Source organism: Enhydra lutris, unplaced genomic scaffold (assembly GCF_002288905.1).
Source record: "Enhydra lutris kenyoni isolate GAN:26980312 unplaced genomic scaffold, ASM228890v2 scaffoldscaffold3, whole genome shotgun sequence".
NCBI lineage: Eukaryota > Metazoa > Chordata > Mammalia > Carnivora > Mustelidae > Enhydra > Enhydra lutris.
Window position 1 is genome coordinate 56244258 of NW_019154087.1, and position 72089 is coordinate 56316346.

General features: G+C 43.1%; 2 protein-coding genes and 3 pseudogenes across 2 annotated transcripts; 2 read left to right on the forward strand and 3 right to left on the reverse strand.

Annotated features, from left to right (window-relative positions):
* Window positions 1-4567: 4567 nt before the first annotated feature.
* LOC111152904 (putative tripartite motif-containing protein 75) lies at window positions 4568-5980 on the reverse strand. The gene has a single exon (XM_022511640.1). The coding sequence runs from the start codon at window positions 5978-5980 to the stop codon at window positions 4568-4570; it is 1413 nt and encodes a 470-aa protein (XP_022367348.1).
* A 15577-nt stretch (window positions 5981-21557) lies between these two features.
* Window positions 21558-21914, reverse strand: LOC111152912 (annotated as a pseudogene).
* A 1771-nt stretch (window positions 21915-23685) lies between these two features.
* LOC111152920 (putative tripartite motif-containing protein 61) lies at window positions 23686-26618 on the reverse strand. Its single transcript, XM_022511663.1, has 2 exons — window positions 26137-26618; window positions 23686-23704 (listed from the first exon to the last, which is right to left on the reverse strand). The coding sequence occupies exons 1-2, from the start codon at window positions 26616-26618 to the stop codon at window positions 23686-23688; spliced, it is 501 nt and encodes a 166-aa protein (XP_022367371.1).
* Window positions 26619-28202: 1584 nt separating this feature from the next.
* Window positions 28203-31777, forward strand: LOC111157256 (annotated as a pseudogene).
* Window positions 31778-49197: 17420 nt separating this feature from the next.
* On the forward strand, window positions 49198-50372 carry LOC111155503 (annotated as a pseudogene).
* Window positions 50373-72089: the final 21717 nt, after the last annotated feature.

A 72089-nucleotide genomic window follows, 5' to 3' on the forward strand; every position in this document is an offset into this window, starting at 1 on the left:
TGCCTGCCTCTCTGCCTACTTGTGATCTCTGTCAAATAAATAAATAAAAATCTTTAAAAAAAAAAAAAAAGAAAGGGTTTTCTTTAAGCAGCAAAACAAAAGCTAGTAATTTCCCAATGAATACCATATAGGTTTATTTGTTGTGAACTTATTAAAATGAAAAATATAGATGAATTCAGTAAAAAATTTACTTGTTAAGTAGAGTACACTAAAGAAACAAATTGCTCTCTTATCCCAGGCCACCAGGGCTCCTGGCACCCCTCAAATATTACCATTCTTGTTTCTCCTGTATCTTTGCAGGAACATCCATTTATACCACATATGAAAGAGCAGAATTTTTTTTGTTTATTTTTACAACATGAACATGCTATGTGTAGTGTTCTGTAATTGGGTTTTTTTAATCCTTAAATATATCTAGACATATTTCATATCCACCTACATAGAGTAGGTTACTTTTTTTTTTAAAGCATTTACTACTTCTTCAATCTAAAGCCAAATGTGATAGTTTATATTTATGGTAGATTTTGCAGAACTAGTAGTGTACTTTTTTATTCTTATGAAAGGTTTTATTTATAATTTCACAGGATTTATCATAGATACCCTCATGTTCCCTGTGAAAAATGGGGAATGACAAAATGTTAGACTGTTGTGGACCGAATTATGTGAGAAAATAAAGAACTGTGAGAAAAATAAGCTTTTGTTGTTTCAGCCACCCAGTCTATAGTATTTTGTTACAATAACCCAAGCAAACTAATATATAGATAACTATAGAAAAAGAGGGACAGGGGCTCCTGGGTGGCTCAGTGGGTTAAGCCTCTGCTTTTGACTCAGGTCATGATCTCACAGTCCTGGGATCGAGCCCAAGTTGGGCTCTGCTCAGCAGGGAGCCTTCTTCCCACCCCCCACCCCAACCCCGCCTGCCTCTCTGCCTCCTTGTGATCTCTCTCTCTGGCAAATAAATAAATAAAATCTTAAAAAAAAAAAAAAAAGGGAGGGACAAAAACCCACTATCTTACACCATGCACTTACAAGTCCCTCCTCCCCACCATGGCATATGACAAGGGACTGAGAACGGAGAAGGCAGGCAGGATGCCAGAGGGCCCAAGTGTGGCTCTATCCTGTAGCAAGGCCTCAGTAACCATACTTAGTGAGCAGGGTGCTGTACCCATGATCCAAGGCATACTGGCCAGATGAGTATTACAGGTTTAGACTTAAGGCCTAGGAGAGCCTCTGTTTCCAGGAAGTCTCAGTACAGATCTTCCATGACTCATGATGGGGTCATTTTTCAATAAACCCATCAAAAATTGAAAATATTTTAATAATGTTGCAAAATAACCTACCAAACAGCATAGCTTAGCTTAGTCTACCTGAAATAGTCTCAGAACACTTACATTAGCCTCAGTTGGGCAAAATCATCTAACACAAAGCCTATTTCATACTAAAGTGTTGAATATTTCATTGCATCCTGTACTGAAAGTGAAAAACAATGGCTATAAATGTATTGGTTGTTTACCCTCATGGGCACGTGGCTGACTGGGAGCTACAGCTTGCTGCCACAGCCCAGCATCATGAGAGAGTAGCATACCACAGTTGCTAGCCCAGGAAAAGATCGAAATTCAAAATTCAAAGTACAGGGTTTTGGTTGTTTTTTGTTTTGTTTTGTTTTGTTTAAGATTTATTTATTTTAAAGACAGAAGAAGGGGAGCGGCACTGGGAGAGGGAGGGAGAATCCCAAGTGGACTCTACACAAAGCGCAGAGCCCCATGCAGGGCTCGATCTCACAACCCTGAGATCACAACCTGAGCTGAAACCAAGATTCGATTGCTTAACCAATGGAGCCACCCAGGTGCCCTTGAAGTGCAAGTTTCTATTGAATGTGTATCACTTTCACACTGTCATAAAGTTGAAAAATTGCAAGTTGGATTGTCTGTGTCTAACAATGGCTTACAGAATAGAGCTGAGGATCTCACACTGAGAGCCTGGGTGCAGCTTATGGCCATCATGCTGGTCCAGAGTCCCAGCAAGCATGAGAGGAAGGTGCTGCAACCTCTACAATGATGTCTCTGGGGACAGTAATAGGAATGCCTGATGTATTCCTATTTAGACAGATTCTAGAGCCCTTCCTTGGAAGCAGCCTCCTTAAAGGTGGGCTGATTTGCAAGTAACAATATAAATGGCCTTAAGCAAAATTTACAGATGAGGAATAAGTCGCATCCAGAACCCCAAAAAAGCCTAAAAGATGTTGGACTTGTTTTCATGTTGTGGGTTTTTGAGATAGGTTTCAATAACTCTTTCTTTCTTTCTTACTTTCTTTCTTTTTTAAAGATTTTATTTATTTGTTTGAGAGAGAAAGAGAGCATGAGTGGGAGGGGCACAGGGAAAGGGAGAGAGAATCTCAAGCAGACTTAGGCTGGGTACAGGATCCCATGAGCCTGAGACCAGGACCTCAGCCAAAACCAGGAGTTGGATGCCCACTGTCTGCACCACTGAGGTGCCCCTGTCCATAGCTATTCCTTGACAGTGTCAGGGATAGAAGTGCCCTCACATTACCAAGTAACTCTCAAGAAATTAACCAAGACTGTAGTCAGAGATCTCTGGAGGAGTATGTCATAAATATAAATCATTTATGATTTAGAGAAAGTTGAATGTAGTAAAAATATTGCCTCAAAGATTATATGCCAAGACAAAACTATTGAGGTAGCTAGAATTGCTAAGTAAAGGTGTATGATAGCCCTTTGGAGGTGAAGGAAAGTTATGGCTGGGAAGCTGTTGAAATAAACCCTAAATCTAATATACTGGCCGAATCTATAATAGCCAGATATTTACCAGTTGTTGATTGGATGGAATTATCAATTATGACAACACTGGGTGGGACCACAGCATTAAGGTTATAGGGATTCACTGTGAGGTGCTATCCATTCTTCTCAAGTTAAAGAGAAAGTTAAAGATAGCAAAAGATAGCAAAATCTGCATGTGAAACAGAGAAGCAGTAGGGATAACCTCTACTCTACATAGATCTTCAATAATATATTTCAATTCTTGAATGCCGTTTTAACTAATATTTAGTCATATGATCTGTCGGGGTAGGGCATTCATCCGGGTCCATTTTGTGAAGCCAATTTGTGTCAATGATTTAATTTTACTACTCACTGGGTTAGCTCATCCATGCCTTCTGGTAGGCATGTTAGGAGAACATGTGGCTGTGACCATGGGGAATTTAGGCAAGGCAACCATTCTGATAGCTAAGATGAGGCATACCTCTTTGATGTCTCTTTTATTTTCAGTAGCATCATTAACATTCTAGTAGGATCCCACGAAATCAGCATCTAGGTTATGGAGGCACAAAATAGACTCTCATCCTTTTATTTTGCCTGTTCTATAGATTTTTTAAAAAGATTTTATTTTTATTTCAGAGAGTGAGTAAGACGGGGAGCATGTTGGATGGGGAGGGGCAGAAGGAGAAGCAGTCTCCCTGCTCAGCAGGGAGTCTGATGTGGGCCAGATCCCAGGACCCAGGGATCACAACCCAAGCCGGAAGGCAGACACTTAACTTACTGAGCCACCCAGGCACCTGTTCTATAGATTCTTTTAGTAAATTTCAACTTGCCAATTAGGTCAAATTGTGGCCCTCTGTTCTACTGCTTCATTTCCTTTCCCTGATTCCAGTCTTTCCTTCCTTCTTTCTGACTTGGATTCTAGAGCCTTTTCTTGGAGGAGACCCCATTAAAGGTGGGCTGATTTGCAAGTAAAAGCATAAATGCTCTAAGTGCATGATTTCTTTGGGCAGCAGAGAGAAAGAGAGAGAGAGAGAGAAAGAAAGGAAGGAAGGAAGGAAGGGGGAGGAAGGGAGAGAGGGAGGAAGGAAGGAAAAAAGAAAGGGAGAAAGAAAGAGAAAAAGAAAGAAAGAGGAGAAAACCTCTGAAGAAGTTAGTTAACATTTCCGTAAGTCTGCTCAGAACACCAATGTCAAGATCAGGTTGCATAGCCAGGGTGGACCCTCACCCAAAATTTTGTTCGCTGTAAGGACTGATGACACCGCACACACCAGAAAGATCTGAAGAGATTTATTACTCACATAGTCTGGATGGAAACACCATCTCTATCTTCCAAGGCTGTCCCCCATAAAACATCATTGAACATATAATGTGGAGCGGTCAGTACCTTATTACCACCCAGAAACAGGACGGACCCACTGAGAATCGTCTCCCTACAATTATGTCTTTTCTCCTGCCTGGCGTATAAAAGGCACTTACATATGAGACTACGCTGTAACTGTACAAAATGTGTAATAAATCTAATACAATATATGTACAGGTAAATACATAAATGTACCAAAAAATCTATTGGAGCTATAAAATTATAATGTATATACTTCGAACTTAGAATTCCAGAAACAGTTAATCTCCAAATTTCTTTGGCTATTAAAACAAAATTTTTAAAAAAAGAAAACAAAATGAGAAAATGTATTTAAGTCACAAAAGTATTAAAAAATTGGCACCACATTCACTGATAGCTGTACAATATTCCACTCACTGTCCGTAAGTTACAGACAGAAAATGAAGCCAAGTCACAGTTCATAATCCCTCACTGCACAGATAGTGAGAGGTTTGGAGTCATGCCCCACACAGAAGTAAGGCTTCAGGACTTCAGAAAATATATCCATGAAAGAATGGATATGAGACCTGTCATTCAAACTGTAAAAGGAAATTTCCCCCAACTCATAGTCCAGATAAATGCCAACCCCTTTGGGCTTTTCCTTCAGTGCAAGAGAGACAGGAGCGGCCCCTTGTGCGACATAGCCACCGTCCTGCAGCTGAATTCTCCAGCATCTGTTCCCTCCTGACGAGGGCCGCTTGCCCTTCCTGGAAAGGGGGTCCTTACAAAGCCCCACAGCCCACTCCCGCTTGTCACCGACCTGCACCTCCCAGTAATGTCGGCCACCATCGAAGCCCTCAGAACCCAGCATGACAAGATCCATCAGAAATCTCTTTGGATTCTGAGGAACGCCTGGCTTTCTCCTCACAAATGTCACTGACTTTTTATCCTCAGAGACAAGCAGATTCGGGTGTGCGGTCTCAGGATCCAGAGAAACCTCTTGTCCAAACTTCTGTATAACTTTCTGCAGAGCCAAATACTGTGGAGGGAGACTGCATCCTTCAGTCCTTAACCGGAAAGAATAGAGAGCTGGGGGCTTCAGGCCTGCACACCTGTCCTGGATCCTCCTGACACCTGTCAGCAGCTTCACCTCCGACATCACACTCCTCTCTGCCACCTGGTTTAGGAGGCGTCGGACAGTGAAAACGTGGTCTGAAAGGGCAGTGATGTTCGCACAGAGTTTCTGCTGAATGTCTCTCTCTTCTTCCGCTAGCCTTGCCAGAACAGCCTCTTGCTCACGGTCTACACATTCGTTCAGGTGCTCAAACTCAGAGGTTAATTTCTCACTCTGGTACTGCACCTTCTCTCTCAGTTCTAAGAGTTTTCGATCTTGGGTGGCTACTAGTTTCTGAACATCTGCCACCTGCCTCTTCAGCTGCCTGATGTAATGGCTGAGCCTCTGCCTGTGATGAGAGGCAGCCTCCTCCATGGGCCTCACCAAGTGGCCCTGGTGGTCAGGGGGCTGTGTGCACTTGGGACACAACACCTGGAAGTCCTCCTCACAGAAGAGGGTCAGGACCTGGTTGTGCTTCTCACACAAATGTTCCTCTTCCAGCCTCCTCTTCTTGGTCCTGGTGACGTAGAGGAGCTTGGCAATATCAATCACCCTTCCCAGCTGGGTGTTGCTCCTCAAGTGCCTCTCCTGGCATGCGTGACGGCACACAGGGCACGGGAACCTGTCCTTGAGATCAGCCCAGGACCGCTGGATGCAGCAGCGACAGAAGTTGTGCCCACATTCAGTGGTGACGGGGTCTCTGAGGTAATCCAGACAGATGGGACAGTTGGCTTCTGCCTGGAGCCCTGCCAGTGCTGCTGGGACTGCCATTGGGCTGTGAAGGAAGACCTGGACTGAGGTGGGTTTTCTTCAAGAGCTGGGGCTTTGAAGGCTCTTTCCACTGAGAAGCCTCAGACACACCCTCAGATCTTGCTGTTCTTCCTATCTTGAACGTTTCATTCCTTTGAGGCAAATGGCCTCAAATACAAAGATAGGTGCCCAGGGAAGCTGCAGCGAATCACAGGTTAGTGGGCAACCAGCTGCCGTTGGCAGTTTGGAGGATGTGAAGCCAAGTTATGCAATTCTCTTGGTCAGAATGTAGACACAACTTCAAAGTGCCTCTTCATCCCTGGAGAGGAGAAAATATTGTTTCATGTAAAAAAAATATACCGTATTTGTGGCCCTGCTCACTGTCACATTTGAGGCAGCCACCAATTCTTCTCTCCACCCCCAGGATTCTACCTACACCCACACCAACCACAGGGAGCTGCATGACATTGCAGAAAGTTAAAGGCTTTGCAAATTGAGCGTCCATCCTGAGTAGGATTTCCCCTTACTCATTATCTGGGAGATCTGGGGAAAGTAAATGACATCCTCATCTCTAAGAGAATCAAGTAAATAAGGATACAAGTCCCAACTTCAATCATTTCAATCTTGTCAAAGATCCAATAAAAGAACCTGGTATTTTTTTGGTTTAAAATACAGATATTTCTGGGATGCCTGGGTGGCTCAGTTGTTAAGCGTCTGTCTTCAGCCTGGGTCATGATCCCAGAGTCCTGGGATTGAATCCCACATCAGGCTCCCTGCTCGGTGGGAAGCCTGCTTCTCCCTCTCCCATTCCCCCTGCTTGTGTTCCCTCTCTCGCTGTGTCTCTCTCTGTCAAAGAAATAAATAAGTTCTTTAAAATAAATAAATAAATAAATAAATAAAACACAGATATTTCTTAAACCACAGCACTGAATTCATAGTATGTCAAAATTTACTTTTCACTTAAGCATCTCAACTGCAGGATACATCCAACTGTGTACATAAGTGGTTTGGACTAGATTAGATTTACTCTGAGGACCCTGCCAAGTCAGAAAGCTGTGATTTTGACAAGATGCATAGAATGAAATTGGAGATCAGGAATTTGATGTGAGAAAATACTAAGAAACACACACATATATACACAACTACCCTCCATAACCACTGATGAGATACCAACTAGTGAAGATTGGTGGGGACAAGATCCCCAGAAGAGGGCATGGAGTTTTCCCTTAGTAGCAGTTACTGATTCTGAAATATAGGCTGAAAGGCTGAGGCCAACTCTCAGGGTTGAGGGAACAAATGTGGACTAAAGGGCACCCCACAGAGGATGTGTCCTGGTAAATACTCCACACTCTAAATTGGTATCATTGAAGTGTTACACACTAGAGAGTCATGAACGGGACACCCCTTAAAAAGTCCATTGATTTAATCATCAATTTAAAGCAACAAATTGATTTAATCAATTTAATCGCTGATTTAAACCCTGATGGGTTTAAGGCAATCTCTGCTTGATTGTCAAAGTTCCCAAAATGAATTTCAAGGTATTAAAATATAAAGTCTCGTGATCTGTGCTGTAACTGAAACATCCATACACAGGTGGTGAGCATGTGAGTTGGTATAACCACTTGAGAAAACTGTTTTGCATTATAGCCAACTTGGAACTCACGCATATCTTGGGACCCAGTTATTCTACTCAGGCTGTATAACCATCGGGAAGTATAAACCAGAACAGCTTCAAAATACATGCACCAACAGACCTACATGGAGGTTCATGACATTTTTCACAAGCCCAAACTTCAAATAATTCCAGTGTCTGACATTAGAATGCATGAGTGAATTGTGGTGTATTCATACAATGGAACATAAATCAGCAACTGGAAGGCACTAACTCCTCTTCACCCCAAAATTTGAATGAGTCACAGAGATATGTTGTGTGAAGAAAAACCAGTCACAAAATAATAGAGACTGTGTGTAGGAAAAATGACTTCATGGTGTTAGACCTCAGCACAATCGAAGTATTTGGGGAGGAGAAATAGGCTAGTAATTGGGAAAAACATTGGAAATATTTCTGGGGTGCTGGTAATAATCTTTTTTTTCCCCCAAACATATAAACAGCTCTTATACCAAGTAATTCAAACAAACATATGAATAATCTGGATATAAAAATGGCCAAAGAAGATAAACAAATGGCCAATTATGAAATTGAAGCAGATCGTTTTAGTAATGTAGAGACATGAGAATGAAAAACAAGAGAGATTATTCTTTGTATCTCATGAGATTGGCAGAGATTTGAAAGACTGCAAGCAGAGGGTAGTGGAGCCAGAAGGAGACCACGAGATCTTTTATAAGTCAGAGAGTACTTACAGAGAAGGAGGAAATGTTCCTAGCAACAGGCCTGGCACATAGAAGGTGACCAATGGTAACTAATGATACCCCAGACTTTCCATACTCGGGACCCTCAGAACCTATCTCTGACTGAGTCCAGCACCCATTTGGGCCTCCATGCATCTGCTGTCCATGCATTCGGATCTAATCATTACCCTCTCCCACAGGAGGACCCTCCCATCTGGAGGGCCACATCCTTCCCCTCAGCTCCAGCTTCTCCAACCACCAAGCTCTCCACAGCTGTCACCTGCCTTCCCTTTTCCAGCAGGATGAACTCCCTCTGGCCCCACCACCTTTGTACCTGCAGATCCCTTAGTTGTCTCCTATGCGGCCACCAGCTCTCCATTCATTTGTCACTTCCTCTTGATCCGACCTTCCTGACTCTGTGATGGGTCACCTCTCCTAACACGGTGTCACAGAACAGTAAGGATAGTATCATGAACTCATCTTTTAAGTCCATGACTGTTGTAAATTCACACAAGTCCTGGATATCTGCATTCCCTACAGAGCCATAACCTCCATGCTATGACCACCATGACTGTATCACCAAGTATCTCCTCAATCCTTGGCTAAAACTGTTGAAAGACTAAACTTGGCCAGGTTTCTGGGTCTCCCTTAAAAACCGAGTGTCTTTGGGCAACTCGTTTATACCCTCTGAGCATCAGTAAGCAGGCAGGTGGTTAGATTAAGGAAGATCAAGCTTGCACAGCTCCTGAGCACCAGAGATCTTGGCCTCAGAGCGCTATTCCCTCCACTCCCCACCTATGGGTAATCTGCCCCTCCCTGAGACCTCCCGGAAGAGGATTCTACATGCGGCTTCAGATCAGCCCCTCTGGGAGCTTTGTCATACACAGATAGTTGTCTACCTGTTTTCTGCTCCTAGGATAAGACAACGTAAGAACTATCATTATTTTTAGGTGACTTAGGACAAGGGTCACTGAGGGACTGGTAACCATAAGAAATGGCATGTCTTTTAGGAGAAACCAAACCAAGGGAGGCCTGGGTGGCTCAGTCAGTTAAAGGAAACCAAACCCAAGATGAGATTCCCTTGCAGGGTGCGATGTCTGGCCCTGCAGGAGCAGAAGCTCAGGGGACTACAGCTCGTACCACTCTCCAGCCCTCTCTCCCAGTCCCTACATTGTCCCAACTCCCTGCTTACCTGGGACAGGCGACTCTGGACGGGTCTGTGAGGCTTGCACCCAAGAAGCTCACATTCAGGGGTGGCCGAAACCACTGCGCATAAGAAACCACTGCCCATAAAGGTGTGTGACCACCCCATATATACACCGCTTGGTGGGTGCAGCTATTAGGGGCCCGCCCATCAGTCTGCTCGCTCCTCCTCCGCGGAGGAACGGTAGGGCCCAGGGTACGGGTGAGGCAGTTTCAAGGTGCTGTTTGGTGGGGAGGGCATCTTCCGTGATTGAATCAGACCAGGTGGAGAGGGCTGTGTTAACATGCATAATCTCACTTGTACCTTTGCAGTCCTCCCCAATCCCATTTTGGCTGATGATGAGACCGAATCTGAAAGGTTAATGAGGCCACTTCATTCCCCCGCCCGCCACCCCCCACCAGGAATGTAATTCAGATGCTGAGTGACACCCTGTCCTCGCAGTACGTCCGTCCAGCACTGTGCAGCACGAGGACTGTGGAGCATCCTGCAGGAGCAGGTTTCAGGTCTGCAGCTCCTGAGAACCCTCAGAGTCTGAGCCTGTGCCTTGGACACTCTAGTGGCCGAAACTGCCTTTTTCATAAGCGGAGCCAAGGTGAGAAAGCCAGCTCCATTAGTCCCTATGTTGGTAATTGCTTCTGTTGTTGCAGTCAACAACCAAGTCCTTGTCTTGCGGCATGTGCATGCCCTGGTCTGAGGCCAGCACCTCCACCCAGCAACTTCCCACAGGGTGCCCAGCCCCTCCACATATCTCACAGCTGTCTGGGGGAGTAAGTCCGAAGCTCGTGGGTCTTTGCTGGGTGGTGGGTGGCTGGCCCTCACCTAAAGTGAATGGAATCATAGAGGCTTCCTCCACACAGTGAGTACGGTTCCCCATAGTGGGCCGTGAGGCAGAGGCAGGGAGAGAAGCTGCTCTGGGAATGGCGGCCGCTGGAGGAGGCCCAGCCTGTGGCCTGAAATAAATGACATGTGTCCTTGCTCAAACCAAACACGTTTCTGAATCTCACATAACCTTTACAGCAGTTATGGTTCCCAATTTAAAGATGGGAACATTGAGGACCAGAGAGGTTAAGAGATGGAGAGGGGTGAGAACCCAAGCAAGGCTAACTCAGAATCCAAGAGCACAGCTACCATGTATCCTGCCCCAACCCCCACCCACAGGGGCAATGACCGGCACTTCCAGTGGAGCCCCCTGGGGGGGCATTTCCTTCCCAAGGAGCATAAGCCTGAGGTTACAGCCTGCACCCTACCCCCCGCCTCCTGTTTCGAGAGACCTGTGTCCTTTTTTTGTTTGTTTTTTAAGATTTTATTTATTTATTTGAGAGAGAGAGAGAGAGAGAGCACAAGCAGGGGAAAAGTCAGAGGGAGAAGGAGAAACAGGCTACCCACTGAGCAGAGAGCCTAATGCTGGGCTGGACCCCAGGACCCTGGAACCTTGACCTGAGCAGAAGACAGATGCTCAACCAACTGAGCCACCCAGGTGCCAGTGACCTGTGTCCTTTCTTCACAATCACTCCATCACCACCCATATAGGCATTCTACATTTGACTGTGTCTCTCATGTCAGTGCTCCAAGGGCTAGTATGGAAAATGAATAGAAAGTGCTTCTAAAATAATTTTATAGGGAAAATAGATCGTTTTCTGCATGTGAACACAGGATTCTGTATGTTAGAAATCAGCAGGAATTCATTGCTTGTGGTTTAACCGTATTATGCTGCTAAACCAGGAAAAGTGATTAAATCGGCCACTTAAAATGAAACATTGTCATTCGTGAATACTGATAGATCACAGACGGCAAAATATATTTTATGTTTTGTACTGTAAAAACAAGTAATAGGTCTAGGGGCACCTGGCTGACTCAGTCAGCGGAGTGCACAACTCTTGGTCTCAGAGTTGTGGGTTCAAGCCCCACTTTGGGTGTAGAGATCACTTAGAATCTCTAAAAAAAAAAAAATCATTACGCTTCTATTTCAGTAATTTTTAAAAAGCCTCTCCCCACAATATATGTGGATGATTCCTAAATGATATGTATAGATAAACCAAGCATAGCAGTAAAAATCAGTAGCCACCAAGCAGCCATAGTGACACAAAGTAATACTTTGTATTTCACCAGGATGCATGCATATTTAAAATAGTTTATCAAGTATACTGGTGTGAGTGCCTGGGTGGGAGAGACTGCGAGCCTAGGATGAAGATAAAGGGGAAAACTAAAAGTTAAGAGATTAGCCTTCCCTATATATAATATATATAATGAGCTGGCAAGGTCCCCCACACAACCTACCAAATGAAAATGAAGCAACCAAGAAAATTAAATGAGTTTCAGTAACATTCTCCTGAGCACCAAAAACTGTGGAAATGATATCCTATACATATGGAGTGGGAAGTCAGTTTGTTAATCTAATACCTTTTTAAAATTTTTTTTAATTTACCATAGACTGAAGTATGCATATGTAAAAAATCAAATGATACAGAAATGTATAAGATCAAAACAATATTGTGTCATCTTCCCCAATGTTAGCTCCTATTATCTTTCCTGTATGTTTCTGCATCGTTACTTTTTTTTACTTTTATTATTTTTTTTAGTAAACTCTAAACCCAAAGTGAACTTGAATTCATAATCTCAAGATCAAGAGTCATATATTCCTCTGACTGATCCAGCCAGGCCCCCTATCTTTTGTTTTTATACATTTAAATATGTAACTATATTTCTATATTATATGTATGTATCTATATTATATGTATTACATGTATATATCTATATTATATGTATGTATATGTATATGTATATATGTATATGCATATAAATGAGATGGGATGATCTTATATATATTATTTCATGGGTTTGCTTTTTTTTTTTACAACTTAGACTTGTGCTTTTTATATTTTTTTATGGAGATATAATTGGTATGTAATATTGTACTCATTTTCAGTATACAACATAATGATTTGATATATTTATATATTGCAGTGATTACCACAATAAGTTTTAGTCAACATCCATCAGTACACATAGTTACAAATGTGTGTGAGATGAGAACTTTTCAGATTTGCTGCTTTAGTAACTTTCAAATATACAATACAGTTAACTATATGGGGTGCCTGGGTGGCTCAGTGGGTTAAGCCTCTGCCTTCGGCTCAGGTCATGATCCCAGGGTCCTGGGATCGAGCCCCGCATCGGGCTCTCTGCTCAGCATGGAGCCTGCTTCCCCTCCTCTCTCTCTCTCTCTGCCTGCCTCTCTGCCTACTTGTGATCTCTCTCTCTGTCAAATAAATAAATAAAATCTTTAAAAAAAATACAGTTAACTATAGTCATCTTACTATATATTATCCCCAGGACTTGTTTATCCTATAACTGGAAGTTTGTACCTTTTGATCACATTTATCCATTTTGCCCACCCCTCCCACTTCTAGCAATTGCCAATCTATTGTCTGTAACTAGAGGGTTTTTTTTTTTTGTCTTCTATTGCTTTGTTTAGATTCCACAAATAAGTGAGATCATGCAATATTTGTCTTTGTCTGACATATTTCGTTTTATTTTTTTTTTTTAAAGAATTTACTTATTTGACAGAGAGAGCATAGGTGGGGACAGGAGGGGCAGAGAAAGAGGGAGAGGGAGATGACAGGCTCCCTGCTCAGCAGGCAGCCCAATGTAGGGCTCGATCTCAGGAGCCTAGGATCATGACCCAAGCCAAAGGCAGACACTTAACCTACTGAGCCACCCAGGTGCTCTCTGTCTGACATATTTCATTAAGCATAATGCCCTCAAAATCTAACCATGTTGTTGCAAATGACAGGATTTCCTTCCCCTTTGTTGGCTGAATATTTCAGTGTGTGTGTGTGTGTGTGTGTGTGTGTGTGTGTGTGTGTGTGTGTTTTACATATATATATATATATATATATATATATGCATACATATCACATTTTCTTTATCTGTTTACCTGTTGATGCACACTTAGGTTCTTTCCATGTGTCAGCTATTGTAAATCATGCTACAATGGAAGTGGGAGTACAGATGTCTCCTCAAGAATGTGATTTCATTTCCTTCAGATAAATACCCAGGAATTTAATGACTAGATCACATAGTAGATCTATTTTTAATTTGGGGAAGAACCTCCATACTGTTTTCCATGGTGGCTGCAGCCAATTTACCTTCCCACCAACAGTGCACATAGTTCTCTTTACTCCACATCCTTACCAATACTTGTTATCCCTTGTCTTCTTGATAACCATGCTAACAGGTGTGAGGTGATACCTCATTGTGGTTTGTTTGTTTAAAGATTTATTTATCTATTTGAGAGAAAGTGCAAAGGAGAGGAAGAGGGAGAGAAAGTCTTAAGCAGACTCTGGGCTGGGTGAGGAGCCTGTCTTGGGGATCAGTCTCACCACCCTGAGACCCCAACCTGAGAGGAAACCAAGAGTTGGACACTAACCAACTGAGCTGCCCAGGTGCCTCCATCTCACTGTGGTTTCGATTTGCATTTCCCTGATGATTACTGATGTTGAGCATTTTTTCATGTACCTGTTGTCTATTTGGATATCTTCTGTGAAACATGTCTATTCAGTTCCTCTGCCCACTTTTTAAATCAGATTGAGTTTGTGACTTCATTATATATTATATATATATAATACATAATATATTATATTAGATATTAACCCCTTAACAGATATATGATTTGCAAATGTTTTCTCCCATTCGATAGTTGCCTTTCATTTTGTTGTTTCCTTTGCCATACAGAAGCTTTCTTTTAGTTTGACATAGTCCCACTTGTTTATTTTGCTTCTGTTTTATCCTTTTTAAAGTATTAAATATTATGCGTGCTTATTTATGGCACTCATACAGCCAAAAACTATTTCACTGCAATTTTCTAAATTGCTACCAACTTTACACACCCATAGAATATTCAAAACTATAAGCAAGAATGGAAAACCAATAATTTTAGGTTTTATGGAAACCAAGTTGTTATTTGTTACTAAAACAGAAGTCTCAGGCACCTGGGTGGTTCAGTCCATTAAGCATCTACCTTCAGCTCAGGGCTGGGATCAAGCCCTGCATAAGGCTCCCTGATGAGCCAGGAGCCTGCTTCTCCCTCTCCTTCCTCCCCTCCCACCTACTCATGCTCTCTCTCTCTTTCAAATAAATAAATAAATTATTTAAAAAAATTTTTAAACGCAAGGCACCTGGGTGGCTCAGTCGTTAAGCATCTGCCTTCGGCTCAGGTCATGATCTCAGGGTCCTGGAATTAAGCCCAGCATCAGGCTCCCGGCTCAGCAGGAAGCCCGCTTCTCCCTCTCCCATTCCCCCTGCTTGTGTTTCCTCTCTCACTGTGTCTCTCTCTGTCAATTAAATAAATAAAATCTTTAAAAAAATTCTAAAAACCAAAAATCTCAACATGAACACAGAAGAAATAAGGTGTATGGCATGTTGTTTTCAAGAAATAGCAATACACAGATATTATATATGCCACTGTGCTAATTCCTAATATCCTACCTGTCCTTTACAGTTGTCTTTGAAAAGAAAGACATGTTAAAGGGAAGATTGGGATTTTTTTCACGCCTAAAATATTTTTAATTTTGTCTTTTTTTTTTCTTTAAGATTTTATTTCTTTATTTGTCAGAGGGAGAGAGAGAGAGAGAGCACAAGGAGGGGGAACAGCAGGCAGGGGGAGAAGCAGAAGCAAGCTCCCCGCTGAGCAAGGAGCCTGATACAGGGCTCTACCCCAGCACCCTGGGATCATGACCTGAGCTGAAAGCAGACGCTTAACTGACTGAGCCACCCCAGCATGCTGATAGTTTTCATTTTTGGATGATTTCCACCCACAGAAATGTTGAAAGAGGAGTCTAGTGACCATAGTATATTCTTCATATAGATGGGCCTGCTTTTATTTTGCCCCACTCCTTTATCACTCTGTTTATTCAGAGCTTTATTTTTCTTTTATGAACCATTGGAGAAGACAAACGCTTTAATAGATTATGTGCTAAGAATAAGGATGTGCTCCTGGCTAACCACAGTGCAGTTACCATATAAGAAATTTAGCACTGATACAATCTGTTACATCATAATTGAATATAGAGTCCCTATTCACATTTCCTGAGTCGTCCCAATAATGCTCTGTACAGATTTTTTCTTCCTGATCCAGGACCCAATATAAGATCACAAATTCCATTTAGTTGCTGTTTTTACTCTCCTTTGATTGGGAAGAGTTCTTCAGTTTTTCTTTATCTTTCGTAATATTGACACTTTTGAAGAATTCAAACTACTTATTTTGTGAACCATCCCATAGTTGGAACTGTCTGATGAATTCTTCAGATGTAGGTTAAGCATTTTAGGCAGGAATACTAAATGTGTGATGTCAGGTCCTCCTCAGTGCATCATGTGGATTTTACATATTACTCCCAGGAATTGTGTTTTTATATGGGTTCATGAATGCAGGTTTTTTTTTTTCCTCACATGGTAAATACATTCTCTTTTGGATAAATAAGATCTATCCTGGAGATGGGAGGTGGTAGTGGTTGGCAGAGAAGTGACGACTTTACTGTTTATTTTTTTTTAAGATTTTATTTATTTATTTGACAAAGAGAAATCACAAGTAGGCAGAGAGGTAGGCAGAGAGAGAGGAGAAAGCAGACTCCCTGCTGAGCAGAGAGCCCGATGCAGGGCTCGATCCCAGGACCCGGAGATCATGACCTGAGCCGAAGGCAGATGTTTAACCCACTAAGCCACCCAGGCTCCCCATGTTTATTTATTTATTTTTTTTAAGATTGTATTTATTTATTTGACAGAGAGAGTGAGAGAGAGAGAGAGAGAGTGAGAGAGGGAACACAAGCAGGGGGAGCAGGAGATGGAGAAGCAGACTCCCCACAGAGCAGGGAGCCTGATGTGGGACTTGATCCCAGGACACTGAGATCATGACCAGAGCCGAAGGCAGGTGCTTAACAACTGAGCCACCCAGGTGCCCCGATTTTACTGTTTCTTTGTTGTAATGACAGCTAAGAGCTGAATTAACCCTTATAGTAAAGAGGAGGGAATGTGGGACTAATAAGCCACACCAGGAAGACAAAATCAATTAGTAATGTGTGCAATGTACCATTTTGGTGTATGATATTTATATATTCCATAATTAACTAATTACTTGACAAATACCACAAGTAGGGGTTCCTGGATGGCTCAGTTGGTAGACCCCTTGATCTCGGGGTCGTGTTCGAGCCCCACATTGGCCATAAAGATTATGTAAAATAAATAAATAAAAACAAATACCTCAGATATTTATTGAGCAATTATTAGTAACCAGGCACCATCATAGGAGCTGGAAATACAGGACTGGAGAACAGCAATTCCCCACTGCCTTGTCTCCAGCCACTCACACTCTGCCCTGCCTCAGGGTCTTTAAAAATATTTGCCCTCTGGGACGCCTGGGTGGCTCAGTTGGTTGGGCAGCTGCCTTCGGCTCAGGTCATGATCCCGGCGTCCTGGGATCGAGTCCCACATCGGGCTCCTTGCTCATCAGGGAGCCTGCTTCTCCCTCTGCCTGCCATTCTGTCTGCCTGTGCTTGCTCTCTCTCCCTCTCTCTCTCTGACAAATAAAAAAAAAAAAAAAAAAAAAATTTGCCCTCAAATGTGAAAACAGGGGTGCCTGGGTGGCTCAGTGGGTTAAAGCCTCTGCCTTCGGCTCAGGTTCGTGATCCCAAGGTCTTGGGATCGAGCCCCGCATCGGGCTCTCTGCTCAGGGGGGAGCCTGCTTCCCCCTCTCTCTCTTCCAGGCACTCTGCCTACTTGTGATCTCTGCCTGTCAAATAAATAAATAAAATACTTTTTTAAAAATGTGAAAACAGGGGTGCCTGGGTGGCTCAGTGGGTTAAAGCTTCTGCCTTCGGCTCAGGTCATGATCTCAGGGTCCTGGGATCGAGCCCCACGTCGGGCTCTCTGCTCAGTGGGGAGCCTGCTTCCTCCTTTCTCTCTCTCTGCCTGCCTCTCTGCTTACTTGTGATCTGTCTGTCAAATAAATAAATAAAATCTTTAAAAAATAAATAAATAAATAAATAAATAAAAATAAAAATGTGAAAACAATGTCACTTGATTTACCGCCAAGCTCCTCTGCCACATCAGAAAACTATTCATCTCCACATCTCAGTAGCGGACCCTCCATTGGACTAATAGCAAATGTAGAAATCCTTGGAAGCATGTTTGAATCCTCCAACTCCTTAACCCCAACCAATCAAGCCAACAACAAGTCCCATGGGCATTAGCTTGAAACTGTGTCACTGCCTCTTCTCACCACCTTGCTTAGGGCCCCTGCATTTATGCCCTCCTCCTCACTGCCCCCCTTTAAAACCACAGAATCTTAATGGGGGAATGTCCCTGTTCATGAGCCCTGGCAAGCCAAAAACTGGTGTAGAGTCACAGCTGATTCTTGCAATCCCAATGTCAAGAACAGAATGAATAAGCAAAGGAAAGTAAATAAACACAGACTAGTATTCAAGTGGCTTTGCTGCCAGATGAGTTATGAAATCACTGAAAAAGGGTCAACCGAGTAATAAATCCTGATAGCCGTTTGCTTTGAGGTTGCAGTTTGAAGAGGATACAAAGATATCAGTTCTTCAAATCACCTATTCTAGGACAATGTGGAACAATTGTCTAAGTCAATTTCATCAAGACTGTTTTTCCCTGGGGTATAAATCTACACAGTAACTCATATTACAGACAATGGGATTAGCCAACCCAGCAAGGAGAATATATATATATATATTTTCTGTTATATATATATATATATATGTCATAAGAGGAATATTAGTGGGAACATTCAAGTTAAAGCTGCTTTGGAGAGAGTTCAGAAGGATTTGAGGAGGGGTACCTGGCTGGCTCCATCGGTAGAGGGTGTGATTCTTGATCTTGGGGTTTGAGTTTGAGCCCCATGTTGGGTGTGGAGAATACTTAAAGGTTAAAATTTAAATTAAAAGGGGCACCTGGGTTAAGAATCCAACTCTTTTTTTTTTTTTTAAGATTTTATTTACTTATTTGTCAGAGAGATAGAACACAAGCAGGGAGAGCAAGCAGGCTCCCCGCTGAGCAGGACTCTGGGATCATGACCTGAGCCGAAGGGAGATGCTTAACCCACTAAGCCACCCAGGCATCCCAAGGGTCCAACTCTTGATCTCAAATCAGGTCTTGATCACAGGGTCAGGAGTTCAAGCCCCGTGTTGGGCTCCATGCTGGGCATGGAGTCTATTTTAAAAAACAATGATAAGGGGCGCCTGGGTGGCTCAGTGGGTTAAAGCCTCTGCCTTTGGCTCAGGTCATGATCCCAGTGTCCTAGGATCGAGCCCTGCATTGAGCCCTGCATCGGGCTCTCTGCTCGGCAGGGAACCTGCTTCCTCATCTCTCTCTGCCTGCCTCTCTGCCCGTTTATGATCTTTGTCCGTCAAATAACTAACGAAAATCTTTTAAAAAAAATTTTTTTAAATAATAATAATAAAATAAAAATTAAGTTAAATTTTTTAAAAAAGGATCTGAGGAACATGTTATTCTAAACTGGAGGAAAGTTAATTCTTGTCATACAGCAGGGGAAAACATGGCTGAATGTGTCCTCCAGTTGTGCGGAAAGCAGAACTTGAAAGTGATGAACTTGAATACTTAGCTGAGATTGCCAAGCAATGTACTGAAGGGACAACCTGGTTCCCTTCTTACCGCTTACAGAAAAATGGAGAGGAAAAAAGTAAATTGAGGGAAGAAAAAAGGGAACGAGAATTTGATAATTTAGGAGGGCTCGACCTATCTAGATTGCAAAAATAGCTAAACGTAGGAGCTCCACTGTTGAGAGAGTGTGCTGGGCAGAAGACCAGGGTTGTGGCTGCACGCATTTGTGCTGAAGTTCTTAAGGGTCACTGGTTCCAGGCAATTCTGAAATCCAGTAAGCAAATGCCTTTCAGTTTCAAGACTTCAGAGTCATCCTCTGTGGCTGGAGACCCTGCCCTCAGGGTCCATATAGTTTGAACTTTATGCAATCACAGTTAATACACTGTGCTAACTGTAGAGACTCCTGGGTGGCTCAGTCTGTTAAACATCAGCCCTTGGCTCAGGTCATGATGATCTCCAGGTCCTGGGACCCAGCCCCACATGGGACTCCCTGCTCAGCAGGGAGTCTGCTTGTACTGCTCCCTCTGCCCCTCCCCGCCCCGGGCTCCTGTTTTCTCTCAAATAAATAAAATCTTTAAAAAATTATATATATATATATATATATAAAATTTGTGTGTACACACACACACACACACACACTGTGGTAACTGTATGTTGTGTTATTTAATTAACCATGGTGAATGAATTTTGTGCTTATCAAAACAAGGCAAAGGAGAACCGCCCCTGTGTTTTTGCTCTAACTTTATTTTTTTTTTGAGACATTGTTTTTTAATGTTATTTTACACATACTTTCACATTCTTATACAGCACACACACCAAATCACCAAACTTGTCCCTGTAGTATGGGTTAGCCTAAGTCAGTGAAATGACTATTTCATCATCTACCTCAGAATTCCACATTTTCCTTATAACCCCATTAGAAATCTTATTTTGTATCATGATTAAACATTACAGAAGGTAACTCTATTACCTGGTGGATCTCAATTAAGACTAGGCTGACAATAGGGGCCTCAGCTATCATTTGTCTTTGTGGGGAGTGACAGTCATTTGATTTCAACCACTAAGTATATCATTTGCAAAGATCCTAAAAACAAATGGTTCTGGATACTATTATATAACCTGTGTGCCTCCGTTTCCTTATTTGCAAACTGGGGATAACATAGGTGTCATGGGGTTGTTAAAGGGACTCAAAGAAGACATGAAGTATTTTGAAGTGTCACACATGGCAAAGCCAGGGTTAGAAATTCTTTACTGCTGGAGTTCCTGTGCCAGCTTAGCCACTTACTAGTTCCAGGACACCCTTCCTCTTTAAAAGGGCGGTCATTTATAAGCGGAAACACTCCTCTGCCTGAGACATCTAAGTTACATCATACCAGTAACAGAACACCTAGATTGAGGAAAAGGGTCAAAATATATAGAAATCTCTTCTGATGACTAGATTTCTTGGCTTGTGCAAGTAGCCTGCCTCTGCTCTCTATGCTCCCCTGAGATTAAAAATAAGCTTGACATGATCTGAAAAAATGGTCTTGGAAGGCAATTCAAATGAACTAATGTATGTAGAATATTAGAAAATGCTTGGTACCGTCTCAGCACTGTAAGAATGAGCTACTCTCACTCTTTACATACTTTTATATTATTAAGAGTTGTTAGAAATATCACACAGCTTTCAAGAATAAATATAACCAAGGTCTGTTACTTTAATTTCTGAACTGATTATAAATTCAACATCAACCAGAGTTTGAATTTCATTAGATCCATGACAAGTTTCGTATATAAGAGCTCATTGTTTGCTGAATATGAGGTTCTGAGCTCTCCAAAATAGACCATTTTGAACTGATCTAAAGAAATGGAAGGTTTAAGGGCGCCTGGGTGGCTCAGTGGGTTAAAGCCTCTGCCTTCAGCTCAGGTCATGATCCCAAGGTCCTGGGATCGAGCCCCACATCGGGCTCTCTGCTCAGCGGGGATCCTGCTTCCCTCTCTCTCTCTGCCTGCCTCTCTGCCTACTTGTGATCTCTGTCAAATAAATAAATAAAATCTTTAAAAAAAAAAAAAAAAAGAAATGGAAGGTTTAAATAAGATGGTGTAAAAGATTCCATTCCAAGTAACTTATTGAACACTGTAATTCTGTCCTGTCAACGTTGGTGCTGAAGGAGACCCTATGGAAATTATTCAGAGGAATTAAAAGAAACATCCAGCTATTTTAAGGGCCACTTTTCTCAAACTGTCCAAGTCTTCCATAGCTGCCATCAAAAAATTCTACCTATCACTGACCTCCATTTCCTGTGTTTCAGAAAAAGCAATCACCTAAAAATAATGAAATCCCCAAACATCATAAAAATGGGTATACTAACAAATTACAACAGCAATAATAGATCAAGCCTTTTGACTTTTTTATTACTCAAAACAGCTTCATTTTTTTTAAAATTTAGCTTTCTGACTCTGTGCTTTTGCCTTCAACACTTTCACAACAATTTTCTTCTCCTCGATAAGGAAAGCACGCTTGATCCTGTCACGAACACACCTGGCACACATGGAACCACCATAGGCCCTGCTGACATGTTTTTTCATTTTAGACAACCTCATAAGCACTTTAGGTCTCACAGCTCGAATTCCTCTAAGTCGGCCTGGGCAAACGCCACATGCAGATTTTGGTGCTTTCCCAACCTTCTTGGTATAAAGGTAAACGATTCTATTACCTGGGGTTCGGGACAGCCTAGTTTTATTAGAGGCTGTATTATAGGATAGCCTATGATGGTAGGTCAAACGCTGGACCATTCTTAATGCCTACGGACGCCATCCCCGGAAGAGGAAAACCTTCTCTCTAACTTTAACTCAACCTATCCCTGGCCTTTATCGTGTCATTTAAGTAGCTCCTGGGCTCCTTATCCACAGAAGCCTTGGCCAATTAAGAAATTTTTTTTCCCCTCTCATTCCAATCTGTTTAGACATTACTCTCAACAAATCTTCTAATGACTCACCAGGATTTCATTATAATAATGCTTTATAATTCTCCCACTGAGAAGTGTTTTAATGCTTATTTTGCTTAAAAAGAAACATCTCTGATGTGGGTGAAGTTATTGAGTAACTGCTGTCAAATGAAGCCAAAACTATTACCAGTTTCTGCGTCAATCTATTCACAAGTTATAATTGGAGAGTTTTAATTCTAGCAAATTCTAGCACTATTAATGTGAATTTCACTGATGTCTAATTGGAATCAAGAATTGTGGCAAATAATGGCTTTTCACCTCATATTAATGTATTCTTTCCAGCCACCTTCCAGATAAGTGGGGCTTTGCAATTAATTTTAGAAAATGGAATAACTGAAAATGCGTGTCACTTCCTGCTGTTGGTTTTCAGCCTCAGTGTGTCATTCTAATGCCCTTTCTAGTTGCAGTGACAGTGCTGAGAGATCACACCTGTGATGGAGGGAGTTAATTGCTGGGTGGAGTACTAGAGCAGTGTCCTTCAGATCCACACTTTACATGAAAAAGTAGGATGTTTTACCTTGCCAAGCAGCTGAGATAAGCGCTACACACTGTCCTGATCAACATAGGGGTTCCTCCTACCTCATCGAAAAGGATCCAGGGGCACCTGAGTGGCTCAGGCATTAAGCAACTTTGGCTTAGGTCATGGTCCCAGGGTTCTGGGATAGAGACCTGCATTGGGCTCCCTGCTCAGTGGGCAGCCTGCTTCTCCCTCTCCCCTCTCTTACTCCCCCTGCTTGTGTTCCCTCTTCCACTGTCTCTCTCTGTCAAATAAATAAAATTAAAAAAAAAAAAAAAAGAAGAGAAAGGGGTTCCAAAAACTCTCCTGAGCATCTTCCTCAAATTATAGACATAGACTACAAATATACAAAATGAAATTTTTTCACAGATTTTCTCTCTTTTGGAGAGAGAGTGTGGGGGGGGGAGGGGCCCCAAGGGACAAGTAGATGCTATGTTGACCACAGAGCCAGAAAGGGAGCTCCATCCCATAACCTGAGATCACTAACCAAGCCTAAATCAAGAGTCCCACACCCAACAGACTGAGCCACCCAGGCCCCCCACAAAATAAAACTCTTTATTACCAAGATTTATAAACAATATACATATAGGATTCCAAATATAAGTATTTTCTAAAATGACAGTTTAACATAATGTAATATAACACAAGTATGTGGTGTTTTGAGGTTATATATGAACCTGGTTTTCAAAAATGGCAAGACAAGGCAAAATAAACAGAATTCTGTAAATACCTTGTATAAACAAAGACAAAATGAAAAACTGACTGTGGTACTTTTGTACCTTAAGAGTATTTATAAATTTGCTTAGGTTGTAATCTTGGCCACTAATTAATAAAATAAGGTCTATACACACTGGGTTCTGCAAAAGTGCTCTAAAACCTTCTGGCATTAAATGGGCTTCTCAAAAAAATAACATAACATAACATAACATAACATAAAATAACATAAAGTAAAATAAAAAATAGGCTTTTCCAAATCTAAGAATACCAAAAGTAGAAGACCATTTTCTTCAATATATTGTAAAGCATAGAACTTAATACTGATTCAATCAACTGGTGAATTTCTAGAAATGGAGAATACATAGGAAAATTATAAATGTTGCAAATGCACTTATGAAAATTTGAAAAGATAATGTAAAAAATTTTTTTATTAAGTAAACTCTATCCTCAACTTGAGCTTCGAACTCACAACCTCGAGATCAAGTCACATGCACTGTGGACTGAGTCAGCCACGCATCCCAAAATGTGTAATTTTTATATATTTGACTTTGGGATTACAAAAGCACTTTGCATTGTTTCCTGCACCATTTATATGAAGTGTTCGTGCTAAGTAATACATCATAGTTACTGAAAGAGAGAGGCACTATCTCTCAGAGAGATGACTATCTTTTAGGTGTTAACACAACACACTGCACTATCTTTGCAATTTCCTGTGAATATAGAATCACTTTTATTTTATTTTTTTTTAAAGATTTTATTTATTTATTTGTCAGAGAGAGAGAGAGAGAGAGAGCGCGCAAGAGTGAGCACAAGCAGATAGAGTGGCAGGCAGAGGCAGAGGGAGAAGCAGGCTCCCTGCTGAGCAAGGAGCCCGATGTGGGACTCCATCCCAGGACGCTGGGATCATGACCTGAGCCGAAGGCAGCGGCTTAACCCACTGAGCCACCCAGGCATCCCTAGAATCACTTTTAAAAAGGTAAAACCCACATGCAACCGAAGCCCAAATTACCATAATTCTTGGGATCATATCATTCCAACAATTAGTAATCATATAATTAACATTCCAAGTGGCATGTGTGAAGAGCAGAAAGAAAAATATCAACCTGCGAAGCCCCCAGATATTTCTTTATTCATGAGTTACTATACTGTAAGGTCTGAAGTAGGTCCAATATAGAAATAAGCCCTAAATTAAAAAAAAAAAAAAAAGACATAAGCCCTAAATTCTTCCCTAAATGTATCAGTGTTAAGTATAGATATGAAAACTGTTACTCAAATTAAACCTTCCCCAACTCGTAGTCCAGAAAAATGTCAATCCGCCTGGACTTTATTGGACCAGACAGAACTGGATTTACTAGCATCCATCTTTGGGGGACAGGGAAGTCACTGCATTTCTGGGAAAAGATTCCTACAGACAGCTACAGCCCATTGACCATTTCCTCTTACTTCCACCTGCTAAAAATGCCTGCCAGAAACAACCCTCTGGAGACTCAGGACAGCTGGCAAAAAAGTAAAGTTGCTGAGATTGTAAGAAAAGTTTGTTTTCACCTCTCCTAATGTTGCACTTTTTCTGTCTTCTGAGATAATAAGACTGGGGTGAGCAGTTTCAATATTTAGGGTCAATTTGACCTTAAACAGATTGATAATTTTCTATAGGTTAAAATATTATTCAGGAGAACCAATATATTTTTTCTTGAATTCTATGAAAAGAAGGCTGGTTCGTTTAGGTTTTCGTGCCTGTTATTGGTACTTTCTTTTTTCTAAGAGATTATTTATTTGAGAGAGAGAGGGAGAGAGCACAAGAGAGGAGAGGGGGAGTAGAAGAGAGAAGCAGGCTCCCAGCAAGGAGTCTGACACAAGGCTCGATCCAATGACCCTGGAATCATGACTTAAGCTGAAGGCAGATGCTTAACCAACTGGGCCCCCCAGGTGCCCCGGTTATAGATAGTTTCAAAACCTGAGAGCAACTCCTGTTCTGACTACACACCTATCTGCTATTATTTCAAACAGGGACCTTTTAGAATGCTCACATGCTGTGAGAATTTTACTTTGTTCTCATACAGTTTCTCTTGAATGGCTTTCTCTTCAATCTGTAATTTTAATTCTTCTCTTTAAGAAAACTCTTTTTTTTTTTTAAGATTTTATTTATTTGACAGAGATCACAAGTAGAGAGGCAGAGACAGAGAGAGGGGGAAGCAGGCTCCCCACTGTGCAGAGAGCCCCATGCGGGGATCGATCCCAAGACCCTGAGATCATGACCTGAGCCAAAGGCAGAGGCTTAACCCACTGAGCCACCCAGGAGCCCCTCTTTAAGAAAATTCTTAAATTTGACTGCCTTCGGCTCAGGTCATGATCCCGGAATCCCGGGATCAGGTTCCCAGTTCAGCAGCGAGTCTGCTTCTCCCTCTGACCGTCTTCCCTCTCGTGCTCGCTCTCTCTCTCTCTCTCCCAAATAAATAAATAAATAGGGGCGCCTGGGTGGCTCAGTGGTTTGGGGCCTCTGCCTTCGGCTCGGGTCATGATCTCGGGGTCCTGGGATCGAGTCCTTCGTCGGGCTCTCTGCTCAGCGGGGAGCCTGCTTCCTCCTCTCTCCCTCTCTGCCTACCTCTCTGCCTGCTTGTGATCTCTGACTGTCAAATAAATAAATAAAATCTTTAAAAATAAATAAATAAAATCTTTAAAAAAAACTCTTAAAATGTTTAAAATCAGAATGTAATTTCTCCTTTGATTTCTTATCCTCATTCGAAATTCAAATGATTCTGAGATTTGCATTTCTAACCCCTTTTCAGTGTCTTCAACCTGCTTCTTCAAGGGCTGGTTGTAGCTTTTGAGCTTCTTCCTGTGGTCAGCCGCAGCTCCCTCGATGGGTGTCAGGGGGTGGCCCCGGTGGCCGGAGGAGACCTTGCACCGGGGACACAGCAGCTCCAGGTCCTTCTCACAGAACAGGGTCAGAGGCTGACAGTGCTGCTCACACAGGTCTTTCCCTTCCTGCAGTCTCCACTTGCTCCTCCTGGCGGGAAGCTGCTGGACCAAATCGGTCACATGACCTAACTGCACGTTCCTCTTGAAGTTCCTGTCAAGACAGTGGCGGAAGCAGACGGGACAGGGGAGGATGTCCTGTAGGTCTTCCCAGCGCTGGTGGATGCAGGAGCCACAGAAGTTGTCCCCGCAGTCAGTGGTCACTGGGTCTCTCAGGTAATCCAGGCAGATGGGGCAGCTGGCCTCGGCTTGGAGCTCAGCCAGGGAGGCTGCAAAGGGCATTTTATAGTCAGGGTTTCTGTGTGAGGAAACTCCCTTAGAAATGTTTGGTTGTCCTGGAAGTAGGAAAAGTGAGAGGCTGAGAGGGCTCCTCAGCCTTCACCCTCCTTCCTGGCAGGTAGAATCTAGGGAGCCACAGCCCCTGCGTTTAACTACTGCTTCATCCCCTTAAGTCCCAGGGGGAGCTTCGCTAAGAAGTCACAGTACATACCAAGTAGTGATGACCCTGGCACTTCCTCCTCTTGCCTCTGGTGCCCAGCCCAACTGAAGTAGAGCAATGGAATTCTGCTGGCCAGGAAAGAACCATAATCCACATTACCGATTCATTCCTATGGACAAGACACTCATCTGAAACTGAAGGTCACTGAGCATTATTGCCATCCTTCCAGTACAATCCCTCCTTAGCTGAAATCAAAAAGTTGATGACGTGGCACACCAGTCAGAATGGCTAAAATTAACAAGTCAGGAAATGACAGATGCTGGCGAGGATGCGGAGAAAGGGGAACCCTCCTACACTGTTGGTGGGAATGCAAGCTGGTACAACCACTCTGGAAAACAGCATGGAGGCTCCTCAAAATGTTGAAAATAGAACTACCCTATGACCCAGCAATTGCACTGCTGGGTATTTACCCTAAAGATACAAACGTAGTGATCCGAAGGGGCACGTGCACCCGAATGTTTATAGCAGCAATGTCTACAATAGCCAAACTATGGAAAGAACCTAGATGTCCATCAACAGACGAATGGATAAAGAAGATGTGGTATATATACACAATGGAATACTATGCAGCCATCAAAAGAAATGAAATCTTGCCATTTGCGACAACGTGGATGGAACTAGAGGGTATCATGCTTAGCGAAATAAGTCAATCGGAGAAAGACAACTATCATATGATCTCCCTGATATGAGGGAGAGGAGATGCAACATGGTGGGTTAAGGGGGTAGGAGAAGAGTAAATGAAACAAGATGGGATTGGGAGGGAGACAAACCATAAGTGACTCTTAATCTCACAAAACAAACTGAGGGTTGATGGGGGGAGGGGGGTTGGGGGGGGTGGGATTATGGACATTGGGGAGGGTATGTGCTATGATGAGTGCTGTGAAGTGTGTAAACCTGGCAATTCACAGACCTGTACCCCTGGGGATAAAAATATATTATATGTTTATAAAAAATAAAATTAAAAAAAAAAAAAAGTTGATGAGGTGGAATTTTCCCCATAGATACATTCTAGTTAAGAATGCAGTAGTGGGGTGCCTGGGTGGCTCAGTGGGTTAAAGCCTCTGCCTTCGGCTCAGGTCATGATCCCAGGGTCTTGGGATCGAGCCCCACATCGGGCTCTCTGCTCCGCAGGTAGCCTGCTTCCTCCTCTCTCTCTCTCTCTCTGCCTGCTGCTCCGCCTACTTGTGATCTCTCTCTCTGTCAAATAAATAAATAAATAAAAATCTTTTAAAAAGAAAAAAAAGAAAGAAAGAAATGCAGTAGGATGGCCATTGCAGTACCCTAAGCTCCATAAAGACGGCCCCAAGGTAAGTGAGAGCCCGCCGGGCATTGGTCATTCTGTGCCTCGCTGAGGAAAATACTTAATCATGGGCAGAACAGGTCCTAAGAAGCTGAGAAACAACATGGCACCATATGCATTCATCTGTGCAAACTTGCGGAGAGGAGCACAAGAACAAGCATCTGGATGCTTCTGTCAACCTCTCAAGAGTTTTCTTTTCTTTTTTTTTTTTTAAGATTTTATTTATTCATTTGAGAGAGAGAGAGCACAAGACGGGCAGAGGGAGAGGCAGAGGGAGAGGCAGAGGGAGAGGGAGAGGGAGAGGCAGAGGGAGAAGCAGACTCCCCACTGAGCTAGGAGCCTGTCGTGGGGCTCGATCCCAGGACCTGGAGATCATGACCTGAGCCAAAGGCAGACGCTTAACCATCTGAGCCACCCAGGCGCCCCTCTCAAGAGTTTTCTAAGAAGTGCTTGGAGAGGTGGAAGACCATGTCTGCCATAAAGAAAGGAAAATTTGAAGACATGGCAAAGGTGGACAAGGCCCGTTATGAAAGAGAAATGAAAACTTTTTGTTTCAAGATCCTATTTATTTATTTGACAGAAAGAAAGAGAGAGAGAGAACACAAGCAGGGAGAGAGGGAGAAGCAGGCTCCCCACTGGGCAGGGAGCCCAATGAGGGGCTCAATTCCAGGACCCCAGGATCATGACCTGAGCCAAAGGCAGATGCTTCACTATTGAAATTAGTTGAAGTTGCCTGGGTGCAACCTGAGAAAGTAAAACTTATATGCCCCCTACAGGGGAAGCCAAAAAGAAACTCAAGGATCCCAATGCAACCAACTGGCCTCCTTCTGCCTTTTCCTTGTTCTGTTCTGAGCATCAGCTAAAAATCAAAGGAGAACATCCTGCCCTATCCATTGGTGATGTTGCGGAGAAGACAGGGAAGGACGAGGAGCAGCACAGATGCAGATGACAAGCAGCCTCACAAAAAGGCCACTCAGCTGAGGGAAAAAATGAAAAGAATATTGCTGCACACTACACGCAAGGGAAGCCTGAGATGGCAAAAAAGGGAGTCATACAAGCTGAAAAAACACAAGACAAAGAAGGAAGACCAGGGAGATGAGGAAGATCAAGAAGATGAGGAAGATGACGATGATGATAAGTTGGTTCTCGAGCAGTTTTTTTTCCTTGTCTATCAAGCATTTAACTCCTTGTATACAACTCAGTCCTTTCAAAGAAAAAAATTGAAATGTAAGGCTGTGTAAGATTTGTTTGCCCTATAGTGTCTTTTGGCATAGTTAACACACGACCAAATGTGTCTTTAGACGACCCTGTCCTGGTGGTATTTCAATAACCACTAGGGGTGGCAAACTCTGATTGCTTTTAAGTAAATACAATTTTTTAATGAAAAAAAGGCAGTAGGAAATATAGAAGTATACATTTTGCTTGTTGTTGACAGTAACAACAATAAAAGTAATAGCCACAACTAAAAACAACTCAAATGGCCAACAAATGGGTGACTGGATCAAAAAAATTGTGGTATATCCTCAAAATGGAATAGTATTCAGCAATAAAAAGGAATGAACTATTAATTGTCATTGGGGATGGGGTGGGGTTGTTGTATAATGTAGAGAAAGATTATAAAAGAGGATCGAGAAAATGTCTGAGGTTGGTATGTGTATAAGTAGTCACTATCTTTTTTTTTTTTTAAGATTTTATTTATTTATTTGACAGACAGAGATCACAAGTAGGCAGAGAGGCAGGCAGAGAGAGCGAGAGAAGCAGGCTCCCTGCTGAGCAAAGAGCCTGATGTGGGGCTCGATGCCAGGACCCTGAGATCATGACCTGAGCCGAAGGCAGAGGCTTTAACCCATTGAGCCACCCAGGCGCCCCAAGTAGTCACTATCTTGAATGTGGTAATGGATTCATGGATGTGTACCTGTCAAAATTTACCAAACTGTACACTACAAAAACCTATAGTTACTTTATGTCAACTATCCCTCAAATGGCTGTTTTTGTTGAAAGATAAAACTCTCCTATTACGCACACATATTTGATCTTCAGTTAAACCCTAAGTTAAGTAACTTCCTAGCTGTTCCTTTAGCAAGCTCATAAGGTGGTCTATAATCTATGTTGCCAGGCAACACTGCTTATGACAAAAATGATCTCTAGTTGGTAAACTGCATCTGGACTGGAAGGAACTAAAAATATACTATAAATACCGGAAGGGAATACTATAGCTCTGGCCTTTATTGAGTATGGTGATCTTGTAATTAGTATGTCCTTTGAGGGACCATGGAAACTATACATATAGGAAACTGTACCAATCTGAGTGATTCTCTCACTTCCCCAGTTGTGGATCTGGTCCTGCTAATCCTGATTTGTTACCTGGCTGTGGGTGGGAGGGATGAGGACTCCCACTGAAGAAAGGTATTTAACATTGACTTGCTGGCCAGCTTTGGTTCATTACCATATACTTCTGCTCTGTTAATAAATATGGCCTACAACAGTCTCGTGAATGAGAATACTTTGTTACTCAAAATTGTCTGATGTGGGGCACTTCTGCATGGCTTAGTCGGTTATGCCTCTGCCTTTAGCTCAGGTCATGAACCCAGGGTCCAGGAATCAACCCCCGCGTTGGGCTCCCTACTTAGCAGGGAGCCTGCTTCTCCTCCTCCCTTTGTCTCCTGCCCCCTTCCCACCCTGCTCATGCTCTCTCCTGCTCTGTCTCAAATAAATAAATACAAAATCTTTAAAAAAAATTTTTTTAATGATCTGGTGCAACAAGAAAACCATGCAAATATGAATACTGACTAAATATGTGATTAAAGAATTAATTTTGTATGTGTGCGATAATAAGGCAACTTTTTTAAAAAGACAGTCCCTATCCTTTAAAGATAAAGCTCAAATATATACATGCGATGTTACATATGGGGAATATTGTCTAGTATTTGCTTCAATATAATTAAGAGGAAAAGGAGGAAAGAGGGTGGGCTACAGATGACAGAAGATACCAAAGTGTCGGCAATTACTGCAGCTAAATGATGGGTTCATGAGGGTTCATTTATTAATTCATCTATTTCTGAATATGTTTGAAACTTTTGTTCTAACTCTTCCATTGACAATGTAGAGAGAATACACAAAACTACTGATAGAAGGCACTGGAGAGCAAAGAAGTCCGTCAGGACCTGAGAGGCCAAAATCCTACAACGAAGGTAGCCCATACTGGCCTCTTTTTTTGATCTCTCAAGGAATGAGGACATTGTCTGCATGGGGAGTAGGTTTCTGTTTTTATATATAATGTGTGTACACAGTATGTGTACCCTCGCTCACTACCTCCCTATTCTAACTCACTACCTTCAGTTATTCCCTCTCCTCTTATATCAATTTATGTTACATCATCCTATCAGCATTTAAATGAGGGGTCATTGCTCCCATCCCCAAAGGAAATCCTCTCCAGATTTAACTCCTCCTAGTCCCATCTCATTCCTCTGGTCTTTTTACTGAAAACTCCTTGTGTGGGGTGTGTGGGTGCCTCAGTCAGTTAAGTGTCCAATTCTTGACCTCAGCTCAGGTCTTGATCTCACAGTCATGAAATGAGCCTTAAAAAAAGAAGAAGAAGAAGAAGGAGAAGGAGAAGGAGAAGGAGAAGAAGAAGAAGAAGAAGAAGAAGAAACAAAACAAAACCAAACCTTGTGAAAATTTTCTCTATTTTCCATTTCTCTCTTGAATCCACTAGAAAGCAAGTTTACCTTGTCCCAATTCCATGAATACCCTTTTCCAAAAATTAACCAATGACATCGACTTGGTTCAAATAAGTAGTCATTTTCTGTCCTGAACACACTTGATCTATCAGCAGCATTCGACACAGCTGGTGACTCTCTTCCTGAAACTCCTTCTTGTCCTGGTTTTCAGACCACCAACTGTTTTTCCTTTTTGGTCATTTCTTCCAGTGTCTTTTGCTAGAGACACCTAATCACTACCTCCCAAGTACACCACAACTAGAGTCGCCAGATTTAGCAAAGAAAAATGCAGGACAAACTGCTGTAATTGAAATATCACATGGGATATACATATCCTAAAAAAGTCATTTGTTATTTCGCCTCTAGCCTGGATCTCCCCTAACTTCAGATCCATGTATCCAACCATTCCTTGACATCTCCACTCACTCCTCAACAGGCATCACCACCTCGAATCTTCAACAGAACTCCTGCTATTCCTATGTAACCCACCTCCACTGCAGCCTTCCTTTCTGTTAATGCTTCCTCCATTTTAGCAGTTACTCAGGCTAAACACATCCATGCCATCCATGATCCTTCTTTTATGTCCCAGGATCACCAAGTCCTATAGACGTTCTTGCCAAAATGGACCCAGAAATCAATCACTTCTCATCACTCCCATAACCACCCACGTGCTCTGGGCCACCTTCCATCATTTCTTGCCCAAATTACTGAAGTAACTTCTAATGGTTCCTCTGCTTCTTCCTTTCTTTCTTTTTTTAAGATTTTTAAATTTATTTACTTGAGAGAAAGAGAGAGAGAGAGAGTGAGCACAGGCAGGGACAGTGTGAGAGGGAGAAGCAGACTAGCCACTGAGTGGGAGCCTGACCTGGTGTTTGGCCCTAGGACCCTGGGATCATGACCTGAGCTGAAGGCAAACACTTAACTGAGCCACCCAAGCATCCCTTCTGTTTTTCTATTTTCCATCTATTTTCAACACAGTAGCTGACATTCCTGGTAAACTATGAATGGATCATGTCATCCCTCCACTCCAAACCACTCCAAACCCTCCAGTGGTTTTCCACTTCACTCAGGAAAGTTGACCTAGGGGACCCAACATGTATCCCCCCCCCCCCATTTTTGTCTTCACTTCCAAATTCTCTATCACTGGTCCTCTCTGCTCCAGCATTCTGGCCTCCTTGCCATTCCCTGAACACTTTCCATGGATTCTTCTCAAATACTTATTTAATTCACTAAATACTTAATTCACTGATTAAGTATTTGATTAATTCACTACTACATGCTGGCTACTTAGGAAATAAAATGACTCAGGAAGTAGTACTATTAATGCCTCTGTTGTATGGAAGAGAAAAGATTCTAGGAGGTTATATAATCTGTCCAGCGTCTCACAACAGGATTGAAGTCCTGTAAAATAATAAAAAGGATGTTTACATAATAATATATTTGTACCTATAGCCATCTCCAGATACAATGTTTAGCAACAAGAGTCCAAAGTGGGGGAGTCACCACTCAGGAGCAGCTCACACTACCCCACCTTCCTCCCATCCCCTCCTTACTCCTTGTCCAGTCTAGTAGGGGACACAGAGATGTGGGGTCCTGGCGACAGCCACAGATGGAACAACCCTCCCGGCTGTTCCAGAATTGCATCCCCTCTGGATCAGACTGAGTATCCAACCTGCAAGCCAAGTTTTTTAAAGTTCTTTTAAAGGTCAGTCTCATCTTTCTCTCCCCAAACCTTCAATGTGCACATAAAGCCTCCCAGGTCCCCCTGATTAGGTTGGTTCAATCATCAGAACCTGTCAGAGCCCGGAGTTCCTTCCTTCCTAGAAGGAATGCAGGGGAATGAGGTGCTTCTGAGTTTTCCAATAAAGTCTGGATCCCTGCCCATGACCCCAACACTCACCCAGGGTGAGTCCGAGTCCCGTCTGGCCTACAAGATCCCAGCACAGCGTTTCTGGCCCATGGAGGAGAATTCCAGAACCCGTGGAGGCTGGGGGCCCCCCGGGACCTGCACTCCCTGTTACTCAGATGACTGAGGAACCCTTCCGTGAACCCTGAGACTGTGGCCAAGTGCCCTTGCCAGGACACCCCATTCCCAGCCCTGGCTCTCGGCTGGCGCAGTCGTCCCCACTGGCATCCGTGCAGGCCCGGAAACCTTCCCGAGGCCCCGCTTACCTGCAGCGGCCTGCTCACCTGCTCGGTTCTGCTCGGGTTTCCAGCTCTGCTTGTGAAGAGCGGCTCTCACACCTTCGTGACTCGCCCAGGATTGAGGAACCCCTCCCTTCCCTGCAGCGCTGACATGTTTCCTCTTCCTCGTGGGAAGAACCAACCTCCCCATCACTGTAAAGGTTGGAGTAGTCCAATTCCCCTTCAAAACCCTGCAGGGAGCGTCCTTTCCTGGGGTCCTGGTAGAGGGTCACGGGGAGGGGAGAGGAGGGGGGTAGAATCCGATTTGTCTGGTGGATTATGGCAGTTTTGTACTAGCGGAAACTGGGTGTGTGGTTTTTAAAAACGTTCGGATGTGTTGAGATGGGGTAATCTCAAGCAAAAACTGCTCTTTTTAGTTGACACCCGACTAGTAACCTCTGAGGAGTTGACCTTCAGCCGTGCGCTTTGCCTCCATCTTCTTCATAGACCCAGTCATCTCTTCATCAGCCCGCCCGTTCGTCCCTCCACTCAGCAGACTGTAAATGCTCGCTTTGCTTGATCCTTAGAATCCTGGAACACAGAGACAACAGCCAGCGTGGAAACCAGACATCCGACCATTCCGGGAGAAGAAAAGCAACGCAGATTTTTTGCCCTGTTTCTGTGCGGATGACCATCCACTCGGGAGACAGGGTAAGGCTTTGTTCTTCCGGAAGCCAAATCTCGGGCCTTCAGAACTGTGCGCTGGATGGCGTCTAGCGCCATCTGCTGGAAATCTTGAACAGTCACACTGACATATGGTTCTTTTTTTTTTTTTTTTTTTTTTTTTCTGACATATGGTTCTAAAACTTCACATTATCTCAAAAAGAATGTGGGGATATCGAGTCCTCTAGTGGACCATGCAGCAGATGCCCAAGACCTAGAGCTGTAAAGTTTCCAGCCCTTGGTTTTTCTTGAAGTGGTCTGTGCACATTTAGGTATATGTGCATTCCTTCTTTTAACTACTTCTTTTAACTACTGAAAGCAAAAGTAACTTCTCCATTGCCTCTTTTGTTCACTTCACATATGGTCTTAGAAATGCTCCCCCTGGGGCGCCTGGGTGGCTCAGTGGGTTAAGCCTCTGCATTTGGCTCAGGCCGTCATCTCGAGGTCCTGGTATCCAGCCCCGCGTAGGGCTGTCTGTTCAGCGTGGAGCCTGCTTCCCCTTCTCTCATTCTGCCTGCCTCTCTCTGCCTACTTGTAATCTCTGTCAAATAAATAAAATCTTTTAAAAGGAAGGAAGGAAGGAAGGAAGGAAGGAAGGAAGGAAGGAAGGAGAGAAGAGAACAGAAAAGAAAAAGAAAAGAAAAATGCTCCCCCTGACGCCTGGGTAGCTCGGGTGGTGATCCCAGAGTCCTGGGATGGAGCCCAGCATTTGGCTCTCTGCTTAGCAGGAAGCCTGCTTCTCCCTCTCCCTGCTTGTATTCCCTCTCTCGCTGTCTCTGATAGATAGATAGATAGAGAAATATAAATATAATATTATATATATATATGTTCCCATATTGGGGTGCCTGAGTGGCTTACTTGGTTAAACCTCCAACGACACTTGATTTCACCACAGATCATGATGCCGGGGTCCTGGGAGAGAGCCCCAAGTCTGGTTCCCTGCTCAGTGGGGAGTCTGCTAGTTCCCCCTTCCTCTGCCCCTCCCTGCTTCCCCACATATGCAATTGCACTCTCTAGCTTGCTCGCTCTCTCTCTCAAGTAAATGGATAAATCTGAAAACAAAAAAAAATTTTTTCCCATATTGGCACTGATATTTCACTCTTTAGAGTCAACTTTGAGCAAAAGCCTAAGTGGGAAATGTTTTCATGGTAGAAAAGAGAGTTTCTGGAGAAAGGATACCCTTCCTGCTAGATCAGTGTTTCCTCCAGTATTTTTCTACCTTTTCATTTTCAATAAAATGGGTACATTACTAGGTTAGGGACCCTGTGCTCTATGCTTTATTCAGACATACCATGGATGCTTCACAAGAATTCTGTATTGTAGGGGCGCCTGGGTGGCTCAGTGGGTTAAAGCCTCTGACTTCAGCTCAGGTCATGATCCCGGGGCTCTGGGATCAAGCCCAGCATCGGGCTCTCTGCTCAGCGGGGAGCCTGCTTCCCTTCCTCTTTCTCTGCCTGCTGCTCTGCCTACTTGTGATCTCTGTCTGTCAAATAAATAAATAAAATCTTAAAAAAAAAAAGAATTCTGTATTGTAGAAAGAACTGTCTCCCATAAACAAAAGGGGAAAGGGAGACTCAGGACCCCGACTTGGGGCCACAGGGATGCAACTCACTTCTCTTCATTGCCACCACAGTCTGTCTCTTTCAAAAATACTTGTAGGTCTGTAACTTTTTTTTAACCCCTTGACCTGGCAATTCCTGATTTGAGAATACTCTCCCCAAAGAAAGTCAAAGAAGAGGAAAATTGTGTATAATATTTCCGTGCAAGCAGTATTTATCAAATGGAAAAATTAGAAACACGCCACATACAGGAGAAACAGAATGAGCTTGAACCTTGGTGTTGAGACAAGGAAACTACAGGGACCCCATGAAAAATTGCTTTTTTGCTCCTTTTCTGGATTCTATTTTTGCTCGGACCCACACCCCAGGCCTTACACACATCTTAGAGAACCAATCATGTATGTTCTTTTTTTGTAAAGGTGAAGGAGTTAACGATTTCTTCTGCGTCTTCTAGCACACTAGATAATATCTAAGGGGCGGTGGGGCAGGGTCATCAGGAATGTTTTCCCAGACCACTGACTCATCAGGACCCCAGGCTTCAGGGCATAAGTAATTTATGGAGGGCACTGAAACAGTCGTTTTTTGTTCCTGGATTACCGAGAAGGCAGGTACACCAGACCACTGCCCTCAATAAAAACCCCCAGGCCCTAAGCAGAAAAAATGAGACTCTTTCTTTAACATTCTGTCGGTATCTATACTGTCTTTTTCTTTTTTTTTTAAGATTTTATTTATTTATTTGTTTGATGTGAAACCGTTGAGAGTTTACATTTTAAGATCTATGAAGATTAAAAACAGAACAAAACAGAATTATGAAGGATCTGAGATTTCACCTTATTTTTGAGCTAACAAGTTAGCCTGCCCCTCTTTCACGGATGCCCATAGAAGACACCACCCTCATACACAAAGTACACTCTTACTCATGATAAGTTTTACGTTACCATTGGTGTCCCTTAGCCCCTTACTCCCCCATCTCATGGGGTAGACCTAGACGAATGATGTGCACACAGTGAATTTGCATGTCAGTCAAGGAACCTCAAGTTCAACTTCAAGGAACCTCCCAGTCTTCTCTAACAGGCTGCAAGCAAACCTGCCCAAACTTCACCCCACAGGAAAGCATCATCTTTTATTATATTATACAGCCATCATACCTCACTCTTTGGAGGGCAATTCTATATCCGTCTTCCTAAGCACTTCCTCCTGCATACACCCTTGAAACGATAGTCCAGAACCAAAAGGCAGTCAATGCCTCTGCTCACGAGATGTGCAGAAACCCAAGAGACCTACAGAGAATTTTCTCCTAACATTACACAGAGCAAGAAGAAGCAGTAAACCTGAATGGGCTTGGAAACCTGGATCTTCAATGAAAGTATTAACAACAATCCTGTGCGCACCTGGGTGGCTCCATCAGTTAAGCATCTAACTCTTGATTTCAGTTCAGGTCATGATCTCAGGGTCATGAGATGGAGCCTGTAGTAGGGCTCACACTGGGTGTGGCATCTGTTTAAGATTTTCTCTCTCCCTAAGGGCACCTGGATGGCTCAGTAGGTTGAGTGTCCAACCCTCGATTTCATATCAGGTAGTGATCTCGGGATTGTGGGATAAGGCACTGTGGGCCCCGCACTCAGCAGGGAGTCTGCTTGGGATTCTCTTTCTCCCTCTCCCCCTTGTTACCTCCCCCTCTAAAAAATTCCTAGTAGAGTAGGGGATGAAGCTGTAAAGAAGACACACTGTGGATCTTCAAGCAGTGGTCTGCAGCCATGATTCACAAAGTGTGCTCTCTGGAAAAACAGCATCAGGACCACAAAGGAATTTATTAAAAAATACAAATTCTTGGGCACCTGGGTGGCTCAGTGGGTTAAGCCTCTGCCTTCGGCTCAGGTCATGGTCTCAGGGTCCTGGGAGCGAGCCCCACATCAGGCTCCCTGCTCAGCAGGGAGCCTGCTTCCCCCTCTCTCTCTGCCTGCCTCTCTGCCTGCTTGTGATCTTTCTCTGTCAAATAAGTTTAAAAAATAAATAAATAAAAATAAAAATAAAAATTCTTGAGCCCCGCCTCAAACTGAATGAATCAGAAAATCAGGGGTTATGGGTGGTGGAGCAGAGGAATTGTGATGTCTAAATGGGATGTCTCTCCCAGTCGGATGGGGGCCCCCAAATGTCAGGAGATGATTGGGTGGAAGCAGTGGCAGGAGGGGAAGAATTCACCTGAGGCGGAACAAAGAAATGTATTGAATACACCCTAAGGGAGCTGTGGGCAGGACAGCAGAGGAGAGGCTGTTTTTAAAGGGGGGAGGTGCAGAGGTAGGGGGACAATGGTTTTGGTTACTGCCTAGTTGTAAGTAGCCCATGGGTCACTTAGAGCCCGTGGAGATTTTGAGGTGGGTTGCCTGGTGGACCTGTCTGTATTCAGCCCTGGGCTCGCTGTGGACCCTTTCTGCATTCCATCGCCCAAGTCTGTTTGCCTAAAAGGGACCTCTACAGAAGTCAGTCCATGTTATTAAAAGCCTATCAAGTGATTCTGGTGTATCCTAAAGTTTGAGAACATTTCATCTGGAAATTCATCTGAAGGAAGCTAGAATGTGTCATCCCAAAATATGCCTCTTTGACATTACAGTGATTTTGAGCTGAAGGCAATTAAGCAGCTGCAAACCCAGATAGGCACCTTCTCTTCTGCCTCAAGATGGTGTATAAATGCTCATACTGCAGACAGTTGCTAATCAGCTCAAAGAGGACACTAGAGGAATCTGCAAACAAACTCTAGTCTGTTAATTCCGGGCCATATATTTAACTTCCCACATTTTGCAACCCTAGGAAACCTCAAACTACTCTTTTGTCCTCCCATTTCTCTACGAATATATTGTTCTTTGTTGAAGATACTCCATCAGCTGGAATATAAACCACCATGTTTACTTTTCCTTTAGGTTTCTCCAGCTAGCAGGACGTAGCATGCCTTAATAAACTGTTTTTTCTTGGGGCGCCTGGGTGGTTCCGTGGATTAAAGCCTCTGCCTTCGGCTCCGGTCGTGATCCCGGGGTCTTGGAATCGAGCCCCGCATCCGACTCTCTGCTCAGCAGGGAGCCTGCTTCCTCCTCTCTCTCTCTGCCTGCTTCTCTGCCTACTTGTGATCTGTCAAATAAATAAATAAAATCTTTTTAAAAAAAATAAATAAACTGTTTTTTCTCTTACTAATCTTTTTGTTTATTTTTTAAGAACATTTTATTTATTGAGGCACCTGGATGGCTCAGGCAGGTTAGCATCTGCCTTTAGCTTGGGTTCTGATCTCCAGGTCCTGGGATCTTCAGACCCAGGTCATCGGGCTCCCTGCTCAGTGGGGAGTCTCCTTCTCCCTCTGTCTCCCCTAACTGCAGCCCAGTTCGTGCTCTCGCTCTCTCTCAAATGAGAGATATTTTAAAGATTTTATTTATTTATTTGAGAGAGAGCATGAGCAGGGTGGGGGTGGGAGGAGACAGAGGGACAAGCAAGCAGATTCCCTTCTGACTAAACAGGGAGCCTGACTCTGGGCCCAATCCTAGGACCCAGAGATCAGGACCTGAGCAGAAGTCAGATGCTTAACCCATGGAGCCACCAAGGCCCCCCTCTCTTTTTGTTTAAAACTCCCAGCTGAGTGTTATACATAAACAATGAATCTTGGAACACTGCATCAAAAACTAATACTACTCCCAGGTATTTTGTGGTGACTAACATAACACAATAAAAAATAAAAATAAATAACTCCGAGAGGAAAACGGTGTTGGGTCCAGGGTAAGTCTTGCCTCCCCCTACACATTCAAAGTAAACAATCCTTCCCACCTTATTGAGTGATTCCATCTGAATGAAGCCCCACACAATGATAAAGGAAATGATTACATCACAAAAGAGAGAGGAGAATCCTGTGCTAAAAGAGAATTAAGTCCCTCAAGATTGTGGGATAAGGCATTGTAATACACGCCCCCCCCATAAGCCCCGTAGCTGCCCGCAGTCCCATCATTTCCCCATCTCTGCCCCACCTCGTCTGAACTCAACCCACCACCCTGCTTCAGGATAATGACGATTTCTAGCAGGAGCCTCCTAACCATCCAATCTGACAGCTGCGTTTTACCCCACTTCATCCACCCAACTCCATAATCTGATCTCTAAAATGCAGAGACACCTTTTCAAAATCATGTATGCCTAGGCTTAAAATCTGCTAGTTCCCATTGCTCTCAGATCCATACCCCAAATTCTTTTTTTTTTTTTTTAAGATTTGCTTATTTCTTAGAGAGAGAGAGTGCACACGTGGGGGGCAGAGGGAGAGAGAGAATCTCAAGCAGACTCCATGCGGAATGTGGAGCTTGACCTGCGGCTCACTCTTAGGATCCTGAGCTCATGACCAGAGCTAAAACCAAGAGTTGGATGCTTAACTGGCCATGTCAGGCAGGCACCCCAAGAACCCAAATTCTTAACATGGCTTTATGCTAACTGTCCCCTGCTTCCCTCACTTGCTTCCTGGAACGTAATTCTCTGTGCCACCATTCCAGGAAGAAACGTCACTGATAACTTCTCAGTTTACCAAAGCACACGGGCTTTTGAAGGTAGATCTCTGACCTCCGAATTCATTTCTACCCTTAACCTACGGGGTTAAGAGAGGAAGTTGCTAGTGTAACTGGACTAATGGGAGTCTACTCCTTAGTGAGTTACCGATAGAGATGACACTCTTAAGAGTTGTCACACAAATGAATCTTTATTTGCAGCAAATGAAGAGATCACAAGGAATAATTTCAAAGCCTGACTACTCAAACAGGGGTGAGCAGATTCTTTTTATTTAGGGTTTAGGATGAATATTTAGAAAGGGAAGTTTTGGAAGGGCGGACATAAGGTTGCACAGGTGTACTTAGAAAATATGTCTATTCGTGCCTCATATGCTGTGTTAACAAAGCTTGCGTTCTTCATAGGATGAAGAGTTTAATGTTATAATGAAGCAGAGGTAACTGTTGGACACTTCTGGGCTCATCTAGGCAGGCCACTGACTTGGTGGTTGAGTTCAGGTTGGTTTAGGCTGGCCTAGGCTGGCTAGTTCTTGGTCTAAACTAGCAGATAGTCTGGGACTATTCTGTGGTAAGACCACTTGGGTTAAGGAATTTGGGGCCTTGCTTGCTCATAGGCTGTAATCATGTCTGTTGACCTTGAGTCCAGGCTTCTGCAGAAACAGCTAGTATATTTGTTAGTGGGGCCTGAAAAGAAGCAATAGATAATTAGGGAGAAACAGTTTTCTGAAAAACAAGTTTTACATTTCCTGCTAGTTTTAACCTCATTAAACCTATCAGGTATGGTTTCAACAGGTGCCCGGAAGTAGGTGGACTTAGTTAAGCCATTTACCTGAGGCTCCTGTTTTATTTTTATTTTGGTCTTCCTGCATGATTTGCCCTCAGACTGTTTTTTTTCTTCCACCTTCTATATTTTCTGTTGGCTAGTTATAGTGGATGCCGTTCACTCATTCTCCCAGCAGCCCTGAGTGTTGGGAGCCACCATGCGCACAGTTAGAGCTCCCTTGGGTACAGCTACCCCTGCTAACGGGTTGCTGCAAAGATACAGAGTCCGGGCAGTGTATAGTGAAGCTGCTCTTGACAAAATTTCCTAGTACATTCAAATCTGAAGACAGGAGTGGGGTTCCCTGGCTGTATGCCTCAGGAAAGATGGTTATTTGCAGCTGGCATATGGGTGGCAGGCAAGTAGAAGGATAAAAATAGCTATTTAAGGGGCACCTGGGTGGCTCAGTTGGTTAAGCAACTGCTTTGGCTCAGGTCATGATCCCAGGGTCTAGGGATCAAGCCCCCTGTCAGGCTCCTTGCTCAACAGGGAGCCTGCTTCTCCCTCTCTCTCTGCCTGCTACTTTGCCTGCTTGTGCTCACTCTCTCTCTGTCAAATAAATAAAATTTTAAAAAATAGCTATCACGGGCACCCTAATGGCAATGTCAGTAAAGTTATTTAATCCTCAAAACCGGTGTTTTGGGGCACCTGGGTGGCTCAGTGGGTTAAAGCCTCTGCCTTCGGCTTGGGTCATGATCCCAGGGTTCTGGGATCAAGCCCCGCATGGGGCTCTCTGCTCAGCAGGGAGCCTGCTTCCCTTCCTCTCTCTCTGCCTGCCTCTCTGCCTGCTTGTGATCTCTGTCAAATAAATAAATAAAATCTTTTAAAAAAACGGTGTTTTTCGTGATTATATTGAAGATATTTAACAATACTAGAGAATAATTTGCAAATGACATCCAGAACCTTTTTCTTCTTTTAAGATTTTATTTATTTCCAGAGAGAAATACCTGCACGAGCAGGGAGAGGGGTAGAAGGAAAGAGAGAAGCAAGTTCCCGCTGAGCAGGGAGCTTCCATGGGACTCAATCCCAGCACCCTGGGATTATGACCTGAGCCAAAGGCAGATGCTTGACTGACTGAACCACCCAGGCATCCCCAGAACCTTTCTTTAAACACTGAATTTAACTGACAAATACTGAGTATAATTTCTTTTTTTTTTTTTTAAGATTTTTATTTATTTGACAGACAGATCACAAGTAGGCAGAGAGGCAGGCAGAGAGAGAGAGGAGGAGGAGGCAGGCTCCCTGCTGAGCAGAGAGCCCGATGTGAGGCTCGATCCCAGGACCCTGGGATCATGACCCGAGCCGAAGGCAGAGGCTACAACCACTGAGCCACCCAGGCGCCTGAGTATAATTTCTGATCCAGTTGTTTTACTAGGCTTTTAATTTTTTTAAATTTTTTAAAATTTTATTTATTTGTTTGACAGAGATCACAAGTAGTCAGAGAGGCAGGCAGGGAGAGAGGAAGGGAAGCAGGCTCCCTGCTGAGCAGAGAGCCCGATGAGGAGCTCGATCCCAGGACCCTGGGATCATGACCTGAGCCGAAGGCAGAGGCTTTAACCCACTGAGCCACCCAGGCACCCCTACTAGGCTTTTAATTTAAACCTTTTTGTACTATGTATACTATGTACTCACAACGTAACTATTAGTGTATGTACATGTAAGTCATATGAGAAGTGATTGGCAACTAAGTGTCAGGCACTAGTTCTGCTGTTTGAGAAAGGACAGGGATCCAGGAGTCCCTACTCCCCTGGAGAGGCAGACAGAAAACAAACACATAACACTCCTGCCTATAGGTATTTTATTTTATTTTCTTAAAGATTTATTTATTTATTTATTGTAGAAAGAGAGAGTGGGGGGAGGGCCAGAGGGAGAGGGAGAATCTCAAGACAACTCCCGCTGAGTGTGAAGCCCCATGTACGGCTCTCTCTCAGGACTGAGAGATCATAACCTGAGCCAAAACCAAGAGTCTGAAGTTTACCCAACTTCCCCACCCAGGTGTCCCTAGAGGTCTTTTAACGAAACACTTTATCACGGTTTCTTGGGGCACCTGGGTGGCGCAGACAGTTGAATGTCTGCCTTTGGCTCAGGTCATGATCCAGAATCCTGGGATCAAGCCCTCCATCAGTCTCCCTACTCAGCCAAGAGTCAGCTTCTCCCTCTTCCTCTGCCTGCTGCTCTGCCTACTTGTGCTCTCTGTCTCTCTGCCAAGTAAATAAACAAAATCTTTTTTAAAAAAATAAGTTTCTGGGGCACCTGGGTGGCTCAGTGGGTTAAAGCCTCTGCCAAAGGTCATGGTCATGATCATGGTCATGATCCCAGAGTTCCGGAGCCAAAGGTCATGGTCATGATCCCAGAATTCCGGGATCGAGCCCCGCATTGGGCTCTCCACTCAGCAGGGAGCCTGCTTCCTCCTCTGTCTCTGCCTGCTTCTCTGCCTACTTGTGATCTCTGTCAAATAAATAAATAAATAAAAATTTTTATAAAAAGTTTCTAACCTCTGATACATTGCAAACATCAAGTATCAGATAATGCAGCTGACAGAGAAAAATAAGAATGGAAATTGGTGCAACAGCCTTCAAAACCTTTGTGACTCTTTCTGCATGAGCTGAGTACGCACGTTCCCTATGGCTCAGCAATTCCACTCCTGTTAATTGACTTTATAGAACTGTGTACACACGTACAAGAATGCTCATAGCAGCACTATTCCTAACAGAGAGAATGTGGAAATGACCCAGTGTTTTTCCTTTTTTTTTCTTAAGATTTTATTTATTTATTTGACAGAGAGAGATATCACAATTAGAGGCAGGCACAGAGAGAGGGGGAAGCAGGCTCCCCGCTGAGCAGAGAGCCTGATGCGGGGCTCAATTCCAGGACCCTGAGATCATAAATAAAGCTTTAACCCACTGAGCCACCCAGGCGCCCCCCGACCCAGTGTTTTACAACAGAAGAGATTAATAAAATTGTACTATGTTCCTAAAAAGAAATACAATCCATCAGGAAATAGGTTTTGGGCCACTTGGGTGGCTCAGATGGTTAAGCGTCTGCCTTCGGCTCAGGTCATGATCCCAGGGTCCTTGGATTGAGTCCCACTGAGGCTCCCTGCTCAGTGGGGAGTCCGCTTCTCCCTCTCCCTCAACTGTTCCCCTGCTTGTGCTCTTTCACTCTTTCTCTCTCTCTCAAATAAATAAAATCTTGAAAAAGAAAAAAAAGGTTTTGAAAAAATAGGAAAAAAATGGATTTATTCCCCACCATAATCTTGAGCTAAAGAGCCTAGAAATAAAAGACAATGTATGATTCCCTTGTATGAAGATAAAACATGAGGGGCGCCTGGGTGGCTCAGTGGGTTAAAGCCTCTGCCTTCAGCTCGGGTCATGATTCCAGGGTCCTGGGATCGAGCCCTGCATCGGGCTCTCTGCTCAGCAGGGAGCCTGCTTCCTCCTCTCTCTCTCTCTCTCTCTCTGCCTGCCTCTCTGCCTACTTGTGATCTCCATCAAATAAATAAATTAAATCTTAAAAAAAAAAGATAAAACATGAAAAAACAGTCTGTGGTTTTAGTGGGGGGGGTACGGGTTATATTTGGAGAGTGGCAGTAATGATGGAGAATGGCCAGGAGGGGGCAAAAGTGGGGGCAGGTTATGTTTCTACTTTTGGACCTGGGTGGTGGTTACAAGGCTTTGTTCTTTTTGTAATCATTCATCAAGACAGGCAAAATGATGTCTGTTTGTGTTTTTATGTCTGTGTGTCTACATTAATAGAAGTTTATTATTTTTTTTAAAGCTGCTATTTTGTCTCCACGGGTTTGCCAGGGAATCTGTATTTACCTCAAGATTTTGGTGATGGTAATAAAGCCCCCTGTTGCGTCAGCAACTGGAAATCATGGTGAAAAGGACTGGCTTCAGTGCATAGGAAGACAAAACTGAGTTCCCATTCCTGGTCACTCACCAGCGAGCGGCATGACCACTGACATGTCACAGGGTAGGGCCTCACCAAGCTTTGGTATGGCCAAAACTCTCTACCCTACAAAACCTCTTTTGCCCTTTGCTCAGAGGACCACAGAGTGGGGCCATCGTGAGAGTGGACTCTGGGCCAAGACTCTGGGTTCGAATCCTGTCTCTACTAGCTATTGGCTGTATGCTTGGCAGCCTGGGTTCACTAACTGCTGTGTGCCTCAGTTTCCTCCCCCGTGAAACGAGAGTTGAGAGAAGTGGGAAGCAGGCACTGGAACACAGAAGCTGTGTACGTGTTTTCTGTGATGGTCGTAGGTATGAATGGCTCCGGAAGCCACTAGAAGTCAGCCTATGCTGCGAATCTCAGGTCTGGACTGTATGGTCCCCATGAAGGTGGTTTCTGAAACTGGCTCCGCCGCTTCTCAGCTGTGCCCCTACTGGGTGCCAGGTGCACGTTCACGCAGCTGTGATGAGGCCCGTAATCTCAAATCTAGTTCGCTTTATTGGTGACTATAATGGTGTTCAGGTGCTAGTTAGAGAAAGGGCTTCCTCTTGATCTAGCAGCTTCTAAAAATAGACATTTCTGGTCTTTATGTAAGACGACAATATGGGGGGCACCTGGGTGGCTCAGGGGTTTAAGCCTCTGCCCTGGGCTCAGGTCATGATCCCAGGGTTCTGGGATCAAGGCCCACATGAGGCTCTCTGCTCAGCAGGGAGCCTGCTTCCCCTCCTCTCTCTCTGCCTGCCTCTCTACCTACTTGTGATCTCTCTGTCAAATAAATAAAATCTTAAAAAAAAAAAAAAGACGACAATATGGAGGGGTGACAGGGCCTGACACTGGTTTGGGTCTTTAAAAAACAAACAAACAAACACTTGTTTCTTGGATGCTAACTTGTTTCCTGGATGCAAAATTTGTGAACAGCTTCATGTATTATCACAAAGAGAACACTGCTCTGAAATAACCATTAGATTTTTAAAAAGACATTACCAGCAAACTCCCCTAACCAGCCCCCAGTCTTGGGGTCGGATACTTTTCCTAAGAGCCATGAAAAGAGATGAGTTTTTTTTTTTTTTTTTTTAAAGATTTTATTTATTTATTTGACAGAGATCACAAGTAGACGGAGAGGCAGGCAGAGAGAGAGAGGGAAGCAGGCTTCTCGCCGAGCAGAGAGCCCAATGTGGGACTCGATCCCAGGACCCTGAGATCATGACCTGAGCCGAAGGCAGCGGCTTAACCCACTGAGCCACCCAGGCGCCCCAAGAGATGAGTTTTTTAAGCAGAGGGAAAATGAGATGATTTTTTTTCTTTCCTTGAAAAGTGTATTCCCCTGGGGCCTGGGTGGCTCCGAAGGTTAAGCGTCAGACTCTTGGTTTGGCTCGGGTCATGATCTCGTAGTAGCGAGATGGAGCCCAAGCCTGGTGTTTGGCTCCATGCTGGGCCTGGACTCTGCTTCCCGCTCCCTCTGCCGCGCCTTCAGGTGCTTGTGCACAGGCTCACTCTCTCTCTCTCAAAAAGAAATCTTAAAAAATATATATTTGGGGGGACACCTGGGTGGCTCAGTTGGTTAAGCGGCTGCCTTCGGCTCAGGTCATGATCCCAGCGTCCTGGGATGGAGTCCCACATCGGGCTCCTTGCTCAGCAGGGAGCCTGCTTCTCCCTCTGCCTCTGCCTGCCACTCTATCTGCCTGTGCTCACTCTCGCTCTCTCTCTCTCTGACAAATAAATAAAATCTTTAAAAATATATATATATTTTTTTTTAAATTAAAAGAAAAGAAAAATGCATTCCAGAGAACAGAATGATGGTGGGAGAGGGGCAGGGAGCAAAGAATATGCCAGAAAACAGAGCCGTGATCCAGGAGAGAGCTGCTACCCCCCTGACTTGGAGATGGAAATAGAATAAAAGTAGTTTGGACAGGTGTGGATGAAGGAACCACTCACTAAAATAGGGAACCGTATAAATTTAACACACTTGGGAGAAACTGAATTCGATGAGAGGCAGAGCTAAGTATTGGTGATTTGGGAAGAAGCATCTAGAAATACCAAAAGGCAATTGGACTTTCTGGCTCAGGGCTTGAGAAAACTATCTGAACTAGAGGTGCAGAGTTAAAAATCTCCAGAACATAGGTGCTAACTGTAGCCTCATAGGTGAGGGAGATCCAGTACAAAGTAGAGCACTTGTAAATGCTAGCAGGCATCAGAATGGATGGGAGTGCTTATTAATACACAGTGCTTGGCCCCACCCCCAAGGTTTCTGATTTACTAATCTTAAGGGAGAAGGCGCAAGAAGCTGCATTTCTTTCTCTTCCTCCCTCCCTCCCTCCCTCCCTTTCTTTCTTTCTAATTTTTAATAAGCACCCAGTGGTGCTAATGATGTTGCTCAGGAGACTGTACATTCAGAACCGTTGGTGTCCAGTAATAGGGGGTCACATATAACCTTTTGGATTCTCTAAGTGCCCCATTTGTCATTTCTTCCAGTTTCTTGTCTTTTACCAAAGCAACAAATCAGTGTTACATATTTAACACAGCAGGCGAGTCGTTCCCTCCCAGTGTTCACACAATTAGAAATACATTTCTAGTTCATTTTTCAGGGTAAGATCCCTCACTTAATTGTTCTCTAAATCCCTGCCGGCAGTTCATTCCCTGAGACCCAGGCAGGGCACAATCCCGAATTCCAGGCTAGGAGCGGGTGGCTGCCCATCCTCAGAGAACTCACAGAATCAGTTGTTCAACTTTGATGCCGTTTCTGGAATAAAGACTCTGAGAGTTCTAATTATCAGTCTAGCTCCCCGAGATCAACCCCTTCACCTCCATCCTCAGGCTTGCAGGAGCACCTGGTGGGCTCAGTCGGTAGAGCACACAATTCTTGATCTCAGAGTCATGAATTAAAGCCCCATGTTGGGTGTTGAGCCTCATTAAAAAATAATAATAATAGAGGCACCTGGGTCGCTCAGTGGGTTAAGCATCTGCCTTTGGTTCAGGTCATGATCCCGGGGTCCTGGGATCGAGCCCCACATTGGGCTCCCTGCTTGGCAGGGAGCCTTCTTCTCCCTCTCCCTCTGGTGCTCTGCCTGCTTGTGCTCTCTCACTCTCTCTGTCAAATAAATAAATAAAATCTTAAAATAATAATAATAATAGGGGCGCCTGGGTGGCTCAGTGGTTTAAGGCCTCTGCCTTCGGTTAAGGTCATGATCCCAGAGTCCTGGGATCGAGCCCCGCATCGGGCTCTCTGTTCCATGGGGAGCCTGCTTCCTCCTCTCTCTCTCTCTGCCTGCCTCTCTGCCTATTTGTGATCTCTGTCTGTCGAGTAAATAAATAAAATCTTAAAAAAATATATATATTTCCATGGTGCCTGAGTGGCTCAGTGGTTTTTAAGCATCTGACTCTTGATTTTGGCTCAGGCCATGCATGATCTCATGGTTGTGAGAGGCTCTGCCCTGGGAGTGAACTGCTTGGGATTCTCCCTCTCCCTCTCCTCTGTACCCCTGCCCCACACTGCTCACATGCTCTCACTAAATAAATAAATAAATAAATAAATAAATAAATAAATAAAAATAAATAAATAAAACGAATTCACTACACAATTGAGAAAATGCTAAAAAAAAAAATTTTAGCCCTTCCACACGATCACGCTGAGTTAGTACCCGCGCCTGGAATCGGGTCGCAACCTCAGCCGCGCCTGCCGCCTGCCACTCCCTCCGCACCATGGACCCTCGCAAAGTGAGCGAGCTTCGGGCTTTCGTGAAAATGTGTAAGCAGGATCCGAGCGTTTTGCACACCGAGGAAATGCGTTTCCTGCGGGAGTGGGTGGAGAGCATGGGGGGTAAAATACCACCTGCCACTCATAAAACTAAATCAGAAGACAGTATGAAGGAAGAAAAACCAGATAGTAAGAAGGCGGAGGAAAACATAAAGACAGATGAACCATCAAGTGAGGAGAGTGATCTAGAAATTGACAATGAAGGTATGTTTGAACCAGATACCGATGCCCCTCAAGAAATGGGAGATGAAAATGTAGAGATAACCGAGGAAATGATGGATCAGGCAAATGATAAAAAAGTGGCTGCCATTGATGCCCTAAATGATGGTGAACTACAGAAAGCCATTGACTTGTTCACAGATGCCATCAAACTAAATCCTCGCTTGGCCATTCTGTATGCCAAGAGAGCCAGTGTCTTCATCAAATTACAGAAGCCAAATGCTGCCATTCGAGACTGTGACAGAGCTATTGAAATAAATCCTGATTCAGCTCAGCCTTATAAGTGGCGTGGGAAAGCACATAGACTTCTGGGCCATTGGGAAGAAGCAGCACATGATCTTGCCCTTGCCTGTAAACTGGATTATGATGAAGATGCTAGTGCAATGCTGAAAGAAGTTCAACCAAGGGCCCAGAAAATTGCTGAACATCGGAGAAAATATGAGCGAAAACGTGAAGAGCGAGAGATCAAAGAAAGAATAGAAAGGGTTAAGAAGGCTCGGGAAGAACATGAGAGAGCCCAGAGGGAGGAAGACGCCAGACGACAATCAGGAGCTCAGTATGGCTCTTTCCCAGGTGACTTTCCTGGGGGAATGCCTGGTAATTTTCCTGGAGGAATGCCTGGAATGGCAGGGGGGATGCCTGGAATGGCGGGAATGCCTGGGCTCAATGAAATTCTTAGTGATCCGGAAGTTCTTGCAGCCATGCAGGATCCAGAAGTTATGGTGGCCTTCCAGGATGTGGCCCAGAACCCAGCGAATATGTCAAAATATCAGAGCAACCCAAAGGTTATGAATCTAATCAGTAAATTGTCAGCCAAATTTGGAGGTCAAGCATAATGCCCTTATGACAAACAAAGCCCTTGCTGAAGGAAAAGCAACTTCGATCACCTAATGGATGTCGCAATAATACAAACCAGTGTACCTCCGACCTTCTCATGAAGAAAGCTGGGGTGCTGTGAAGAGAATCCCTACCCCTCTGCTCCCCATGCAACCGAAACATTCTACAATTGTTGCCATTAGGGTATTCATTCAGATAATGTTTTCCTACTAGGAACTACAAACTTTAAACACTTTTTAAACCTTAAAAATATTTAAAAACATATCAAAAGGGTGTGTTAGTCCCTACATTTTTCTTTACTAATCATTTCAGTTTTTTTCCTTTGGATTAATTGGGCAAGGAAGATATTTCAGTGTGGAAGATTCATTGCTCAATTATAACGAGTGAAATAAAGGTTTATTAGTGGGAGGCAAATAATACATTAAAATAGATGAAGTTTGAGTTGGAGATACGGTTTCTGAGACATTTTGACTTGTCTTTTTAAATGCTTTATTTTTTAAACACAATTTATTTTGATAGAACCATTGGGACCACCAGTATTGCAGTCGGACCTGCGTAGAAACCGGAAGTGCTTGGCAGGGCAGCAGCAACCTTACTCCTTTTATATAGTGTGCACCCTTGTGCAGATGCATTTAAATCTTACACTGTGGTGAAGGGATGATTTTTATAATGCTGCAGTAGACTTGGATTACTTAGCTGTGTTCTTGTCTCATATAGAAAATAAATGTTTTGCATTATTTCCACATAGGGGAAATAAGGGAATACTTTTTTCTTTTTTTTTTTTTTAATATTTCTGTGTTTAGAGTGACCTTTCCTGGTCAGAAAATACCCATCTCTTTGTGTGCTTTCTGCTTATTTTCACGTCCCCCCTTCTCCCTTCCCAGTACTCTTTGGGCTAAAGATAGTCCTTTTTCACTGGCGTCATCACTATTACCATCATTCACAGCATAATTGTGCAAGTATATGTAATGCTGGGTTTAATATGTAATACATATAGTGATTATGTAAGGTAATACCCATAACAGTTGTAGTTTCTTACTTGGCCAAGCGATTGCATATTTAAATGTTAGGTTTCCGCTTCGGTGAGATCTTAACCATCTCAGAAGATGTTGGAAGGAGGGATTCTCTTTGATGTTCAGTCTTCTGAGGAAATACCTGTTGCAGTTGGAGTTTATCTGACATTATTCATCTTCGTAGTTTGGAGAGTATGAGGTTTGAATTCATTGATATACATAGAGGGGAACCAAATTTCTTGATCCAATACGAATTATAAAATTGATGAGATCCATGGTTCTTCATTGTGGGGTTAATGGCATTATGAGTCATTGTGTTCTTATTCAGCTCTGGAATACTGCACCATATCCCCCACCTCTCCTTTTTTCCTTCCCTCTCCTCCAAGGATAAAGAAATGATGGATTTTCTGTTGTACATTCAAATCTTAACATTAATTAAGACTAAGTCTAGGCACTGTACTAGGAATTGCTAGGTTTCTACCTTTCCAATTTAAAGTGCTGGTGTTCAAAAACAGTTTTCAAGGGATGAGACCCTCTGTACTTTGCTTATTTGAAGAATCAGTGGTAGGAGCAGTGAAGAAAATTCCATGGAATAATTTCTGAAATAGCACATTTCTGAAGTCATAAGTAAGTTAATTCAGGTTCTAACCCTTTGCTGTACACAAGCAAATAGAAATGCATCTGTTATATAAGTGAGAAAAGGCTGTATGCTAACAGCATGCTTTTTAAATCCTTTAAAAATACTCAGCATATAAACTTGAAAAAAAAAAAATTTTTAACCAGTTTGTATTCCACATCTCCCAAGGTTTTGTTCATTCATCTTTTTTCCTCTTTTCCTTTTTGGTCACAGTCTTTTCACTCCTATGGACTTCATACCCAGTACCAAAAATGTGAACATTTTCTTACAACCTTTATAATTCTTCCTCTGTGTCATTTAATACCTAATACATACTCAAAATTCCCAAGTTGTCTCGTAAATGCCTTTTTATTTTTCATTATTTTTTATTATTTTTTATCTTTTTTTTTAAAGATTTTATTTATTTATTTGACAGACAGAGATCACAAGCAGGCAGAGGATGAGGAGGAAGCAGGCTCCCTGCTGAGCAGAGAGCCCCATGTGGGGCTCGATTCCAGGACCCTGGGATCATGACCTGAGCCGAAGGCAGAGGCTTTAACCCACTGAGCCACCCAGGCGCCCATCATAAATGCCTTTTTAAAGTTGTTTTTTTCAAATATGGATTCAAAGAAGTTACATGTTTCACATTTAGAAATTTTTTCATATTCTAGGTTTTGTGGGGTTTTTTTCACCCTGAAATCCCATTGACTTTTTGAAGAGATTAGGTCATTGTCCTGTAAAATTTCACATTTATATGTTGTTTTATCCTGTAGTCATTAACTTCTTCCTCCCCTACTCCCTGTATTTGCCATAAACTGAAAGGTAGCTACAAAGGCTTGTTGAATTCAGAATCAACTTTTTTGTGTGTGCGTGGCAGGAATGTTTTGTAGGTGACACAGTGTAGTTCATACAGTATCAGAATCATAAAAGGTACACATCATGGCTGGCTGCTCCCCTTTAGCAATACTGTGATTGGTCAGTGGGTTAGGACGGTGATGGGCTAGGTGATCCTTTAGCACTAAAATGCTAAAAGTCTTAAGCACTGAAAGGAAGAAATATAATTGTCATTATTTGCAGGCAGTATGATTGTCTTTTATGAAACTTGAAGAACCTAAAGAGAAATTATGAAGACTTAGGGGGATTTAAACAAAATTACTGTATTAAAAATCAATATATATATGTTTTAAGTATTTCAGTATGTGAGCAACAAACAGAAAAATACAATGTTTAAAGCAAATCTTTTACAATTGCATCAAATGTAAAATAACTGGAATGAATCTAACTACTAAATGCAAAGGTTTTCTGAACAAAATCATGAAACCATGAAATGCAAAAGTTTTGCAAACAAAATCATAAAACATTTGGTAAAACAGATTAAAGAAGACCTTTATAATGTAAAAGTGTACACATTCATGGTTTGGAAGACTCAGTATAGTAAAGGTGTCATTTCTTTCCAATTTGGATCACAGATTCAATGAATCCCCAATATAATCTACAAGGACATTACTATAATAATATAATATGACTTCCATTTATTTTTTTGTTTAACGATGTTCAAGGGAGCAAACTAGAGGGACAAGTCACTGTGGGAAGTATTAATGTAGAGGAGTTGATAGCCTATAGATTCTTCAGAAAACATCTATTAAATTTGAACTATTTCCCATATGGTCTTTTCCTTCATGCTGGCAACACATTTTAAAACAATGACATATATGTGCTGATGTAAAACAAAAATAAGTGAAAAATAAGCAGTTGCAGAATACATAGATTGCTCTGATTTGAAGATGTACAAGCAGAATGTTCTATGCACGTAATATATAAATTATATAAATGTTTGCTCTTATATGTGTAGGCTATTTGGGAAGGTTCATCAAAAAGCCATTAAATGTGATTCCTCTAGAAAGGCAAATGGTGGGGTGCCTGGGTGGCTCAGTGGATTGAGCCTCTGCCTTCAACTCGGGTCCTGGGATCAAGGCCCATGTCAGGCACTCTGCTCAGCAGGGAGCCTGCTTCCCCTCTCTGTCTCTGTCTCTGCCTCCTTGTGACCTCTCTCTCTGTCAAATAAATAAATAAAATCTTAAAAAAAAAAAATAGGGGTGCCTGGGTGGCTCAGTGGGTTAAAGCCCCTGCCTTCGGCTCAGATCCTGATCTCAGGGTCCTGGGATCGAGTCCCGCATCGGGCTCTCTGCTCAAGCAGGGAGCCTGCTTCCTCCTCTCTCTCTGCCTGCCTCTCTGCCTACTTGCGATCTTTGTCTGTCAAATAAATAAATAAATAAATCTTTTTTAAAAAAAATTAAAATTAAAATTAAAAATTAAATAAATAAAAATAAAAAGAAAGGCAAATAGGGGAGAGGAAGTCACTGTGTAATACTTCTACCAGGGGAAGTTTTTCTATAAAATAGCGTTGTTATTTTACCCTGGAAAACTTTTATGGAAGATAGTTCTGGAGTGCAGGCATTTGTGTTCCTGATTCAAGAAAACCTTTATGGATGGATGTCTTCATGTAAAGGTTCAAACCTTCATTCTGTGGCTTATGCCTCTCCCGTCTGCCCTGGGGCTGCCTGCTGGTGGGGAGAGTGCTATTAGCCCCGTGTTCCCGCCTGCCAGTCAGAGTCTGTGGACACTGAGTACACTAAAGGTTTGATGGTTTGATGGGTGCTTCTCCCTCTCCCTCCACCCCCGCCATGCTCTCTCTCTCAAATAAACAAATAAAGGGGCGCCTGGGTGGCTCAGAGGGTTAAACCTTTGCCTTCAGCTCAGGTCATGATCTCAGGGTCCTGGGATCGAGCCCCATGTTGGGTTCTCTGCTTAGCAGGGAGTCTGCTTCCCCATTTCTATCTGCCTACCTCTCTGCCTACTTGTGATCTCTCTGTCAAATAAATAAAAAATCTTTAAAAAAAAATAAATAAATAAAAAAAATTTTTTTTTTAAAGATTTTATTTATAGGCAGGCAGAGAGAGAGGAGGAAGCGGGCTCCCCGCTGAGCAGAGAGCCCCACACGGGGCTGGATCCCAGGACCCTGGGATCCTGACCTGAGCCGAAGGCAGCGGCTTTAACCCACTGAGCCACCCAGGCGCCCCTAAAAATTTTTTTTAATTAAATCTCCTTATAGCTTGCAGCCCACTGACAAATGCTTGAAACAGGCAGAGTATGACATTCCGCTAAGAACTCCCAAACGACTTAATGTCAATGCCCTGCTAGAGTAAAAATCAACCTTAGCTTGACAATAGCTAGGTCTCCAGGATCCTATAAGTCTTCTTTAACATATGAAAATCATTTTGGGGGGCGTCTAGATGGCTCAGTGGGTTAAAGCCTCTGCCTTCAGCTCAGGTCATGATCCCAGGGTCCTGGGATTGAGCCCGCATTGGGCTCTCTGCTCAGCAGGGAGCTTGCTTCCCCTTCTCTCTCTGCCTGCCTCTCTGCCTGCTTGTGATCTCTGTCTGTCAAATAAATAAATAAAATCTTTGAAAAAAAAAAAAAGAAGAAAAGAAAAGAAAATCATTTTGGAAACTCCCTTTGTTTCTTCCCCTCCCAACTTAAAAGTATATAATCAATCACTCCTCACAATCCCAGTGCAGCTCTTCCTGCCTGTGGGTCCCATTTTAATAAATCCATCCCTTTTGTACCAAGACATCTCAAGAATTCTTTCTTGATCATTTCTTGACCATTGGCTTCTTCTTCTTCTTTTCTTAAAAGAACGGCAGGGGGAACGGCAGGCAGAGGGAAAAGCAGGCTCCCCACTGAGCAGGGAGCCCAATGCGGTACTCGATCCCAGGACCCCAGGGTCGTGACCTGAACCGAAGGCAGATGCTTAACCAACTGAGCCACCCAGGCACCCCAACCATTGGCTTCTGAACCTCGCATCAAATCACATCATTTGGTGCCTAACGTAGGACCCAAATCTTCTCATCTGAACTTTGAGACTTGGTGCAAACTTCCTGAGTAATTCCTCTTCTCTTCCTTTACTTTCATTACTTTCCAAGGAGTATGGCCTTATTGGAACACTTTCATGTCAGTTGCTCAGGCTGCCTTCCTCCAGCCCATGGCTGCCCCAAGGGAGGGAATTAAAAGCCTGCCTTTGGCTAGAAGCTATTACCTTGGCTGGGATGGTAATAAGACCCAAAAACTTAATGTCCTCTCTTTATTCCTATTCTTTTTTTTTTTTTTAAGATTTTATTTATTTATTTGACAGACAGAGATCACAAGTAGGCAGAGAGGCAGGCAGAGAGAGAGGAGGAAGCAGGCTCCCCGCCGAGCAGAGAGTCCAATGTGGGACTCGATCCCAGGATTCTGGGATCATGACCTGAGCCGAAGGCAGAGGCTTTAACCCACTGAGCCACCCAGGCGCCCTTCTTTATTCCTATTCTTATGCAAAGTTGTCCTTCTTGGGCACAGGGCAGTCACCTAAGTCACTAGGAGGCTGCCAATCTCGAAACTCCCATGTGAAGTCTCCTCCTCATTGGTCTAATGTGATCTCCTCCACATCCCTTTTCTAACCACTACTGGCTGTGAGACCTCTATCTGGAACCAGCCTAAACCAGCACCCAGCTGAACCAAACCCAACCAGAGACCATTTCCTAGAGAAGTTGGCTGTAAGGACTATGTGTTGGAATGTTGGTTAGATCATGATGGATTTGTTTTCACTGTCTTCTGTCAATATCCACCACTAAATAGTTATAAAATTGGGTAATTCCCCCTTGTAAAACTTTTCTAGTGTTTTCCATGGGTTAAAAATGGCAGATTCTTCATCTTGGTCCATATGCTGGCACCCATTTGTGGTCTAGAATGCAATGGGGCAGCGGAGGGACACCAGCATCCCTTCTATAGGGCAGGGCAGTGATCATAGCAATTATGTTCGAGCTACACCTTGTTTCACTTTGACACCAGGAAGCTCTGACATATCCTAAGTGGGATGCCATCCAGGAGTTGGGGGGATTTTTTTGGTAATGGGCCTTCTCTACTTTTCTAGAAGCGTGGGCTCTTCTTCAGTTCCCAAGGACTCTCCCATGGGATGCCTTTTAACTCACTGAAAACAATTCAGATTGCAAGATTTGAGGAGGGAAAAAAAGCTGATCTTCCTTTGTAATACTGCATGGCCTCAGTACTCCTTAGGAGACTAGGAAAAACAGCCCCTTAATGGGACATTAAGCTTCAGTATGATCTATCAGTTAGATGTCTTCTGCAGGAAACAGGGCAAATGGACAGCGGTACCCTATGTCCAGAGCTGCATGGTCCTGTATTAGGACCCCAACCTAAGGGCCTCCTATAGAATGTGTTTGGCTGCTAACCAGTCTAGTAACCCCCCTCCTGGTATATTGGATGATTGTCTAAACAGGCTTCCTCCGGATAAACCCAGGTCACTGAGGAAACAGGCCATCCCTGAGTCTCTCACTGGTCCTCCTAATAGACCCAAGTTACTCTAGCCATATGTGGGGACTTCTCCCTCATTCATTTCCCAGTTAACAGCTATGAAAACTGAAGCCACTTTCTCTGGTTAGTCTATCTCTAGTTACTCTGTTTAAGGAATATTCCCAAGCAGCTACTGAAACTCCTTTGGCTTCGGGAAAGCTCCCTGTCTTCTCTGGCCCAGCACGACTGCCTACTTTCATTTGTTGGTGGAGAGAAAACCTATCTTATCCTCTATCTGAGCTGATGAGCTTTAGGACCAGGAGTCCCCTTTCTCTGCCCACCCAATTTTTTTTTTTTTTAAAGATTTTATTTATTTATTTGTCAGAGAGATAGAGGGAGAGAGAGCAAGCACAGGCAGACAGAATGGCAGGCAGCGGCAGAGGGAGAAGCAGGCTCCCTGATGAGCAAGGAGCCCGATGTGGGACTCGATCCCAGGACGCTGGGATCATGACCTGAGCCGAAGGCAGCTGCTTAACCAACTGAGCCACCCAGGCGTCCCTGCCCACCCAATTTTTAACTGCCCCCTCACTTGATGCTGCCTCACCTCTTCTGCCTTCCCCTCCCCCAACTCCTGTTTCCGCACCACCTTGGGCATGGCTTGCATGACTGGCTCCTCTACCATCCTTGGTGTTTCCAGCACCATTGGCCCTTTCTTCTACACTTGCTGTCAAGGAGCAAAGAGTACCTCCTTATAATGGAAGATAGTTAGAAGAAAGGCAGGCAGGGGCAAGGGGCCCCCAACTTAAGAGGATTTCACACCACCCTAGAAGAAGCCCTTCACCTTTTCCCACGTGAACAACTGCCTGATAGGTAGATGAGCACGTGGACAGAAACCTGATTGGGTGACAGGCGCATGGAGGGTTGATCAGATTAAAAGAGCTGCCAACAACCTCACAGAAACCCTTAGACTTAGAAACTCCCAGGGCAACCCTGGGTCCCCTCCCTCTTTGGGAGCTTTGTACTATCATCCAATAAACTTTGCTTTGCTGCCCCCCACTCTTCATCTGGTCTACTTCTTCATTATTCATTATTCAAAGCCACATGACCAAGAACATCAGGCACTAAAGGAAAAGAAATGCTGAAACACCTGGACTTATACCACCCACTTCAGATTTCCCCACCAGTTCCCCAGGCAAAAGCTGACAATGAGGAACAAATTGACTGACTTTTAAGTGGACCCAGGTGGAACGCATTTAGTATTTAAACCAATTTAAGTTTGTTGGTTTAATTAAGATAGACATGTCTTTAGAGTTATCAGCATTAAATATAAAACTTTTATCCTACCAAGGTTTACTACAGAGGGGATTTTTATATAAATATTTATACAAATATATAAATAAGCTCACGTTACCTCTGTTGCAAATTGTCAGCAAAAAGGTGACTTAAAATGATGGGTTAATTTTGTCTGTCTCAGGGCGCCTGGGTGGCTCAGTGGGTTAAAGCCTCTGCCTTCGGCTCAGGTCATGATCCCAGGGTCCTGGGATGGAGCCCCCGCATCAGGCTCTCTGCTCAGCAGGGAGCCTGCTTTCTCTCTCTCTCTCTGCCTGCCTCTCTGCCTACTCTCTTTCCAATACTTGGTGAACCACATCAAAAGACACGTGCTGTTGGTGACCATCACTACTGGAAACAGAAACTGGGGTCATTTAGTGAAGGCGATGCCTGCCAGAGGACTCTCCACTGTAAAAATTGCTGTTATTCTTCTAAATTAATCTCCACAAATTTTTCATTAAACATAGGGATAGACTGAAGACTTGCATTCACACAAGTACTCCAAACTTTCTGTCCCACACTTCATTCCCCTGGAAGCTGCTGAAAAATATAATCTACCAGGGCAAGGGACTGGCCTCTGAAGGAAAAGCACCTGGGAAGCTGGGAAAGGGAAAGCACCTCAAGGGAGACACCAAAGGACTCCTCGAGATGATGTCTGGGCAGCAGCCCAGGGAGCAGCATCTCTGGATCAGAGCGGGTCAGAGGCTCCCCACGGGGCTCCTGCAAGACCCAAGTACTGGAAGGCCAGGTGTGTGTGAATGAATTAAGGGGGTGTCCAGACAATTCTGGATTAGTTTAGGAATAAAATAAACACAAGAAAGGAAGGAAGGGGAGAAAGAAAAGGAAGACCAGGAGAGTGGTTGCTTCTTAGAAACTAGCAATGATGAGAATGCAAGCTGGTGCAGCCACTCTGGAAAACAGCATGGAGGTTCCTCAAAAGGTTGAAAATAGAGCTACCCTACAACCCAGCAATCGCACTACTGGGTATTTACCCTAAAGATACAAATGCAGTGATCTGAAGGGGCATGTGCACCTGAATGTTTATATCAGCAATGTCCACAATAGCCAAACTGTGGAAAGAACCTAGATGTCCATCAACAGATGAATGGATAAAGAAAATGTGGTATATATACACACAGTGGAATATTAAGCAGCCATCCAAAAAAAAAAAAAAAAAAGAAGAAGAAGAAGAAGAAATCTTGCATGGATGGAAAATAAGTCAGTCAGAGAAGGACAATTATCATATGATCTCACTCATATACGGAATTTAAGAAACAAGGCAGTGGGTCATAGGGGAAGAGAGGAAAAAAATGAAACAAGATGAAACCAGAGAGGGAGACAAACCATAAGAGAGTCTTAATCTTAGGAAACAAACTGAGAGTTTCTGGAGGGGAGGGGAGGAGGGGGATGGGGAAACTGGGTGATGGACACTGGGGAGGGCATGTGTTGCAATGAGCACTGGGTATTATGTAAGACTGATGAATCACAGACCTGTACCCCCTGAAACAAATAACACATTATATGTTAATTTAAAAAATAAAAAATAAACAAACAAAAAAAGAAACTAGCAATGATTACAGGAGTCACAGACCTGTTGTTTGTAATAAGCCTAGTAGAAAAATGGAAGGTTTATCTTCATGTGTATCTTTACTAGAAATGAAGGTTAAACAAAAAGGACAAATACTGTCTCTCTGCTCCTTGTCACTGCTTAGGAGAAATCCAATGAGCCACAATTGCTAGTGTGATGGCACCGAAATGCAGAGTGAAGGCCAGCCTTGAAGTCTAACCATAGGAAATGTGGATGGAGGTTGGGGGGTTCAAATTACAACAACTTTATAGGAGAGGCAAGTTATAGATTTTAACAAGAAGAAACCAGTTCTAAAAATTACACCCATGTAATCAGTCCAACACTTTATTTGCTATTTCCACTCTATCTGTTTTGTGCAGAAACACGTTACTATCCAATGATTGGCTTCTCTGCCAAATGCCCCTACCAGTCCAGCAACGAAGCCATTCCCCATCTGAAGCTCTGCCACTCAGGAGAGAAGTTGCACTTATCTCAGAGACCTAGACCTGAAGACTGTGGTACGATGGAGGTCACATGTGGCCGTTCCCTCATTGAAAAGGGTGACCTGATAGCTGAGAGGGAGAGGACTGGACTGTGGGCAGAGGCTTGAAGGTATAGACGTGGCTTAAAATATCATTTCCTGATCATCTCTGAAGACAAAGAAATCACAATGGGAAAGATCAAAAATCTTATCTCCAAACTTAAACCTCCTACAACAAATTTACAAGACAGAGGAGGAATCCTATTTTCCACAAGTAATATTTTCCAACTTTAAAGGGTGCATACAAAGGGAGCCTTTTCTCCAAAAAGGGGTAGGGTACCAACAACCGTGACTCAACAGCTCCCAAAAGAGAAATAAAACTGAAAAATAGTTGCCAACTCCTCCAGTAAAGAAGGAAATGCAAAATGAAGTGACATTTTGTTGATTTTGCTGAATTAAGTTAGCTAAGTTTTATTTCTGATGAACATTCTGAAGCTGGTGACGCCTTAGGGTATAAGCTCTGATGAGGGATGTGAGCATACCCCGCTGGGAATTATATGGAAGCATGAATCAAACTATTATATTTCTTCTTACGTTTTAGAATTCTCTCCTAAAGACATAATCTTTTTTTTTTTTTAAGATTTTATTTATTTGAGAGAGAGTGAGAGAGAGCAAGCCCTGGGGGAGAGGAGCAGAGGGAGAGGGAGAAGCAAACTCTCCACTGAGCAGGGATGTCCTTGGATGGGGCTCGATCCAAGGACCCTGGGATCATGACCTGAGCCAAAGGCAGAGGCTTAACTGACTGAGCCACCTAGGTGCCCCAAGACATAATCTTTTTTAAATAAAAAGCTTTATCTGCCATCTCGTTCACCATATCATTACATACAATAGCAAAAAAACTGTAAATATCTTACCAACTCAACATTTACTGTACGTCCACTCTTGGAATGTGATACAAACTTAAAATGATATATTAAAAGAGATTCTAATTACATATGTTAAAAAGAAAAACACAGGCCTAAAATATCATCACTTAGGTTAAGGCCCCAAGTCAGTCAATCAGGACCTTTTTTTTTTTTTTTTAAGATTTTATTTATTTATTTGAGAGAGAGAGAGAGATTACAAGTAGGCAGACAGGCCGGCAGAGAGGGAGGGGGAAGCAGGCTCTTTGCTGAGCAGAGAGCCCAATGCAGGGCTCCATCCCAGGACCCTGAGATCATGACCTGAGCTGAAGGCAGACGCTCAAACTACTGAGCCACCCAGGTGCCCCGGAAAACTCTGGCTTTCTAATCACTCCTACAGGTTTAGGAAGTCCTTAAGATCACCCTTAGTTTTAGTCATTTGCTTAGTCAGACTCACAAAACCCACCATGAGTGTTATACTAACCAGTACGTTTATTACAGCAAGAGGACACGGATGAAAACCAGGGACAGGAGGTCAGTGTCAGGAAGGACCAGGCAGGGAGAATTCGTTGAGCCTTTCCCAGACGAATTGTGTAAACAGTGCTTATCTCTCCCTGCAACGACGTTTACCAACCAGGGAGGTTCCCCTGAGCCTCAGGGTTTGGAGTTTTTACTCGGGTTGTTCGCAAGAACACAGATAACTGCCCTCCGTGCTCACCTTTGGTCTCCAGCCCCTCCAGAGGTCAAGGTGATACTAGATGGCCCCAGGATCACATCATAAATGACATTGTTATCCTGGGCTCTGTGCCTTGGCACAAGGCCCCCAGCTATGCAAAGATAGGACTTTCAGGCAGAATACTGGAAGGGTTTAGAGGTGCCTCCCAGGAGCCAGAGGCAGAGGGCTTTCTTCGGGCAAGCTTAGTTCTTTACTGCACACACACCAGCCTAGGAACCCCTTTCTTTTCTCAGATCTCACCGCAACCACAGATCTCCTATAAAAGTTGACCCAAGCCTGCTAATCTGTTCCCCACTCTCTAGCCAAAATATAAACTTGCCTGTATCACCACCCTGCCCTTGTCAGGTTACACTTCCCATGGGAAGTCTTCTCGGACATTCCTGAATAGTCAAATCTCCATGTTTATACTTGGAGGTGATGACACTTAACCCGGGTGGCATTTCCCATTTCTTTGTACATTGTCACAATGTACCTCATAGTAGGTCCTCACTAAACAGGTGTTGAATGTCTTTGTAGTTTAAACTGCTGCATTCCGGGGATGTGTTTTTAAGGCATTTTAACCCAACGGTTAACTTAGTGTCTTTGACCTTCAGTCTGCTTATCAGCAAATGGCAGGTTACGGTGAGGACTAACCTAGATGCTAGATAAGAAGGAGGCCCTTGCTCGCTCTAATCATCTCCCTATGGCCCCACCCCACACAACATGTAAAGAACAGTGAGAGCCACATTTCTCAAATTGGTCTTCAGAAAAGAATCTTCTGGGAAGCTTTGTCAAAAACAGACCCTTCCTTGCAGTTGGGAATAGATACTGGTATAACTACCTTGGAAACCTTTTTGGTGCAACCTGGTAAGTTGAATGTGGACATACCCTATGACTCAGCAAGTCTACTCCTAGGTGTTCAGCCAATGGAAACGGGTACTCATGTCTACCGAAATACATGTACAAGAATTGTTGCAGTAATATTATTAATTTTTTTGGTAATAGTACTTTTTTAGATTTATTTATTTTATTTTTAGAGAGGGGTGGGGAGAGGCAGAGGGAGAGGGAGACAAAAATCTAAGCCGAGTACAGAGCCTAACATAGGACTCAATCCCAAGACCTTGAGATTATAACCTGAGCTGAAACCAAGAGTCATATGCTTTACCGATGGAGACACCAGGTGCCCCTGTAGTAATACTACTCTTAATTGACAAGCAGAGAAACAACCCAAATGTGTGTCCAGATAATGCACTACCATTCAGCAAGAAAAGTGAACTGCTAAACACAAAATCCATAAGAATTTCCCACACATAATGAGCATAGAAGCAAAAACATAATGCATAAATTTTCATTGAATAAAGGTCAAAATATGCAAAATTAATCTGTAGTGTGAAAAGTTAGAACAGTTGGTTTTCTTTGGGAAGGAGTGTAGGGGTAATGATTGAGAATAGCCACGAGGGGGCTTCTGGGGTCCAGAGATGCTATTTTTTAATAGGGGAATGGTTACAGGGAGAATGTTGTCTTTATGATACTTAATCAAATGGGTGCCTGGGTGGTTCAGTCAGTTAATTGGCTGCCTTGCTGCCTTTGGCTCAGGTCATGATCCTGGCGTCCTGGGATTGAGCCCCACGTTGGGCTCCCTCATCAGTGGGGAATCTGCCTCTCTCTCCCTCTGCCCCTCCCCGCACTCAAGTGCACGCTCTCTCTCTCTCTCTCAAATAAAATCTTAAAAAAGTTATGACTGAATTTTTAAAATACCTGTTTAATAAAAAGGAAAAATAAACATGTTTAAAAGGAGAGGGTATCACTCATTTATTCCTTTTCTTGATGTAATACTGGAATATACTTTCAAATGTAGAGTCACAGAAAAAAATGTCATCAGTATCTAGATCCATAGATGTTTTTTGTTGTTGTTGTTTTTGTTTGTTTCTTTAAGATTTATGTATTTATTTGACAGAGAGAGACACACACAGAGAGAACACAAGCAGGGGGAGAGGGAGAGGGAGAAGGAGAAGCAGGCTTCCTGCTGAGCAAGGAGCCTAAGGCAGAGCTCCATCCCAGGACCCTGGGATCATGGCCTGAGCCAAAGGCAGCAGCTTAACCGACTGAGTCACCCAGGTGCCCTCCATAGGTGTTTTGATACAGTTTAGAGAAAGGCAGTTTCTCTGAGAACAGGGAGAAGAGGCAATGTAACCAGATAAAGGGAGAGAAAATTGGTTCAACAACTTTGTAAGTTTTGTTTTAGGGGCCCTTAGGTGGCTCAGTCAGCAAACATCTGACTCTTGATTTCAGCTCAGGTCATGATCTCACCGTCATGAGACTGAGCCCAAAGTAAGGCTCCAGGCTCACCCCAGAGTCTGCTTGAGAGTCTCTCCCTCCTTCTCCCTCTGCCCTTCCCTCCACAATCTCTCTTTCTCTAAAATAAATAAATAAATCTGTAAAAAGAACAGTTTTGTTTTAAAACTTGGCAATTCCAAGTAAAACTGAACATTTGTGCACTTAGCAACCATCAGAGTTTGAAGTAGAAAAATGACATGATTTGATAAGCTTTTTGCAAAAGATCATTCTTGTAGCGTGTGGGACAGATGGTAAGAATGCAGAAATGGAAGTGAGGAGACCAACGGGAAGTTCGTGCAGTATTTTAAGCAAGAAATTAGGTGGCTTGTACCAAAGACATAACAGTGGAAATGGTGTGTTTGTGTCCTGAATAATAATAGATGTATTTGGGGCACCTGGGTGGCTCAGTGGGTTGGGCCTCTGCTTTCGGCTCGGGTCGTGATCCCAGGGTCCTGGGATGGAGCCCCGCATCGGGCTCTCTGCTCAGCGGGGAGCCTGCTTCCTCCTCTCTCTCTGCCTGCCTCTCTGCCTACGTGTGATCTCTCTCTCTCTCAAATAAATAAATAAAATCTTAAAAAAAAAATAGATGTATTCTCTGAGCTTTTTAATTTGTTTCAATAGTGTATCTATTCTTAGGTCAATAATAAGACTTTATAAGTTGATATGAACTTCAGGAAGTCTACCATCTGTCCCTGGTCTTTTTTGCTTAGAATTCTCTTGATGTTTCTTGGACAATTACTCTCCCACAGAGACTGTAGTATCAGTTCATTGGAGTTCTTGGAAACTTTTGATTAGAAGCACATCAAATTTAAATATTCACTTGGGACTTCTGACCCTCTCGAGCTCAAGACTGCCATTTGTGGTGACCATGGCTAAGAACGAAGTCATTCTTTGTTTCTCCTTTAGGACAAGGACCTTTTGGCACTTCGGTGCAGCCACCATTCAACTCAAATTCCACCGCATGATGGTTCCAATGGCCACCGTGGCTTCTGAAGATCAGGCTGGCTTGGGGACGCCTGGGTGGCTCAGTCCATGAAGTGTCTGTCTTCAGCTCAGGTCATGATCTCAGGATCCTGGGATCGAGTCTTGCATTGGGCTCCCTGGTCAGCAGGGAGCCTGCTTCTCCCTCTGCCTGCCACTCCCCACTGCTTTTGCTCTCTCTCTTTCTCTCTCTTTCCCTGACAAATAAACAAAATCTTTAAATTAAAAAAAAAAAAAAAAAGACTCTCTAGAAAAGAAAAAAAAGATCAGTCTGGCTTGAAACCTAAGCAGCTGCCTCATGGGCCTCCTCATCTGATCAATTCTAACCTCTGGCAAGCTCTTTCAACATACTCTTGGAGTTCCTTCAAGTACATGTACATCCATATCTCTACCTATACCTACGTCTGTACCATTACCAACACCTGTACCTCATCAAACATGTATCTATATCCATCTCTCTCGGGATTTCTGGATGTAAAGGACAGTGCACTTAAATGATACGTAACACCCCAACAATATCCACAGGGCCCCTGGAGATGCCAAACAACCCACTGGGAAGTGTCAATGCAGATATTCAGGGTCTTATCCTTGGGTAATAAAAATACTGTTGTGTCTGTGCTCTCTTATTTAACGTAATGCTCATGTCAACTCCTGTGAGTTAAATGCTAGTTTGCTTCATACCTTAGAGCTTAGGAAACTGAAGTAAAGAATGGGAAAGTTTCCAGAGTTATATCGCCAATAAGTGGTAGAGACAGTCTGGTGCCCGAATCCAGATCCTAAACCTCTGAGCCGTATCACCTATTAGAAAGTGCTTCCGGGGGCGCCTGTGTGGCTCAGTGGGTTAAAGCCTCTGCCTTCGGCTCAGGTCATGATCTCAGGGTCCTGGGATCGAGCCCCACATCGGGCTCTCTGCTCAGCAGGGAGCCTGCTTCCTCCTCTCTCTTTGCCTGCCTCTCTGCCTACTTATAATCTCTGTCTGTCAAACAAATAAATAAAATCTTTAAAAAAAAAAAAAAGAAAGAAAGAAAGTGCTTCCGAAATGGGATTTTGGTACCACAGCTTGATCTGTTTCATGTCACTCTCTTTAGGTAACCTTCTCCAACACCCCTCAATCCCCAAAGTCGTGTTGGCTTCACTCAAATTTATCCTTGGAATTGTGCTTTTAGTCTACTCTGAGAATCACCTTAAAAATCAGTTTGTTGCAGCCATTATGGAAAACAGTACAGACATTCCTCAAAAACTAAAACCAAAACGATTGCATGGCCTGACAACCCCACTTCTGGGTATTTATTTTTAAACATACATTTACATCAGGATCTCAAGGAGATAGTAGCATTCCTATGTTCATTACAGCATTGTTCGTAGTAGTACCCAAGATGTGGAAATAACCATCAGTGGATGGATGGGTACAGAAAACATGTGTACACACAGTGGAATATTATTGGACCTTTAAAAAAAGGGGGGGAGGAAATTCTGCCATATTTGACAACAGGATGAACCTTGAGGACGTCAGGCTAAGTGAAATAAGCCAGTCGCAAAAGGACAAGTCCTACGTGATTCCCTATATAAGAAGTATCTAAAATAGGCAAACTCGGGGCATCTGGGTGGCTCAGTGGGTTAAGCCTCTGCCTTCGGCTCAGGTCATGATCTCAGGGTCCTGGGATCAAGCCCTGCATCGGGCTCTCTGCTCAGCGGAGAGCCTGCTTCCCCCCCGCCCCCCTCTGCCTGCCTCTCTGCCTACTTGTGATCTCTCCCTCTGTCAAATAAATAAATAAAATACTTTAAAAAACTAAAAAAAATAAAAATAAAATAGGCAAACTCATAAAGGCAGAGAGTGGAATGGTGGTTGCTGGGGCTGGGAGGAGGGAGAAATATGCAGTTGCTCCTCAATGGGTATAAAGCTTCAGCTTTGCAAAATGAGTAAGTCCTAGAGATCTGCTGTACAACGTCATAGCTATCAAAACAGTATTGTGCACCCGACAATCGGTTAAGGAGGTAGACCTCATATCCAGTGTTAGTACATTAAAGTAAAACTGTCACTTGTTCTGATCTCAAATTTTATGACTTCTGCCTTTTTACAAAATTAAACTTACTCTTAGCATACAGTCCGGCAAGCATGCTCTTTGGTATTTTACCCAAAGGAGTTGAAAACTGATGTCCACACAAAAACCTGTACACACATGTTTACAGCAGCTTTATTCACAGTTGCTAATACTTGGAAGTAACCAAGATATCCTTCAGTGGGTGCGTGGGTAAATAAACTGTGAAATATCTGGAAAATGGAATATTATTCAGTGCTGAGAAGAAGTGAGCTATCGAGCTATGAAAAGACAGGGAAGGGGCGCCTGGGTGGCTCAGTGGGTTAAGCCTCTGCCTTCAGCTCAAGTCATGATCTCAGGGTCCTGGGATCGAGCCCCACATCGGGCTCTCTGCTGTGCTTCCTCCTCTCTCTTTCTGCCTACTTGTGATCTCTGTCAAATAAATAAATAAAATCTTGAAAAAAAAAAAAGAAAAGACAGGGAAAAAACTTAAATGCATATTACTAAGTGAAGGCAGTCATTCTGAGAAGGCCACATACTGTATGATTCCAAGTATGGGACATTCTAGAAAATGCAACATACACACACACACACACACACACGTATGTGTGTGTGTGTATAAAATACCAATACTGTATATAAGTAAGACCAGTGGGGCGCCCGGGTGGCTCAGTCAGTTGAGCATCTGACTCTTGATTTCAACTCAGGCTGTGATCTCAGGGTTATGAGATTAAGCCCTGCATAGGGTTCTAAGCTCAGCGAGGTATCTGCTCAAGATTCTTTCCCTTTTCCTCTCCCTATGCCCCTCCCTCTGCTCTCTCTCTCTCTCTCGCTCTGTCTCTGAAGTGAATAAGTAAATCTTTTTAAAAAGGGCACCTGGGTGGCTCAGTGGGTTAAAGCCTCTGCCTTTGGCTCAGGTCATGATCCCAGGGTCCTGGGATCGAGCCCCAAGTCGGGCTCTCTGCTCAGCAGGGAGCCTGCTTTCCTTCCTCTCTCTCTCTGCCTGCCTCTCTCCCTACTTGTGATCTCTGTCTGTCAAATAAATAAATGGAATCTTTGAAAAAAAAATTTTTTTAATAAATAAGTGAAGACCAGTAAGTAAAAATCAGGAACCAATATAAAATAAATTTAAATCAATTTCTATGCAGTATACAGTTGACTCTTGAACAGCATGGATTTGAGCTCATGCATCCACTTATATATGGATTTTGTTTCTTTTTTTGGATTTGAGTATAGTTGACACATTAATTTCAGGTGTACAGCATAGCGATTTGACAAGTCTAAACGTTATGCTATGCTCACGTATGAATTTTTTTTTTCAATAAATACAGTAAGGTACTCTAAATGTATTTTCTCTTCCTTATGATTTTCTTAATATTTTCTCTAGTTTACTTTATTGTAAAAATATGGTATATAATACATGTAATTTACAAAATCTGCATTAATCTACTGTTTATGTTATCAGAAAGGCTTCTGGTCAACAGTAGTCTATTAGTAGTTAAGTTTTAGGGGAGGCAAAAGTTATACATTGATTTTCAACTGCTCAGGGGTCAGTGCCCCTATCCATATATTTTTCAAGGGTCAACTGTATGCAGATAAGATGTATGTATCAGTAAATTAAACAGACACACACACAAAGCAGTACTTAATATTTTACAAGAATACATCCATACTTAAAGAAAAATGACACGCATCAAGTGGGTCCTCAGAGGGGGTGTGGAGAATAAGAGTGAGGATAGAGAAAGAGGAGAGAAATTAAAAAGCAAACAAACAAAAAACCAAGAGGGGTGCCTGGGTGGCTCAGTCAAATTCCTGCCTTTGGCTCAGGTCATGATCCCCAAGTCCCAGGATCGAGCCCCACATCTCATCGGACTCCCTGCTCATGGGGATTCTGCTTCTCCCTCTGCTCCTCACCCCTCTCTCTCAAATAAATAAATAAAATCTAAAAATAAAAGCCCCCCAAACCAACAAGTGTGTGGCCTTGCATGAAATGATGATAATGTAGTTGGAACTAAAGAGTAAGATTAAATTAGCTGCCTCCAGGTTTCCAATCAAGTTACCATTGTTAAGTGCATTATGTGTAGCTCTTTCATTTTAAACACTGCTGTGGGATGTCATGTGCCACAATTTAAACAGTCTGTTATCTTTTTAAAGACTTTATTTTTAAGTAATCTCTATACCCAACATGGGACTCAAACTCATAACCCTGAGATCAAGAGTTCCATGCTCCACAGACAGAGCCAGCCAGGAGCCTCTAACTAGTTTGTTATTAATGGCAACTTCTGCAATCCTCTCTGTAGTATTTCTATAAATCTTAGAAATTGAATTACTGAGTCAAACGTCCTGAGAATTTCCGCTGAGAAATATTGACAATCTCTGTATTAAATCCATCATGTTGCACGTAACCACAGTAAACCGTTAAGGGCATGTACATTTTACCTCTGTTTTTAAAAAGCATAAAGAAGAAAGTCTGAACCCATAGCATTTCTACTGACTGTATGATTTTTCTCACAGTTCTCGCCAATTGGATTTTTAAGATCTGTTTAATTTTTGTTAATCTGCTGGAAGAAATGTGCATTTGAATTAGCTGTTTTCCATGTGTGCCACTAAGTGTCAGTATCTGTCCACTCATTACTTTGTACTACCTTGGGCATTGTGCAGAGAGTACTCTTTTTATATCTTTAACTTCTTTCCCTAGGTATCATCCCTTCTTAGCACTATTTAAGACATCTTTGTGCTGATGGCTCAAAATTTTTCTGTAGCTTATCCCATTTCTGGACCATCATTCTGTATGCAACATCTAATGGAACCATCCACCTGGATTTCGAATGCATCTCCAGATGCACAGGTCCAAAACAGAAATCCCAGCACATGCTACAGTATGGATGAATCTCGAGGATGTCAGGCCAAAACAAAGGAAGTCAGTTACAGACAACAAATATTTTATGGTTCCACTTAAATGGAATATAGAGTCAAAATCATAGAATCATAGAAACAGAAAGTAGAAAGGTGGTTACCAAGGGCTAAGGGAAGGAGGGTTGGGGAATTAGTGTTTAACAGATGTAGAATTTCAATATTGCAAAACGAAAAAAATTACTAGAGACCTGTTGCACAGCTATGTGAATATATTTAATACTACTGAACTGTACATTTTAAAATGTTTACAATGATGAATTAAATGTTATGTGTTTTTTACCATAATAAAAATAAATTTTAAAAATTAAATTTAAATACAGCCTGAAGTCGTTTCTTAAATACAAAAGTCATGTACTGTTTGAAAAAATCTAACAGAATTACAATATTAATTTGGGGTATAATCTTAAATATAAAATTGCTGATTTAGTTGCCAATACCATAAAAAATTCCAAAATGAAAAATCCCAACCCCTGTATGAACAATATAAAAGGTGCTGTAGGAATGCAGAGGAGGGATTCTGTGCCTTTGGATGAATTACTCATACTAGCACTCATTTTCCCATTACACAGTGATGTGATCTTTAAATGGGAAGTAATCATCACGATCTCTCAGATGTGAAGAGGAAATTCAATTAGACATTTAGATGAACTTCACACAGTGCATATCACATGGTTAATAATTACACAAATGAGAGCTGTTCTTTTTTTTTTTTTTTTTTAAGATTTTATTTATTTATTTGACACAGAGAGAGAGATCACAAGCAGGTAGGGAGACAGGCAGAGAGAGAGGGGGAAGCAGTCTCTCCGCTAAGCAAAGAGCCCAATGTGGGGCTTGATCCCAGGACCCTGAGATCATGACCTGAGCTGAAGGCAGACATTTAACAACTGAGCCACCCAGGCACTCCAAGAGCTATTCTTGAGGAACAAACCAGAGGGCCAAATATACTGTGGGAAACACTAATCTTTAAGAATGGAGAGCTTACCGGCGCCTGGGTGGTTCAGTGGGTTAAGCCTCTGTCTTCGGCTCAGGTCATGATCTCAGGGTCCTGGGATCGAGCCGGGGAGCCTGCTTTCTCTCTCTCTCTCTCTCTCTCTCTCTCTGCCTGCCTCTCTGCCTACTTGTGATCTGTCTGTCAAATAAATGAATTTTTAAAAATCTTAAAAAAAAAAAAAAGAATGGAGAGCTTACAGGTTCTTCAAAAAATACCCACCTTATTTTTAGTATTTCCCACTCAGACTTCCTTAAATTTGAGAACATTTTTTTTAATTTTTTAAGATTTCTAAAATTTATTCGACAGAGAGAAAGAGCACAAAAAGGGGAAGGAGGTAAGCAGGCTCCCCTCTGAGCAAGGAGCCCAATGCAGGGCTCGATCGCAGGACCCAGGGATCATGACCCGAACTGAAGGCAGACACTTAACCAACTGAGCCACCCAAGTGCCCCTTGGCAACATGTTTTAAAGTAGCATCAGTATATATGGTGA

What these genes read in the sequence shown, in the direction of transcription:
- LOC111152904 (XM_022511640.1), bottom strand. Translation starts at nt 5,980, where the DNA reads ATGGCAGTCCCAGCAGCACTGGCAGGGCTCCAGGCAGAAGCCAACTGT.
- LOC111152920 (XM_022511663.1), bottom strand. Translation starts at nt 26,618, where the DNA reads ATGCCCTTTGCAGCCTCCCTGGCTGAGCTCCAAGCCGAGGCCAGCTGC.